This window comes from Pinus tabuliformis, chromosome 2_1 (assembly GCF_031772625.1).
Source record: "Pinus tabuliformis cultivar Carrire ecotype Pingquan chromosome 2_1, CPIR1, whole genome shotgun sequence".
NCBI classification, from domain to species: Eukaryota; Viridiplantae; Streptophyta; class Pinopsida; order Pinales; family Pinaceae; genus Pinus; species Pinus tabuliformis.
The window spans coordinates 527,992,926-528,065,014 of NC_142299.1; the positions used below are offsets into that span (position 1 = coordinate 527,992,926).

At 38.1% G+C, this 72,089-nt stretch overlaps 1 protein-coding gene across 8 annotated transcripts; it reads right to left on the minus strand.

Annotated features, from left to right (window-relative positions):
• Positions 1-14,744: 14,744 nt before the first annotated feature.
• On the minus strand, positions 14,745-52,425 carry LOC149201295 (putative serine/threonine-protein kinase WNK11). Of its 8 annotated transcripts, none has more exons than XM_089402916.1 (5): positions 50,991-52,425; positions 48,732-49,117; positions 48,525-48,590; positions 48,152-48,221; positions 14,745-15,051 (listed from the first exon to the last, which is right to left on the minus strand). In XM_089402916.1, the coding sequence occupies exons 1-2, from the start codon at positions 51,702-51,704 to the stop codon at positions 49,031-49,033; spliced, it is 801 nt and encodes a 266-aa protein (XP_089259042.1). In that variant the 5' UTR covers positions 51,705-52,425; the 3' UTR covers positions 14,745-15,051; positions 48,152-48,221; positions 48,525-48,590; positions 48,732-49,030. The 8 variants fall into 8 exon arrangements, with proteins under 8 accessions (XP_089259042.1, XP_089259041.1, XP_089259040.1 ...); XM_089402915.1 differs by having other exon boundaries at positions 48,525-48,620; XM_089402914.1 differs by having other exon boundaries at positions 48,152-48,590.
• Between the last annotated feature and the right edge of the window lie 19,664 nt (positions 52,426-72,089).

The window sequence follows — 72,089 nt, forward strand, 5'->3', positions numbered from 1 at the left end:
TGGGGTAATCACTAGTATTATAGGGACCCAACAGACAGGGCCTGGGAGAGACTGCGCATTACACAATCTCAATGACCAAGCTGGGAAACTAGCTCTTGGAATTGCGCAGTGCGCAGTTGGATCCAGCCCATGACAAGCTTTGCGCAATTCCAAACGCTAAGGCATAGGCCTTGAGCTGCCAAATTGCGTAGTGCATGCAAGTGAATGTGAGATCCGGGCAAGGGGGAGCCCAAATCTATCCATGGGGAGTGTGCAAACAAGCATATCTGAAAGATGATGCAAGGATGAATGTAGATCTGGTTAAGTGTAGATGTATGCATGTGAGACGAGTGCAGCAATCGTTAAACTAAAGGAACACGAAGCAAGTGAAGGGAGTCGATGCAACAACGACCGTTGGTGCAAAAACAAGAAAACGCATACGACACTTGAGAAAGGTAATCTATAACTTGGAACAACACTTCCACAAGTTAAAACAAGTTAAACGCCAACGATCATTCAACAAAATGAGTGAAACAACACTCTCACAAGCTAAACAGACAAAAGCGACAGAAAAAGCAACAAAAGGCAATAAAATCAAAACTCACCCCGAAAAGCAATGACAACGCTCTGAAGGCTCCTTGATCTTCTAGGGAAGCTAGAGCTTGATTATCAAATGCATAAGTGAGCTCTAGAGGCGTCCATTACATAGATTTGAGAAAATGGAGTTCATGATGCATATGCTTGAGATCAAGGGCAATAGTGACACTTAGCAGTGACTTCTGAAGATGGAAATATGTCGCCTTCAGGAAACTAATAATAGATCCCCACTTCCCAGGGATGTTTTTACTTTTAGATTCTTGCTTTAAGGAAAGGGTTGTCATGCACGCATGGAGAGATTGCGCAGTTCTGGAGGGAACTGAGCAACTTTTCGACACATGCATCGGACATCGACTAAAGGAATGCTTCTGCACAATTCTTGGGTTGAGTGGCTTTGGCTGCCTCTCATGCTCTGCGAAGTTTCCCAACTAAAGACAAGTTTCCAGCTAGGTCTGCATAGTTTGGAGCCTAAGCTCACTATCGGATGTTTTGCGCAATTTTGGAGAGCGAGCCTGATTATTAGGCGACTCTACGCAACTCTTGAGAGTAAGGCAGGCTTGAGGTTAGTCAGCGAAGCAAGTAAGTAAGCATAAGCCATAAAGAAAAATATGAATTCAAATGAAAACACAAGTACCTGAGTTGTGCAAGACAAGCTGCTAAGATTTTGAGGAGGGAGGCTCCAAAACAAAGCAAAGGCAAAATTTTGGAGGGTGGTTGTAGTCGCTACAACATTAGCAACACACTGGTAGAACTCCAGCTCTCTGTATGGACCTTGTCACTATAAAGTGAGTCTAACTCCTCCAGAAGTATTGTTCGATACTTTGATCGTCATGGCTTCCTCAATAGCTTGACTTAAAGATATAGTCCCTGCCATTCTCTTGGTCGGTCAACTCAAATACCAAGCCAAGTCAACTGAGTTGTTTCGCTTAGAGATGAGGGGTATATTGATGCACAAGTAATACAATTGTCAGATTTTTAGTTTCATCTCTGGTGTTGCTCCGCTGCCGGCAGGCCTGGACAGTACCCTGGCAGAGTCACTTCAAGTACACAAGCATCGCATCGCTACCAGCGAGCTTAGACATTACCACAGCGAAGTTACTTGCTTCACCTCTCTGCACAAGAAGCCTTTCACTTATTTTGCCTTTATTTTATTTTTCGGTTTTCAGTTTTTCATTTTCATAGAACTATGCATAGGCACTTATTTATTTCATGAGGCAGAAGAGGGATCCCAACTTATTGAGAGCAAAAGAGGTTTCCCCTTCAAAGAAGTATGTTATATATACCTCTGACATACTTGTTAAGTTTTTCCCCCACCTTACTCCACTTGAATGAGCTGACAAGGGTTAACTGAATATAGAAAAATTGACTAGAGTAGGTGGTACTAGTTAAAAGTGGAAGCATTGTGTTTTCACCAACACTCACTCTGAACAAAATGTATTTTCCATCAGGGTATCATCAACTGAAGACAACAAGCTCTTCCTAAATAGAGAGGACAACAGATAACCAATTGTGGATAATTATACAAGTCCTCTTGTACTTCATCTTGCTTGTCTCAAGAGCCAAACACAGTTTCATGTGAAGCTAATCCTATGGGTGCATAACAAGCAAGGAAACAAACAAGCAAAGGACATAAGTAAATGAAAGCAAAACAAGTAAGCAAAGAAAAACATGCAAGCACAGCGATCAAGAAAGAAAACACTACTCCTACTCCTAAACTAAACAATGCATGGGCCTACTCACGTGAAGTGATATTTCTAATGCAGCCACCGACGCATTGGTTGACCCATGTTGGTGAAGGCATAGTCGACCAGAGAGATATTCAAGTAAACCAGCGCACAAAAAAGATAAGAAAATGAAGACCAACACGCTTGGAGTTTAAAAGCATCCACAGAAAATAAAAGAGTAAAAGTGCAAGACAAACATTTTGCAGATGTACCATGGTGTTGCAACACACTTCGTGCAGACGATGAACATGCACACTCTTTTCACCGTGACAAACGAGCAAACATGAAAAAGAAAGAAAACTTATGTTTCACAAGAGTGCTTGTTGTGTATGATTCCTCCAATGCATGAGAGATAGGATCGCGTGATTCAGGTGGAGGATGTGAAATCTATAAACTATATTGATCTTCAATGCAAACAGGAGAGTAATGAGGACCCTGAGGTGTTTCAATAGATTTCTGATCGGAAGTAGAATTGACCTCAAGACAACGAGGACATGACATAACCATTAGCACGGGCTAAAGTGTCTCGACAGCTTGAGGAGTTCCACTTCATCAGGGGGTAGAGCATCAAAGACCGGTGACTTAGAAAAATCAGCAGCGAAAGAATTAGCATCATGATCGAATGAAGGAGTAAAGAGATCATGACAACCACGATCAGAAAATTCGAAATGTTCATTAGCATCTCATGATCTGACGAATCATATAGAGGGGTCGATGAGACACAAAAATGTAAAGAAAAAGATGAATTCAAATGAAAACACAAGTACCTAAGCCTTGCAAGACAAACTACTAAGCTTTTGAGGAGGGAGGCTCCAAAACAAAGCGAAAGAAAAATTTTGGAAGGTGGTTGTAGCCACTACAACAAGACGTGACCCTTTCGGGAAGCGATCACAGCTAATCGAGAACACTAGGTTTCCTTTCCCTCCTTTCAAAGCTCACAAGATTAGGGAATAATGTTGGAAAGCTCCTGAGGATGAGTGACCTATTATGTAGTGTGCGCCACAAGTGTAGGCCTCAGTATGCATCCGATCCACAATCTGGGACGTGGGAAGAGCCACCTAGCTAGCCAATAGGTGTAGTGAGACTTGTCTATGTGACTTGTCTAGGATGCAAGTGTTCCACCACTGGAAATTTAATGAGACTTGGATGTGCGAGATCCTTGTCATGTGTTGACAAGTGGATCCCCCTAAGCAGTGATGATCCTTGGATGTGTGAGATCCTTGTCATGTATTGACAAGTGGATCCCCCCAAGTAGTCATGAGCCTTGGATGTGTCAGATCTTTGTCATGCGTTGACACGTGGATCCACCCAAGTAGAGATGGGACTTGGTTGTGCGAGATCCTTGCCATGTGTTGACAAGTGGCATTCCCCCCAAGTGAATATAAGGTGATTGATGAATCTCCCCTATGACAATTCATCTTCATTAGAGTGAGACATCATTGTTCCAGATGATACAAAGCAAATATGAGCAAAGAAAGCCGAGATCTTTATTGCAGAAAGAAATTCCTCCCTACTTGAGAAGGAGTGTTGAAAATTGGTAGCTCAGGGATGAATTCGAAAAATAGAAAGTCCAAAAAATAGAATTTCTAAAAATAAAAAGTTTAAAAATAGAAGACTAGAAACAGATTTTCTAAAAATAGAAAGTCTAAAGCATGACTTTCCAAAAATAGTAAATCATCTTGCATCAATTGGTAATCAAGTATTGTTGATGGAAAATCTCCTCTGATCATCAATCGATCCCAATAGTTCAATTTCGATTTAATCATCAATATTATCATTAATATTATTATTCTTATGATATTAATATATTATTATTAAAAAGAAATTCACTCTCTCAATCTTGTCATATGTAACTCCCCTCAATTAATGCATATGTTACTCTCTCTCTCTTAATGGATTCATTCCTCTCTCTCTCTTTAATGCTCTTACGCACCTCTTACACTCTCTTACACACTTTAATGACTCATCATAAAAAGATTCCTCTTACACCTCTTTAATGCATAAGTTACACTTCTCTCCTAAATTCATAACTTACACTCCTCTCCTTTATGGCATAAGTTACACTCCTATTTTGGCATTTGTAGCTCCTCCTCAAGGCATAGGAGTTACTCATGAATTCGACCTCACTCTTCCTATATATTTGTGCCTCTCATCCTCACTTGACACACTTTCTTGCGCATTATGAAATCAAACTTGAGAGAGAGTTGGAGAGACTTAAAGGAGATTGTGAGAGAGAAAGACTTGGAGAGTAAGAGCAGATCTTGGAGAGCCAAAGTGATTCAGTGTTTGCATCAGCTACTGCTATCAAAGGTATTCTTCATATTTGGGTGAACTTCTTCATTCTCTCATTGTACTTTGTATCTCTTATGAACAATTGATTTCTAATAGAAGAAGAATCTGGTTGGGTTTTCCCCTTGTGGGTTTTTCCCTGGTCATTGACCTAACTTCTCTGTGTCTCATTGAGTTCTTGGTTGTCTTTTATTGTGCATATGGTTTATATGGTTTATGTTCTATCTGCAATTACTTAACTTATTTTGCAGCACAAAGAAGTTCTAGATTTAAGTGATTGTAACAAGATAGAACATCAAAATTTCAACACCAAGTACCTCCATGTCCTTACAAAAGTTTCCAAATAACTTAACATTGTGAGTGGTATGATATGGTTCCAAATCATTGATATTTTATCTAAATAGACATCATGGATGAACCTCTCCCATTAGCAAAAGTTTTTTCATAATGTTTATGGTGTCCTCCTGATCTTTGGCTCGTTCCAAGACAAAGTTCAACCCCTCATTAGTCACCATTCAATATATTCACAAAGTCATTTATCATAGACCCATTTATCAAATATGAGGTTTATTGACACTCGTGCACTATGGTAGTGACGGTTTGGCGCATGTATGCCAACTCCATTTTCAACTTTCATCCTTCTCATCGGGTTCTATACATACTACAAGCGAACTACGCTCATTTACTCAAATCTTTCCCATAACTTCAGCTTGAGCTACAATGTTTAAGTCCTACTCAACTTAGTCTTATTCAAGAACTACACCGAGAGCATGTCCAACCATGGCCTAAGATGCTTCAGCTTGAGCTACAATGTTTAAGTCCTACTCAACTTAGTCTTATTCAAGAACTACACCAAGAGCATGTCCAACCATGGCCTAAGATGCTCTATAGTACTACCTAACCAATTCTAACACTTAGGCACCATAAACATGACATGGAACAATGAACATTCAAACACATATAGAACAATGCACAGCACATGTGGTCAAGAAGCACCCAACTCAGTGCCTAACACCCTTATCCATATAGTATAAGAATGTTACATATGATGCAATATCGGGAGCTTGGCCAGTCTACAACTCAATTACAATAATGCAAGAATGTTAAGGCAGGCTACCTTCTCACAAGGATTTCCAACAAAACTCGTACAAGTCAACCCCTATGGCATCCACAAGCCTACCTCCTACAAGTCTTGATTTGTCTTGGTGACTTAGCCAACTTTAGCTACCTATGATTCCAAACCCTTAAACAAGACAATAAAAAATCCCTTAATGACTCTTGTTTCCTAGGTTGGCCAATGCTCCTTGATGATTGTCTCAACACCACGAGATACCCATCTACTTATATGAGCCTTTTCAAAGCACTTGTCAAGTCGCGTCATATCAAGTGTACCCAAGTTATCTCAAGTCAACTCATTGTATCTCAGGCCAGTCCACCTAAGTCACCTTGAGCATGTCCCATTGTTCATTCACCCAAGTCTTCTTATTCCAAATCCTAGGTCATCCAATGACTACTCCATCTACAACTTTATTTGTGCCTAAGACACCTGATGAATATGTTCTTAATGGATATGTGCCCAAGTGACTACACCCAACAAGTGTAATCCATGATCATACGGCAATATGTTCCCAAAGGCACCTAGATCGTTTATCACAAGCCCCAAGGACGAAATATCTAACTCTACCGGTCTACATAAATCTTGGCATTCCAAATCCTCGAGCCTCTAGCCAAATTCTTTAGTGCATCCAACTTGACTTCATCTATAGCGTGCTTTGTCGATCCACGGGAGTGCCCAAGCTCTCTAATATGCCCTATCTATCCTCATGGGCACCCGAATCTTCGCAATGTGCCCTGTTGATCCACAAGGGTGCCCAAATCACTTATACTTTGTCTATAAAGTACATTCTTTATCCATAAGCACAACAAACTAAGCCTATCTGCTCCATCTCACCAATGGACCAAGACATTTTTTCGAAGTCTATCTTGCCATGGGCCAAGGCATTCATTCGTTAAGTGCTTGCCAAGGCAACCCTAAAATGTGTCTTACCTATCCAAGCATATCCAAGCTCATCCACAATGTGCCTTATCGATGTCTCAACCAAATCACCTACCGAACATGGTCATCTGCCTCAGTCCAGTGAAGGATTCCTGACACCACTCTAGGCAAGAATCTTACAATAGCATTTTCCAATGTCGCAAGCCTTGAACCAACACTCACCGTATAAATTTGAAAAATGTTATGGCACTCACTGTATGTAATCTCCATAGTAACCATCTAAGCAAACACATTCCAAAAGAATAACCATCAACCTCTTCATATAATTCTAGGGCCATGAACTATTATATAAAAATAATAATGTGCTCACCATGATCATCTCCCAAGGTAGCAATAAGACCCAAATCCCCGATCTTTAGAGAGTATTTATGGAAACATGTCGGTGATATAGCAATATTTGCTTCAGTATCCCCAAGGTACAAACCTTAGTAATGATATTGACATGAAAATGGTATTGATATGAAAACGATATTGAGCATAATAGCAAAAAATAAAGAAAAAACTTTGATATTTACAAACAAACAAGTCAATTAAGTTCATCACTAAGAAACAAAATATTATCCTCTCCACCTTGGTTCAAATCCCACTCGTGACATATACACTCTTTGTGAGTAGACTGTCTATTGGGACTCTCTAAGAGCAAATCATTGTTGGGGCTAGCAAGGTACTAGCAACCTCATTCTTACGTATGGGCTTGAGGTTGGAACAAAATGTATTTGAAGGAAAAAATCAAATCTAATTTAGATTTACATAGAGAAAAATAAATTAGTAAATATTTAAAATTTCAACAAAAAAAAATCCTATCAAAATGTATCATTATCAAAGAAACTAATACTCTAGGAAACACAATCCATGAGAAAACAAGAATAAAATAGAAAAAAGGAAGCATTGAACTGCACTACATCGAGTTCCTAACATAGTTCACAAGACATACCCCAAGAAAAATCCCTCATAAAAAACAATAGGATTATGCCTAGGACATACCTCTTTGTTTATTAATGTAGAGATCACTCAATGAAAACTCGAGAGATAGCAAAAATAGTTCTTAAACAAAGCATAGCACGCGCACCAACACACATATAGAGAGAGAGATGTCAGTTGAGTTTACCTTGGGTAGTCGGGAGGAATAAATGTTATCCTGCCCACCCAGGTTTAGTTTTATTAAGTGACATGATGAGCTATGTTGTAATCATAGTGGAAAAAAGTCCCAATAAAATCGCGATAATATGGGGAACTCGTGATTTTTTCAACTCATTGATTTTATCGACCGAGTTTTTCATGATTTCTTCGAAAATGAAAAATTCTAAATTTAATCGTAAAACTTGCGATAAAATCGAGAGTTGGTCCCAAAACCAGTGAGTGAGTTGGGTTGCATATAAGTTGGGAAAAGGCCCATTTTTACACTCATTTTGCACTCTAAGCTTTGTGATTCGTGTCTGTGGATAGAGCAGGTGTTTGTCACTACTCAAGAGGTGAAGATTTACCAGTTTCTGTCCCAACGCCTCAATGACATGGTCTACATCTACTACAATCTCTAATTGTGAGTGAGAGAACTTCAAAAAACCCCTAACATGAAAGCCATCTCATTGAACCATATTGACACCACTACTGCATGGATGGTTGAGATTGAGAGGCCTATCATGGACTCAGTCCCTGATTGGTTAGAGGTGGATCCAAAAGCACTGGACCCGAAGGAGGTAGCAACTGCAAGGGAGAGAAAGGTAGACGAGGAGAAGGAGCAAGAAGAAGACGCAAAGTAGGAGGAGGAGAAGGAGGTGACACCATCTAGGATGGGCAGTAGTAGAGGACAAAGGTGACCTCCTATTTTTGCTTCTAGAGGATGACAGAGTCCATATGAAGCCCTAGGGGCAAGGCCTTCTTCCCCTAGAGGAAAAGGCAAAGTTATTCCTTATTCCCGTTAAAGAGGAAGAAGAACTTAGTGACAAATTAGTTTATGGCATGTATATGTATCATGATGATGATGATGATGATATACATTTAATACATTTTTTGTTGATATTTTGACTCTTGAGACTAAGTCAAGAGTCAGGATTCAGGATTTGATTCACTATTTATATGTGAGGTAGTATTAGACTTCTTGTACATCTTATATACTAGCTTTCTTTTCATATTTATGTGGCAATGAATTTATCTGATGTTGTGGATACTTAAAAGCTACAAAAAAAATTAAAAACAAATATTTTGTACTATTTAAATTTTTCCGAGTTTTTGCCGATTTTTTCAATTTTCTCCGAACTTTAACGACTTTTTCAATTTTTGGAACCTTGCCAATTTATTCCCGATGTCAACTTTTTCCACATCGACTATAATAGCTTCAAGTCTCTTTATTGACGCAGTTACATGTATATTCCCTATATGGAATATAAAGATATTTCTCACGCAATATATATATATATATATATGGAACCATCCCCCAGAGATTGGCATTTATCGATATATTCTTAAAAATTGTGAAGGTAGCCACCCTCGTAAAGGTTTGCGTTGATCACTATATTCTTCAAAAATTTAAGGTAACCACCCTCCGCCAAAGCTTGGTGTTGATGGCTATACTCTTAAAAACTATGAAGGTAAAGGAGGACCCAGAACAATATCAATATGCACCTGCTCGAGTAAAGGAATAATCATTGTAAGCTAACAAGATCTTGTGAAATTTGTGTTGAGCTAGTTTGATGGTGTTCATTGAGTTCATCTCTAAGATACAAAATGTTATCCTATCCACCTAGGTTCAAATCCCATTTGGGACATATAAACTCCTTGTGAGTAGATTGCCTATTGGGGCTCTTTGAGAGCAAATTGTTGTTGGGTCTAGAAAGGCACTAGCAATCTCATTCTTACATATGGGCTTGAGGGTAGAACAAAATGTATTTGAAGAAAAAAACCAACCCCAATTTAGATTTACATGGAGAAAAATAAATAAAAATTAAGAAAAAAATGCAAATTCTATCCAAAGGTATCATGATCAAAGAAACTAATACTCTAAGAAACACAATCTTTGAATAAACAAGAATAAAATAGAAAAAAGTAAGAATTCCATTGCACTACACAAATTTCCTAACATAGTGCCCAAGACATGCCCCAAGAAAAACCCCTCACAAAAACAAATAAAATTATATATAAGACATACCTCTTTGTTTGTCAATGTAGATATCACTTAATGAAAATTGGAGAGAGGAAAAATAGTTTTTATATAGATGTGATTTTTAAAAACTATTTTTCCTATCTCTCTCCAGTTTTCATTAAGTGATCTCTACATTGACAAACAAAGAGGTATGTCTTATGCATAATTCTATTTGTTTTTATGAGGGTTATTTTGGGGTATGTCTTGTGATATATATATATATATATATATATATATATATATATATATATATAAGGTCACAGCCAAGCCAGACACCAAATTGGTGTATGAGACCCCCTTGTTTGTGGGACAAGGGACCCACCTCCGCACAACGATTTGACTGTTAAGTCTACAAAGGCATACATACTCTACCCCCCTCTGGTTTTGAACCTATGACCTCTTAGAAGGAAACACATGCTCTTAACCATTAGGCCCACTCAAGCTATATATATATATATATAGAGAGAGAGAGAGAGGGGTTTATCTTGGATGGTTAGGAAGAATAAATGTTATTCTCCCCACCCAGGTTTAATTCCCGCAAGTGACATGATGATTTGTGTTGTAATGGCTTCGAGCCTCCTTGTTCAGTTTGAGCAATGACATGTATATTCCTCATATGGAATTATAAATATATTTCTCATGAAACCACCCCCCAATGGTCAGTGTTGATGTCTATATTCTTAAAAAATGTGAAAGTAACCACCCCCCAAAGGTTGGCGTTGATGGCTATATTCTTAAAAACTATGAAGGTAAAGGAGGACCCAAAACCATGTGAAAATTCACCTACTCAAGAAAAGGAAAGATGATTGTAAGTTGTCAAATGTGACTTGAACTAGTTTGATGGTGTTTCATGTGCAATATTTTTTTTATAAAGAAAAAATGTAATGTATAAAACATATGTACATTATCCCTTAGGTGTCTCTCAAAGGTCATTAATGCTAGAATTGGGTACCTATTTTGATTGCAATCTTATTGAGGAAATGGTAATCAATGGATAAATTCCAAGTGCCATCCTTCATCAGAGAAAGCATAATGGGGGTTCCACAAGGACGAAAACATTGACCATATGTGTCACTCAAATGAGAGATTGTGCATTTCACAACAAATTCCTTTGTTTTCCAACAAGAATTTACAATACAAAGGTCCACTAGGTAATGATATGATGACAACTATAATTATGTTGAAACTCTTCCTCCAAAAGCATTAGTTGTTTTTTATGCAAAAGTTATGCCATGGTAGACATTTGAACTGCCAACAATATTCTATGGGTTTTGGTCTAACGACAATCATGATTCCCAACAAGTGGTATCAGAGCATAGGTCACAAGTTCGATACACACCTAACTCGTGTTGAGGTGGAGATTGTTGGACATTGGATAAACCAGAGCTCCCCATGTATTTCGTGACATGGACTAACCACCTCTCGTGGATCCTTATCTTTGACAACGTGATCATTGACTAACACATACAAGTTTGGTCTAACGACAATCATGATTCCCAAACATATACAACCACATCATACCTAATCACAAAATGAAGAGAACAACAAATTTGTAGCAACTGTGGTAATCAAACATAGATGCACTACATTATCTAATTATATCAATGATTATTTGGGATGACCACTAACTAATGCCATAGTCACTATTTTGGACACTTATGGACATCAATCATAAGATTAGTATACAACATTATTATAATAAAGATCTAGTATTTGAATGAATTTATATAACTCTTCACAAATGGACCTACACGTTAAAATTGTATCTATATGACAACTTGTTTCACCTTAGAAAATAATGTGTTCTAGTCAACCATGAGCATGACAAGCTTATTTGTGAAAGACTCATCCAAGTCAACCAGCCATTTTGACACCCACAAGACTCCATTCATACAAAAATATTACTATTGGCCTCTCCTTTGCACCATTTCTCACTCCATTACAACCATGGGAATCTATCTCAAATGCACCCTAACCACAAAACAAAATCATGATATAGTGTTTATTGCAGTTAGCATGTTCTCAATGATGATTTTCCTTATATAAGGACTAACTCAACAAAGAACACCCAAAATCATTTCTTGGTGCACATTTGGGTCAATTTTACAATGCCCATATCTAGTACCTATGATACAATGTAGCCCAAATGAAATTGATTTGGATTTTACCCTGTAGTGCCTATGGGCATTTCCTTTTTGGCTCCATCAATTGTAAGCACTTCTAACTCAACACAGAAAGAGATTGACACAAGGCAATGCACTTCATAAAGAAAATCAAGAATGTTCGAGAATAGATAAGATGGAATTTTGCAATAGACCTTAAAGAAGTATAAGCGTTGCCATGATAAAAATCACATTCCACACAACTTTTCAATGGGATTTTAAGTATGTCATCATATCCATATCAAGCAGTTTAAGGCAAAGTTATATTGATGATTATCGGCAAGTTATCATCAACAATCCAAAATTTCAATTATTAGCAATATAGAGGAAAATATCGAAAATTATAGAACTTAAAAAGAAATACATAAATAATAAATTTTTTCTATTTTTTAACTTCTAAAACAACATAAACATCAAACAAACACATTGCTACATAAATATGAAAAATAAAATCAATATATAAGATGTATAAAATGTTAAGTGATACATCAGATATCGATATTGAAATATGATATTTGCCTTGAGTCATGAGATCTAGTAGAATGATACAAAATCATATCAAAACAAAAATAAATGTATTTCATTAGATGAAACATCACAATGAAAACAACAAATTTCCCTTTGTTTTCTTAATGGAAAATCGTCACAACATCCTCAACAATGTTATTGGAGCCAGACCAAAAGATTGGTCGACCAAAAAATACATAAAATATTCAAACTGTGAAAGAGCATATAATTCATGTCCATCCATATGAATCCAAATTACTATACACAAATGTGAAAACTTTATCATGTATTAGCAAGGTTGCATATAACCAAAACATCGATGTGAGCCATCTCTAAAAACAAAATAGATTAATAGAGATGGTCTACATGGCCTCCGAAAGCCAAACAAAATCATGCTACAACAAATAGCTACATAACATCAAAATCATTGCCTATATTGGGATACTTCTCATCAAATCAACCCCTAAACATTAAAATAAGAGAGAAAAAACTTAACATCCTAATCAATGATTTTGGTTGAGTGAAGTGTACATTTTTACTAGGGTCATCTAGGTGGAGCTCAACAGTGAGTGCCACCAACATTGAGGTGCATAGAGGGCTTAATGATCTTAAGTAAATGTTAGTTCCAATCCCCCATACATAATAAAATATAGTAGAAATGTTGCAATCCCGTCATTCTTGAAATCTTAAGAACTTTCAACTCTGCTGGATTTTGAGTGGGATCTAAAATTCTACTTTTTCCATATGAAATCCGATGAGGTCAGAACCACTCTCGAATGTCTAGTCAAAAACGTCTAGTCTATAAACACCAATTCTTCATTATAGCATTGTTAAGGACACAGTTATCAATGTAAAAATGGTTAGTGCCATACTTCTTGGGAACAAGAGTAATGGATCTTTCCCGAGGAGAAATGACTAATGATCGTATATGTCCCCCCTTCTACAAGAAATCACATAATTGACGTTGAATTCCTTCATTCTCCAATAAACATGTGTGATCCAAAAGATCCTTTGAGTAAATGATATTACAAGGAGTAGATCAATATGTTATTGGACCAAATGATGTATGGGACTTTAATAGGATCCTTGAAGATATCATGATAATCCTCCAAAAGCAATGCCCTTAAATTTTGAACATTATAAACACTGGGTCAAGGTGTATGCTTGCCTAGACACCTTTATTGTATTTACGGTCATTTTGATTAAGGACAAATAGATCTATTTTGCAATTGTAAAGCTAAGATGATGTGATACGTACATAAATAATCTTTAGATATTGCATATAGCATTGGCTAACATGCAGGCCAGATATGGTTTCTAGGGATGACTAAAGCGTAAGAAGTAAGGTGCAGGACTGTGTTTTATGATTAAGTTCATGTTCGATTTAATTAGTTTTATGTAAAAATAAACTGATGCACGGCCATCCTTATATGGATTGCAGATTCCGGAATAGAAGGGAAATCAAATGAAACATGAGAAAAGTCAATCATTCAACTTTGCTTATGCCCGTTCAATTTTTGGGATAATCCACAATTTTCAATCGACATATGCTCCAGTCTGATACACTGGTAATTGCACAGGAACCTTTGACATGTTCTTGCTTAGGCCAGTTGGGCCTCGAATGCCTTGCAGTCAAGAGTGACGAGACAGCAGACAACCAATGTGCAGTGTGTGGATTAAAAAAGATAAAGTAGATGTCAATTTTAGGATAGAAGAATTTCTTCCCTGGCATCGTAGTGTCAATGGTTATGCGATAACTAGTCAAACGCACAAACGAACTTAAGTTGAAATAGAATAAAGTGGGAGAAATTATTATGCTTAGATTGGCTCTGTTCCTGGCCATCGTGGTGAATTGTAGGTTGTAAAGTTATCTAAACCATGGTGAACAGATTCTGCACTGTAACAGAAGTCCTACTGGAAATTAAACAGCTGAAACTTAAAGACTTCAAAACAGCTCTTTGTAGTAATAAATGCTAAAATTTATAAACACGCTGTAAAAAACAAATAACAAAACTCAATAGCCGACTGTCAAAACCTGTAAAAAGGCCAACCGCTGAACCCGAAAATCCTTGTCAGATCCAAACCCCTGCCTTTCTTATACAAATTAAGAAGACGCACTTATGTGTTCAAAATTAGATCTATTTCCTAGATATATGGATCAACATGAAGATGAGGTAGTGCAATCCAAGGAAAGACTTTAGATTATCTTGGTATCTGGGCCGAAGCTAAATGTCAAACTTCAAAATAGATAAATTGCTTAAAAGTACGACTGAACTAAACTCAGCAATCTATCTACTTTGACTGGAGACTAAAGACATGATAACTTTATGCTATCTAAAGCTGTGGCACACGCATGACTGGAGATTAAGGATAATGATAACCTACATGCATGACTGGAGATTAAGAATATTGATAACCTTATCCTATCTAAAGCTGGCGCATGCATGTATGAGCCCTTACTGCTGGAAGCCAAATTTCGTGCTGTACCCTCACCTACAGATCTGAATTAATGCTGTACGGATCCTCTGCCACTGTAACAGAAAGCAACCAGATCTGCTGTACATGCTCCAGCCCGTAGAAGACCATCCAAGGAACACACTGTAACACAGATGGGAAGAAAAGTCATGGGACAGATCAAATGCTGGCAACCCACCAACTCCATTCGTCCTCTATCATTCTCCCAAAAAGCAACCATTGCCAACCAACGACCTATCAATTTGTAGTTATTGTAAAGGATCGGACCACCCGCATCCAATGATAATCATGGGTAATCAATGCTTTTTTTCAACGAAGTTATTGTAAAGGATCGGACCACCCGCATCCAATGATAATCATGGGTAATCAATGCTTTTTTTCAACGATAAAAAATTAATATCAGAATATCCCCGTGTGATCTATGTTTTGTTTTTTATTTCAATTATAACACACTTTGTTTGTGTCACGAAATAAGCCACCCCATCCTCGTGTTGAACTATTGTTTTATTTTTATTTTCAACAGTAATACACCAATGTTTGTCATTATCTTAATGATTTCAATGCATCCAATGTTGATTAGAATGCTATAATAATATAAAGCAAATTATTACAGTACTAGAAAGTAAATAGATTAAGGCAACTTTTGACCAAATAAGTAATTTTATAATATGTAAGCAAAAGTACTTCAAGAACATACAGACAATAAACTCGTACTCCAAAAATAGATGGACAATCAAGGAAAAAGGAAATAGACTCACTACAAATTAATGATAAATCCTATTCTTAGAATGCTAATTGATCTAACCCAAAGAATCATGTGTATTTAGTTGGATTATTGACAACCCAAGAATTATGTAATAGGTGTAAATCTCTATTGCAGCGAATGCTGTGGAGATTAAAGCATTCTCCTTGATGGTGTTTACTCCCCTACCTCTGAAATTCTTTCTTTCACATCTTCTTCTGCTGCCACTTCTTTTAGGACAATCATGTGACTGACTCTTCCCTTTCTGAGCAAGGCACACTTCTTCTACAGGGGACTGAGTTGCTCTCTTCCTCTTCCTGAATGCTTTCTCTCATTCTGCAAACTTCACCACCGGGGTGTCAAAAGTAATGGATTTTAGTTGCTCACTAGTTTGCAAGGATTCAAGATAGAGCAGTAGGATACAGGGCCTTGACAAAGGCTGTGAGAGAAATGTCCATCTTAACTCCAATAACATCTACATCATGCATGATGGCTTTAACTTTAGAGGCTAGGGCCAAGGGGTCTGTAAAGTTTTGTAGATGTTCTATGCTAAGAGCAATTTCACTTTTCTCACAGTAATCATATAAGTAGATAAGCAAAATGCAGATAGAACATATAAGCAGATCTTACAGAAGACAAATCAGAAACAAGAAAAATGTATGTGTTCGTTTCGGCGGTCAACAGGATGCTTCAACCAGCAAAGTCTCCTTTGGTCAGCCAGCCCAGCATGTGTCACAACAACCCTCCAACCAGTAGATGAGTCAACCCAAGTCAGTTCTACAAAAGTCAACGCTGTCCTGAAAAGTCAACGCAGGGGCAGCAAGCTAAAAGTCAACGCAGTAGCAAAACGGTCAACCCTTTGACCTCGATTTTTGTGCCAGGTAGTACGGCCTTCAAAAATCGAACCTCCCACAAGTTTTCAGCTTGTTTGGACCAAGCGTTGACCAAAGTCAACACTGGTCAAACTTCTGCAAAACCCTAGCAGCAGAAAAATTCTCTTCGTCCTTCCCACGTGTGGCTGAAATTCGTCCTCCAGGTAGCTCGTACTTTTTAGGATGAGAGAGGAAGATGTGAGTTGTGTTGTGATCAAATTCTCTCCAACTTTTCCTGTATATATATCCATCAATGAGGGTGTGTGACACATTTGTTGGGCATGTGAGCCTACATTACAAAACTGGCTGACCTTGCACATATAATTTATTAAAAATAATAAATTCAAAATATAAGTTCTGCTCATCGGATTAAGACTATTTTTATATGGATTTTACACCTCTCAGAAAGAGGAATCCAACAAAAATATTAGCCTCTTAATCTGAGCATCAGAACATGGAGTTTGGACCTAGTTGTCCAAATTTAACAGGGTCACTATCTTTCAACTCAAGGTTGAAGAGTTTGACCATCTATTGAACAACTTTCAATTCTGAATGTGAGTCATATAGCTCTTTCAACTTCTTCAATGCAGCATAAGAATTTGTCATTAAAACTATATGACAACTCACCTCTTCACTTACAGAAGCAACAATCGAAGTATAGGCTTTATTGTCTTTGTTCTCCCTGTTGAATTTTTGTAGCTATGGTCGGTTCTCATAACTATATTTTTGCTCTTGTAATGTAATAAGAATTTCTAAGATAGTTTCTTCATGTCATTTTGATTATTTAGACCTTGAAAAAATTATGTAAGACATGTTCTTCATTTCGGATGTAAAAGAGAAATTTCCAGAAATTGAAATTTGAATTTTTGGCTCCAAGAAAGTCAAGTCGGCCCTCCCTCAAGTCAATTCGACCCAATGAAGAGACACACCCATTCTAGACATGCATACCACCATATAAAGGCATTCAACCTCCTCCACAAAGGCACCATTCAATCTCCTCACAAGAAGACAAGTTCTGGGCATCCAAGCAAAGGACAAGAAGAAGAAGGACGAAGATCTCTCTCTCTAGTTCGCATCTCTCTCTCCAAGAATTCGCACGTGTGACCTTTTTGTTTGGGTAGGCTAAATTTTTGGGCAGGCTGAAATTCTAGGAAGATCTTAGAAGGCCCAAATCTTGAAGAGCATAAGTTTGACTTGGTTTGACTTGACTTGAGGGTTGGAGACCAAGTTTGACCATTATCTTGTTGGCATAGTTGACTAGCAGCATTAGATGTATCTCTTGTTGAACTGAAGAATTTCTCTAAGAAAAGGTTGTTGGGGCTTTTCCCCTAAGTGGGTTTTCCCAAGGTAAATCTTGTGTTCTCTTTTGTGCATTGTGATCTCTACTTTCCTTATGGTTTATGGTTGAATTTCTGAAGTGTAATTGCTTAATGATAAATTGGAATTGTTAAAAGAAATATATCATTAGAAGTAATTATCAGAATTTTCAGAAACTTGTGCTTGGATATATATTGCACTTGAAAAAATCAACATGGTTTCAGAGCTTTGGTAACAAAAGGAACGTTGAGATCACTCTTGAAGAAGCTTGGTAAGAGATCACCCTTGAAACCCTAGATCTACTTGCTTGTCTATGATTATGGGTTCCCACATGAAGGCTGAGAACAAATTAGAAGGAGCTACAAACTTTAGGGCTTGGAAGACAAGGATTGATCTTCTCCTTGCAAAAAAAGGTCTCCTAGGTAGGCAAGGTCACCAACCCAGAAAAATATGAAGAAAAAGCAAAGTTTGAAAAGGATGATATCACAGCCATGAGTATCATTATAGACTCTATCAAGGATCACTTGATTCACTATGTTTCAAGTCTTCAATCTTCAAAGCAAATGTATGATGCCCTAACCAGTTTATTCACTATCAACAATATTTGTCAAGCCATGAGCTTGAAGAATGAACTTCACGATGTTAAAATGACTAGGAATGATACTATAGCTTCATATTTTATGAGGATATATCAACTAAGAGATCAGCTACAAGCAATTTATGAAGGACTTTCTAATAAGGAATTAGTAACTACAACACTCAATGGTTTGCCTGAACCATGGGATGCTTTTGCAGCTGGAGTTTGTGGTAGAAAAGATGCTCCAAAATTTGATGAACTATGGACCAACTGCACTCAAGAAGAATCAAGGCTCACATGAAGAGGAAAGATTCAAAGAGATGAAGGTGATTCTCAAGCATATGTAGCACGTTTCAAGAAAGGTGGAGGAAGAAAGAAGTTTGGTTTTCAAAGAAAAAATGTAGGAAGAAGACTGGAAGAAAGAAGATTTGCCTCTCAAGGAAAGAGAGACATGTCAAAGATTCAATGTTTTCAATGTTACGAATTTGGTCACTATAGAAAATTGTCTAGAAAGATCAGGTGATAGAAAGAGAAAAGAAAAGCAACATGCCTCTACAACAGATTTTGAAGAACTTCCAAAGAGACCAAAGAATGAAAATCCAAGTAATAAAGGATTATTCTATTTCTTTACTCTTACTGGCTTTGTTGCAGATAGTGAGGACTTGTGGTTAGTAGATAGTGGTGCATCAACGCACATGACAGGAGATCAAGACAACCTCGCAAGTTTGTTGGAAAGATGATTAGCACAAAAGGTGGAATTAGGAGACAACAACAGTTATCCAATCAAAGGCATTGGAAAGACATCCATTGAACTACAATCAGGTGGTAGCATTCATCTTAACAACATATTGTATGTACCACGTTTCAAGAAGAATTTGGTTTCTATTTCATGCTTGGAAGATAAAGGAGATAGAGTAGCATTTGTTGATGGCAAAGTTCTTCTTTGGCCCAAGGCTCCAACATAGATTCTACTAGAGTAATTGGAGTTTATGAAGGAAGGTTGTATACACTTCTAAAACAATCTACTGAAGCACTTGTACATAATTATATTAATCCATGTGAGCTTTGGCATAGAAGATATGGTCACCTTCATTATAGAGCTTTCCCTGCCTTAAAATAAATGGTTTCAGGTGTTCCAAATTTGCAGGAAGAGAAGGAAGGAGTATGTAAAGGATGTGTGCTTAGAGAGAATGTCAAAAATCCTTTTCCAAACAGCGAAAGTAGATCCAAAGAAGCTTTGGACTTAGTCCACTCTAATGTATGTGGTCCTATGCCAGTGAAGTCTGTTGGAGGCTCTTTGTACTATGTAACATTTATTGATGACTTCTCTTGCAAGACGTTGATCTACTTCATGAAGACGAAAGATGAACTTGTTGACAAATTCCATGAATTCAAAGCCAAAGTCGAACACTTGGAAGAGAAAGAAGATCAAGATCTTGAGATCTAATAATGGAGGAGAATCTACCTCCAAGGAGCCTGTTGCCTTTTGCAAAGAAGTTGGAATTAAGAGGGAACTGATAGTCCCTTACAATCTACAACAAAATGGAGTTGTTGAAAGAAAGAATAGAACCATTGAAGAATTTGTCAAAGCAATGGTGTATGACCAAGATCTCCCTATGTTTCTATGGAGTGAAGCATCAAGGCCCTTGTCTACATTCAAAATAGAAGTCCTCATTGAATCTTGGAAGACAAGACTCCTAAAGAAGCATTCACCGGACAAAAACCCCAAGTTGGTCATTTAAGAATATTTGGTTGTCCTGTTTATATTCATGTTCCTAAAGATAAGAGAAGGAAGTTAGAGCCTTCAAGAAAGAAAGGAATATTCGTTGGTTATAGTGAATCATCAAAGGCATATAGAATATATATTCCAGGACAAAAACAATTTGAAGTTAGCAAGGATATAGCTTTTGATCAGAACGTGGCTTATTGGAAGCCTAAAGAAGTGGAGTCTAATGAGAACAAAAAACATGAAGCTCCTAAGGAAGGATTTGGTCCATCAAATCCTTCTGAACATCTCGTTGATCATTAAGAAGAGCTAGAAGGGCCAAGCAAACCAATGGACCCGGTTGTTGTCCTGAAATCAAGAAAAGGCCAGCTTGGTTAAGATCCACTTTGCAGCAAGTCGAAGGACATGCAACACCACATGGCTGCTTCAGGGAAAGCAAGAGGCCAAAGAGGTATTCTGGCTATGTAGCATTAATGACTAATCTTATTGATGCAGAATCTTCCACATGAAGAAGTAACCTGCCAGCAAGTTTGGAAGGATGTGATGTTGGAAGAATACCAATCATTATGAAGAATGATTTATGGGAAATTGTGCCTAGACCTTATTTCCAAATCAAACATGCAGTGGATGAAAGCATTGACAAATACAAGGCGAGATTTGTGGCTAGAGGCTTTCCCCAGAAAGAGGGAGAAGACTATGATGAGACTTTTTCTCTGGTTACCAAGTACACTACTAGGTTGGAATTTACATCAAAGGGATGTAAAGGTTGCTTTTCTTAATGGTGTGATTGAAGAAGTGTACTTAGAGCAACCTCAAGGTTTTGAGGTCCATGGTAGAGAGTCTGAAGATTGCAGGTTGAAGAAAGCCTAGTATGGACTTGAGCAAGCATCAAGAACCTGGTATACACCAACTGACAATTATCTAACGAGACTTGGCTTCTCCAAAAGTGATGTTGATCCAAACTTGTACTTCAAAGTCAAGAAGAATGAACCTATGATTCTATTATTATATGTCGATGACTTATTTCTAACGAGTATGGAGCATCTGATTATTCAGTGTAAGAGGGAGCTAGATTTTGAATTTGATATGAAGGATCTTGGTTTGATGCACTATTATTTGGGGCTAGAAGTATGGAAAAAGCCTAGCGAAATCTTTCTTGGTCAAGGAAAATATATTATCAAGATCCTGCAGAAGTTTGGTATGATGGATTGTAAATCAATGTCGACTCACATGGTTACAAACTTGAGAAAGTTGAGAGACATCGAATCTGATTTGGTAGATTCATCAATGTACCTTAAGTTGATTGGTTCACTAATGTATTTAGTTAATACCAGGCCAGACATCTGCTTTGCAATCAACACGTTGAGCCAGTTCCAAGTGGAACTGAGACACAATCATTGGATACCAAAAAAGCACATATTGAGATACTTGCATGGTACGATGGACTATGGTTTGAGATATGTCTCAAATGGTGATATACCACTGCAGGGATATACCGATGTAAAATGGGCAAGGAGCGCTGAAGACAGAAAGAGTACTTTTGGAGGTCGCTTTAGTTTGGGCTCTGCTATGATTTCGTGGATGAGCAGGAAGCAAACATCTATTGCACTCAATAGTAAATACTATCGAGACAGAATATATTGCAACTAACTTGGTGAGTTGTGAAGCAGTGTGGCTTCAGAAGTTACTCGCGGGACCATTCGAGCATGTGCTTGAGCCGACCATGATTTATTATGATAATCAAAGTTGTGTGAAGCTGATAGAGAATCCAGTGTTCCATGATAGATCAAAGCACATCAATATCAAGTACCACTTCATCTGTGACATGGTGCAAAAGGGAGCAGTGAAGCTCCAATATGTCTCCACTGATGAGCAGATTGCAGATATTTTGATGAAGCCATTGTCCCGTGCGAAGTTTGTATACTTCAGAGACAAGCTTGGACTTGTGGAGAATGCATTAGGGAAATTTTGAGGTCTAAAATGGACCTTCTAAGGAAATTATAAAATAATCGTGGAAATAATAAAACAAGATTAGATTACATCATCACATTTTAGAGGGAAAAAAGAAAAAACTACTATTCCAACTCATATTTTCAACTTATCTCCCTATGGGTTTACTCAGATTTCAAGCAAGAACACTCATTGGATGATGAATTTGATTTCTCATCCAAGGAGTACCCATGTTTCATACTTTTGATGGACCTTACTACAAAAAAAATGAGAAATACATGAAAAATGTTTTTCATGTATCACGTTTTTCATGTATTTCTCATTTTTCGTGTAGCAAGGTCCATCGAAAGTATGAAATATGGGTACTCCTAGATGAGGAATTAAATTTTGCATCCAATGAATACTCTCGTTCGAAATTTGAGTAAAACCTTAGGGAGATAAGTTTAAAATATAAGTTGAAAAGATAGTTTTATTATTTTTTAATCTTTTTACCCGAAAAATGGTGAATCATCCTCCATGGTTGACATAATCATCTTGAATCCTATTGGTTCTTATAAAGTTTATTTTGGTTGTACATTGTTCTTAGAAGGCCCATTTTAGATGTCAAAAGTTCTCTAATGCCTCTCTCATTGAAACATAGTACTGATGAGATAGCATCATGCAGTGACATTCTCCTTGTGTCAAGTACTATGACCAATGTTAGGGAAATTATCCCTCTGTCAAGTTCTTTGACCAAAATTAGGGGGAATGTTTTGGTAGAGGACTAACAATCTTCCTGTGTCATGTATGGCCAAAACTAGGAAGAATGGTCCTAGAGGCCCAGAATTACTCTAATAGAGTGTGATCATTCCATCATCAATATCATTAGCATCGGATCCAGAATTACTCAGTTAGAGTGTGGCCTTTGGGGATTCACCATGTGCCAGGTACCAATTGGAATGATGTTGAACCAAGACTAGTCTGTATACCATGTGTCCAGTAGACCAGATTATCGTGACTAGTTGATGCTAATGATGTGCCATGTGTCAAGAGTACCGACTAGAATTATGGAAACTTGTTGATATTGTTGATCTACCATGTGTCACAGATGCTTGACCAGAATTATGGTAGTTTGTTGATGTTATTATCCTACCATGTGTCAAATTTATTTGGCTAGAATTATAGTAGTTGATTGATGATGATTTGTTATAACTTTTTCTTAGAGAAATTTGTTCACAGAACATGTGTCTAGTCATTATGAATACCTCCTTAGCTAAGAGGGAATGTTGAATTTTTGTAGCTATGGTTTGTCTTCATAATTATATTTGTTCTCTTGCAATGTAGAAAGAATTTGTAATACATGTTCTTCATGTCATTTTGATTATTTAGACCTTGAAAGAATTTATGTAAGACATGTTCTTCATGTCGGATTTAAAAGAGAAATTTTCAAAATTTGAAATTTGAATTATTGGCTCCAAGAAAGTCAAGTCGACCCTCCCTTGAGTCAATTCAGCCCAGTGAAGAGACCATTCTAGACAGGCAGACCTCTATATAAAAGCATTCGACGGTCAACCTCCTCCATAAAGGTACCATTTGATCTCATCACAAGTAGACAAGTTTTGGACATCCAAGCGAAGGACAAGAAGAAGAAGAAGGACTAATAGAAGGACGAAGATCTCTCTCTAGCTTGCACCTCTCTCTCCAAGAACTCACATGTGTGACATTTCTAGGCAGCAATTTCTGGATAGATTGAATTTCTGAGCAGTTTTTTGGGAAGGCCGAAATTTTGGGCAACATATTTTGGGCAGGCCAAATTATAGGCAGCTCTGAGAAGGCTGAAATCTTGAAGAGCAAAAGTTTGACTTGGTTTGACTTTACTTGAGGGCTGGAGACCAAGTTTGACCATTAGCTTGTTGGCCTAGTTGACGTATTAGATGTACCTCTTGTTGAACCGAAGAATTTCTCTAAGAAAAGGTTGTTGGGTTTTCCTCCTAAGTGGGTTTTCCCCAAGTAAATCTTGTGTTCTCTTTTATGCATTGTGATCTCTACTGTCCTTATGGTTTATGGTTTAATTTCCGAAGTGTAACTGCTTAATGATAAATTGGAATTGATAAAAGAAAAACTATATCATTAGAAGTAATTATCAGAATTTTCAGAAATTTGTGCTTGTATAATATATTGAACTTGAAAAATCAACACTCCCAAATGGCTAGCTCGTTATCAATTGGCTGCAAGTGCATCTACAAGAACAAGTACAAATCAGATGGCTCACTTGACAAGTACAAATCAAGGCTTGTGGCAAAAGAATTTGCACAAAAAGAATGTGTTGCCTATGAAGAGACTTTTGCCCCCACAACAAACTAGGCCACCATTTGCACTCTTTTTTCCTTGGAAACTCAGAATTGATGGAAAGTTCATCAAATGGATGTCAATACTACTTTATTGAATGGAGGCTTGAAAGAAAATGTCCTCACGTCTCAGCCAATAGGTTTTGTTGTGAAGGGACAAGAACAAAAAGTATGCAGACTCATCAAGTCCTTATATGGGCTAAAACAAGCATTGTCGGCCTCGTATCAAATATGATTGAGCATCTTCAGAACTTAGATTTTAAACACTTTAATCTTGATGATACATCTCTGCTTCTCAAGAAAGTTGCCAAAATTGGTGTCTATCTTGTGGTATATGTAGATGATCTGTTGATAAAAGGGAACAATAAAAACTATATTGCATCCATAAATTAAAGAGTTGAAGAAAGAATTTGAGATGACACATTTGGGCATTGAAGTGACTCAACATCCAAAGTATATATTCCTCTCTCAAAAGAAGTACATTAGTGAATTGTTGAACAGGTTTGGCATGGCTAAATGCAATCCTTTATCCATCCTAATGGAACAAAATGTAAAGCTTACTTTAAAAGAAGGGAATGAATTTAAAAATGCAACCACATACAAACAACTTGTAGGGAGTCTTCTCTACCTCACTGCAACCAAGCCAAATATTTAATTTGTTATAAAAATTCTTTCCAAATTTATGCAAAAGGACATTGGTCTGCTGCAAAAAGAGTTCTAAAGTACTTGAATGGAACTCAAGACTTTGGATTCAAATATTCATAAGTGGATAACTTCACAACTTGGTTAGATATTCTTAATCATATTTTGAAGGAGACAAAAAATAGTGTCTACTTCAGGTCATCTTATGAGTCTTCGATCAAGAGTTGTCTCATGGAGTTCACGCACCAGTAAGTTCCAGCGAATTCCATGATAGAGGTGGAATATGTGGCAATTGGAGAAGCAAAAAAGGAATTGTGTGGCTCAAGAAATTTGTTGAAGACTTATAGGAGAAATAAGTGAACTTTACTCCCCTTCTAATTAACAATATGTCTGCAATCAAGTTGGCCAAGAATCCCAAATTCCATGATCGAACCAAACATATCAACACGAAGTATCATTTGATTCGATATTAGAGGCCAAGGCTATTCATCTAAGACATTGTTCCACAAATGAGTAAATTGCAGACATCTTCACCAAAGCACTTGGAAGAGAAAAGTTTGAAAAAATCATAATGATGCTTGGGCTCATTAACACCCCTTCAGATTAATGGGGGAAATGTTAGACACCTAATCCTTTGGGCTTTGGTAAATATCTTGTAAATATGTAAATAGGGGTAATATGAACAGTTAGAATAGGAACCAAGCTTGGAAAGATGAAGGGTTGTTTCTGTAATGCTATATAAGTCTATTCACATCAATACAAATTAATCCAAAAAAACTGGGAGTTATCCAACTTGGCCTGACAATTGACTTATATACAACAATCCAGCTTAGAGTCTCAACTCCCTTTTATAAGATATGGTTCCCATACAATCCACTTCTATGAATGATGGATTTGTCATTACAAATGGTACGATATATGTACAAAAGAGGTTAAGAAACAAAATAATCTTAGGTTAAATAATGCAACCCTCCTTCAAAATGTTTTAAATTTAAGAGAATTGGGTGTATCGCAATTTGGATCATTTTTTTCATCTCAAAGGTGATAATCTACGAGCTTTGCAAATGAGGAGATTATAAGATTATAATTTTTTTTACCAGATGATTCCAAGGAACACAAGCAAGCAGGAACTCTTATACATGAGATAGTCAATACAGAAGCCATCTTTCAGCAGAGCAACTACAGGTGCATCTATTCTTTGAAATTCAATAATGACTTACACCTAGGCCGAACAGCAAACCCAAATACTAGTGTTGTACAATTATCACAAGGACAAGTGTAAAGTCCTAGGGTGATTTCTTGCCCTTAGACCTCTAATGTTGACTAGGTTTTCGAAATAAATCAGAGACAATTATGTAACAATAGCACACATTCATATAAAAGTGGATTCTCTTCTATGACATAGTCTATGTAATGCACAAATATAGAATTTTTAACAACAATATGGTTCTATAACAAACACCGTAAAAAACAAGGTTGTCTGCCTAATGAACATCAACTTATCCAACCAGTAATCCAACAAGACAGTACTAATTTGCAATGTCAAAAATTTATTCCACTATAACTTATGCTAGTACGAACCACATCCTAGTGTTACTATATGAATTAATTCATTGTGATTTTTGGAGCTTACTACAACAAAAGTCTAAGTCTTCTTCCTGGTGGGTAGCTACAACCCTTAAATACCCGTGTAAGATGCCTTGCCTCCAAACCTTCGCATCAACCCTAGGAAAAAAATCTTTGCTTCTTGACCCAGTCTTGGTTGTTGGACAGATGATAAAGACTTCGCTAGTCTATTTTGGTGATGTGGACAAGAACCCAGCCACAGAGATGTTATCTTTCAACGATTTACCAATGTGCCTCTGCTATTATCCTCAAGTTCTACGGCCATTTAATATTAAATAAATTTAAATATAGAAAGAAAGAAAACAAAAAAAACTCAATTGTGTGTCCATTGTTTTCCTTAGAACCTTGTTAATCCACTTTAAACGTGTCGCAGAACAAACTATTCTTGATATTGCTTAAGTAAGGAAATCACAGAAAATTGCTTCCTCCTTGCCAAACCAAAAACATAGATGCTTCAAAGCTATTGTTGTGCCTTACAAGGTAAAAATCTTCAATCCTCAAACCCAACCAGAATTGTTCCAAAGACCTGACAAAACAAGGAAAAGAGTGTGTCTAGGTAGGGTGATCACCTCCACTGAAGCTCATCAAGAAAAAGTGGTCTTAAACCCACAAAGCCTTATCACAAGAAAATAGAGATATCAAATCCAAATCGTTGATCCTAAATGACTCCAACTCTGCGTTATTTATAGATTTCTCCATGGGGTTTCATCTAATGTGAGGGGTTCCAAGTGCAACCCCCAAATTTGGGCTTTTTTCCCCAGCCGACTCAAAATCTACCCAATGTTGCCCCAAACATTGGATATTTGGGTTTCCCCTTTTATCAAGACTATAGCTTATGGGGTTGGATAGGCTATTTTGTCCTCCCATGAACAATTAATCCATTAGGGGATGACCATAATGCAATAGTGGTTGTTCCCTCTTACTGGATCATAAGTGGAAAAAACACAGTTGTATATTACTTTTGATGTAGATTTTATTTCTCTTGGTGTAGCAACAATCTTCCATGGTACTAATAATAAGTGGCATAAATTGATCCCTTTGTTGGAGATAAAAGCTTGCAGTAATTTCCTCATGACGCCTATATTTGATTGTTGTCTTCACATCACTTGCAAGTGGCTTGTTTTCTTTTTTGTTTTCAGAGATGAAAAACCTCCCATTCTTATTGACCAAACTTTTCTTTTTCATAGCATTTCTTATCCAAAAATAATTTGCAGCACAACGAACTACAACATCACTTATATAACAGAGTTTGGCATATAATTCAAGGACATGGGATCCTCCTAGAAAATCAGCAGCCTTTGCTTCCTAACCCCGTAAACAGTGGCTCTTATATGGAGCAAAAAATTTGTGCGAGTAGAACTTAGCATTTTTATTGTTTATTTCCATTGCCACATACTTGTATTCATGCTTTTGGTGGTGCTTCTTATAGTCAATGTACCTTGTGTTTCCTCCTTTTATAAGATTGCCCTCAACTTCAGAAGAGTTTGTTGATGTGATCAGATTTCCTTTGGGGTCCTTGCCACATGTCTTTGACCTATTTTCGCCCTCTTTCTATTCCATATTTGTGTGATTTATGATTTGATGGTGAAGCTCCAACATGCCTTCAGCTGGTATGTCATGTGAAGTTCTAATGAGATTTTACCTGAGTGCTATCCAGGGACAAAATATATATGATCTTCATAGAAGATGATCTCATCATCTATCTTGTACATGTCATCATGGTTGAGTACTTCCAACAATTCGCAGGAAAACTTATTTTTGGAGTATTCCACTAAGTGGGCTCTCCAATCCCTTAAGAATGTGCATAAGTCAAGTTCAGCATTCTCTTTGCACCCCATCTCATAAAATTGTAAGTTGCTACTTGATGATTTGGGGCTTGTATTTCTATAGTTTGTCATGCAAGTGACTTTGCTTTGCTTGGGTATGACCTCCATTTGCTTGGTTGTTACAACTCGAGGAGCACCATTGGTCATGCCTCTTAGTACCTTGTTGCCATTTGGGTCTCAAAATTCCATCTCCATGTCTTGGTAGTTAATTACAACTCTCTCTAGTGAGTACAACCATTGTACTCCTAGCACCACATTAGTATCTGCCAATTCTATCACATAGGAATCATCAGTAAGTGTATACTTACCTAGTGCGATGCTCAAAAATGAAACTACCTGTGTGCATGTCATATGATACCCATCAATTGCCCTCACTTCAAAGTCTTGGGCAGGGATGCCTCTTCTTGCCACCACAGTTGCACCGATGAAGTTGTACGTTGCTCCACAATCAATCAATGCTATGATTAGTTTCCCTTGTATAGCACCCTTGATTTTGAAGGTGTGATATTTAAGGACTCCTGAGAGAGTGGCAATAGTACCTCCTTCAATTCTCGAATGTGGCTTCTTAGCCTCTTTCAGGGATGGTGCTTCTTCAGAAATGCTAGGCTCCTTGCTTGGTGTCTATGTTGTATCACTCTCATTGTCACTATCGAGAAGTTCTTCAATGTAGTGAATCTTTCCCTTTTCACAAACATCGGTGATCAAGTTCCCATGGTTTTTTACAAGTGAAAGAGAGCTTTCTTCTAAGCTTATTTCGAGCTTCTTCATCCAACCAATCCTTCTTAGTTTCATCATTCAAAGATGTCCTCTTGCCCTTATCTTTTGGAGGGACTTGTGGTATGGGTGGAGTCTTCACTTTTGGTGTTGCACCTCCCATATCTCAAGTCTTGGTGATGGCCTCCTATAATGTGGTAGGTTTGAAGGCCTTGACCCATTCATGTAATGGTTCAATGAGACCTTCTTTGAAGAGAATGACCCGCCTATGCTCCGAGAGGCCTATCACAATTACTGTTGTCCATTCGAATTCTGCAATGTACTCGTCTAGTGTCCCTGTCTGTTTGATTTGTGCCAATTCTCTAAAATGTATATCAGGATCCTTCTAATCAAAATGCTTTATCAACCTTTGGGTGAACTCCATATAAGATGTTATGTTGGAGTGTCCAAAGGTGCCCAATCCATGGTACCACCATTCATGCGCTTCCCCTTCCAAAAGTAAAGTGGCAAATTGGGTAATATTTGCTTCCTACATGGGATTAAGTCGAAAATAGGTGTCCAGCTTTTGTAACCAATCCCTTTCTGAGCATTTTGACGACCCATCAAAAGAGGGCATGGGCAGTGTTCCCACCTTGCGCATCAAATCCTAATTTCGTTGTTCCCTGAGTCTCTTTTGGTATTTTATGTTGTTGTATTCTCGGAAAGATATGGCTTCTCATGTATTTTCTTCTAGTGTTGCATACTCCCAAATGTACTCATTAAAGAGTCCAACTTATTCTGCTACTCCTTGAGTTGTGGTTGGATGATTGTCCAAAAACAGAGGAAATGAGGGTCTATGGTTACTTCCATTGGTTGCCCTGGCATTACACAGTGCAAAAGTATTGATTGTGCGAGGATTATGTGTTAAAATTAGCAACTAGGGCCAAATTCCACCTTGGGACAACTCATATGATGGAGATGCTTATTGCATTGGATTCCTCTTTTCGAGATGTCCAAGATTGATATAAATATCATCTCATTCAGACAAGCAAAAGTGTGATTTTGAATTTATTCTCTCTCATGTACAAATTGTTGAGGTTGGCCTCAAGCTTGATGTAGGCTCAAGAAGCCCAATAGATGTGTCTCTTCACCCACATCAAAGTGTATAAATGGAAGACACCTCTCTCCTCATTTGGACATCATTCACTCAACCATTATTCTCCCTCTTCAACAGATTGGTTCGTACAGCTAAGGGATCTTCTCTCTCTCTCTCACACATGTGGCTAGGAGGACGGTTTTTCTGAATTGAAATAGAACAGAGTTTTTTAGACTGTTGACCAACATTGACCCTTGTTGTTTTGACCAAAGTTTGACTGTGTTTTGGAGGCAGAATTTCGCTCTCTTGAGGCTGTATTAATTAGAACAGATTTCGAGGTGTTTGAGACTGCTTGACCAGCATTGACCATTGGGATGTTTGACCACAAAGCTAACTTATGTTTGGCGAATTTGACCAATGTTTGAGGGCTTGTTTTGAGTTGAATTTGACCCTTGATGGAGGCCAAATTGATCTGCCTTTGACCAAGCTTCAAAGGAGGTGACTTGCTACTGATTTGACCAGCGTTGACTTTCTGGTTAGGGCTGAAGTTTGACTGTAGTTGACTGCAGAATTTGACAAGGTTGATTTGACTTTGTATTAGGCTAGTCTATTTGACTTTTGTACTCTCTCTCTCTCTCTCTATTGAACTATTGAATAATAATAAGAAGATTTGATCAAAGGGTTTTCCCCACATTGGGGTTTTTCCTTAGCATCCGCCAAATCTGGTGTCCTCTTGTCTTGGCTTGTCTTTTGCATTTGTTTTTATGTTCTATCTGCATTTACTGTCAATGTGATTAATGGTTGATGTGATTGTTACTGGAAATAATTGGAAATTGTTATTACGCTGCTAAGGAACATTTACGTAAATTGTGCTAAGCATAAAACATACCATTGTTATCTAAAATTAACATGGTATCAGAGCTCAAGTGAAGACAAAGCCCAAGCAAGTGAGAAAAGCAATCAATAAGGAAAGTTTTTGAAGATAGCCTCAATGACGACTACATCTTAATTCAAATCTGAGGACAAGCTTAAGGACAAATCCGACTATCATGCATGGAAGATGTCTCTGGATTTGACTTTGGAAGAAAATGATGCTGTGGACTATGTCAAAGGGAGGGTGGAGGAGCCTCCTTCAAATCACTCGCTGCTACAAAAACAAAGGACAAGAAAGGTGAAGTAAAAGCTAAGAAAATTATTTTTTATTCTATTCACAAACCTTTGGTTGCCTATATCTCTCATTTGGAAACATCTAAGGAGATGTATGACAAGATGGTTGGGATGTTCAAAGTAAATAATGCAAATCAAGTTCTCTTTCTCAAGAACAAGTCGAAAGACATCAAGTTGGATAGAAGAGAGTCCATTCAATCCTACTTCATGAGGATTACCGAAATCAAGAATGATCTCCTATCTATTGGAGAAGTTGTTGGTGATAGTGAGCTCACTCTTATTGCACTTGGACGCCTTACAAGAGAATGGGATGTGTTTAACACTACCATCCTCAACACTGACAGGATTTTGGGATTTAATGAATTATTGGCTAGATGCACTCAGGAAGAAATAAGGATGATGGAAAGAGACAAGCCCTCAAAAAGAAATAATCCTACCGCCTTCTCTGCTCATGCTATAAGGAAGAACAATGCTAGTCCAAGAAAACAAGGCCAAGGGTTTAAGCTGAGATTCAAAGAAGGAAGAAAGGGGAGATGCTTCAATTACAACAGGTTAAGCCACTTTGCTAGAGAGTGTCCTCACAAGAAGGATACTCCAGGGGATGATGAAACAACAACCACAACAGCTACAAAGGCAATGGCAATCAAAGGAACAACAAGTTCAACAACAAAGGAAAGAGGAATGCTCCCGATGCTCGATATGAAAATGATCGTCCTCCTAAGAAGTCGAGAAACTCCAGGTATAAAGAAACTAATGTTGTAAATAAGCAAAAAGAATTTTATCTTATTTTTGCCCTCACCACCACTTCTCCTCCAAATACATTAGATCATTGGTTGATTGATAGTGGTGCGTCAAGGCACTTCATTGGGTACAAGGAGGCCCTCTCAAACTTTATTGAAAAGAAAACAAATATGGAGATCATACTTGGGGGCAATGCTACCTACCCCCTGAAAGGGATTGGGATTGTCACTCTTCACTTAAATCAAGGTCAAACCCTTCATTTACAAGAAGTGTTGTATGTACCTGGTCTAAAAAAAAGTTAAAACCTGGTCTCTATTTCTGCGATGGAAAATAAAGGTTTCAAGGTGACATTCATTGATGGGAAGGTACGTGTTTGGCAAAGGAACCGAAAGATGCATTTACACTTGGATTTAGGGTTGAAGGTCTCTATTGGGTTGGAGGAAGTCCTTTGGGAACAATGACTTGTGATACTTCTCTTCAATCTAAATTATGGCACCGAAGATTTGCTCACCTTCATTACAAAGCCTTACCTGTTGTAAGGAAGATAGTCACAGGTATGCCCGAATTCAACTTAGATCATGAGGGAGTTTGCCAAGGTTGTGCAGCTGAAAACATACAAGGGGACCATTCCCCTCAAGTGAAAGTCAAACTACCGATATTCGTCAATTGGTCCATTCTGATCTAATATGTTGCCAGTGACATCTTTGGGAGGATATTTTTACTATGCAAATTTTGTGGATGACTTCTCTCGCAAAACATGGATCTATTTCTTAATGAAGAAGGATAAAGTGTTCAATTGATTCCGCTCTTTCAAAGCCTTGGTCGAGAATCAAATAGGTAAGAAGATCAAAATATTGAGGACCGATAATGGAACCGAATATGAATCAAATGAATTCAATGACTATTGTAGAGAGGTTGGCATTAAGAGGGAGACCACTACTATATATACTCCTAAGCAAAATGGAGTTGTCGAAAGGAAGAATTGAACTATCATAGAAGCCACCCGTGCCATGCTTCATGACCAAGGCCTACCGAAGTTCTTATGGGGAGAAGCTACCAACACCGTTGTGTATGTTCAAAATAGATGCTTGCATCAAGCATTGGACTTGAAGACACCCAAAGAAGTTTTCACTAGTAAGAAACCTAATGTTTCTCATTTTAGAGTTTTTGGTTGTCCCGTATATTTTCATGTGCTGAAAGAGAAAAGAAACAAGCTAGATGCATCTGGGAAGGAAGGAACGTTTGTGGGCTATAATGAAACTTCGAAGGCATATAGAAACTATTTGCCTGGTCAAAGAGAAGTGGAAATAAGTCATGATGTCACTTTCGATGAAGATTCTGCCCTTGGGAAAGTCTGAGACCTTCCTATCCCTACGAAGGACAATGATGAAGATGCAGGAAAGCAAGATGAATCTTCGACAAATGACCCCATGCCCGATGTTGAAGGTCCAATGGATCCCATTGATCTACCTCCTAGTCATCCCTCTGCTTCAAGAAAAAGACCTTTGTGGCTCAAAGATACTCTTGAAGATGCTAAGAGACATGTTGCACCAAGGGGACATTTCGTGAAAGCAAGAAGTCAAACATGTACCAAGAGTACTTAGCTGCTATGAGTACCATAGTTCAATCTGAGCCATGTACATTCGAAGAAGCCGTGAAGCACCAAGTCTGGAAGGATGCGATGAATAAGGAATATGAATCAATCATGAAGAATGATGTCTGGGATGTGGTTCCTAGACCCAAGGACAAGTTTGTGGTCACTTCAAAATGGCTTTACAAAATCAAACATGGAGTTGATGGGAGTGCTGAAAAGTTCAAGGCCAGGTTCGTTGCTCAAGGCTTCTCTCAAAAGGAAGGAGTAAACTATGATGAGATATTTGCACCAGTTGCCCAATATACCACTATTCGTTCGATGATAGCCCTTACTGCCTCTCAAGGATGGAGCCTACACCAAATGGATGTTAAAACTACTTTCTTGCATGGCTTGCTTAAGCAGGAAGTTTATGTAGAACAACCTGAGGGGTTCGAAGTTCAAGATCGTAAGACATGTATGCAAGTTGAAAAAAGCTCTCTATGGGTTGAAGCAAGCCCCTAGGGCTTGGTATGAGAGGATTGATAGCTATCTTATGAAGCTGGGATTTACAAGGAGCGATGTTGACTTGAACCTATACTTCAAGATTGAAAAGGATAGGCCTCTCATTCTGGTCCTTTATGTGGATGATCTCTTTCTAACAAGTGATGACCCCTCATTTATCAATGCAAGAGGGAATTGGATTCCAAATTCGAGATGGTGGACCTAGGAATGATGCACTACTTCCTTGGGCTAGAGGTCTAGCAAAAGCCATGTGAGATTTTCTTTTCTCAAGGAAAATACATTGTGAAGCTGCTTGAGAGAGGTGGGATGGTGGATTGCAAGTCCTTGTCTACTCCGATGGAACTCAACTTCAAGAAGCTATGTGTTAGTGTTGTTGGGCCTAGATTAGTGAACCCTTCCGAGTATCGACAACTTAGGGGGCCCTAATGTTCTTACTAAACTCTCGTCCTAACATATGCTTCGCTATGAAGACGTTGAGTCAATTTATTGTCGAGCCTCATCGCATTCTTTGGATTGCAACTAAGAAACTCTTGAGATATCTTCGGGGCACAATCCATTATGGACTGAGATACACTGTCGGGAATTTAAGGTTGCATGGATATACAAATGTTGATTGGGCTGGCAGTGTGGTGGATCATAAGAGCACATCTAGGTGTTGCTTCTCTCTGGATTTTGCTTCAATATCTTGGATGAGCAGAAAGCAGAAATCAGTTGCTTTAAGCGCCGCCGACGATGAATACATTGTTGCTAGTCTGGCCTATTGTGAAGTTGTTTGGTTGAGGAAGCTCTTCAGTAAGCTATTTGAGCACATGTTATATACCATAGTGATCTTCTACGACAACCAAAGTGGGATTCTCCTTTCGGAAAATCCTATGTTCCACGACCACTCCAAGCACATTGATATCAAGTACCACTTTATCGGGGATATGGTACAACGGAGAGCAATAAGGCTCCAGCACATCAGGAGGGATGAGCAGGTCGTAGACATTCTCACAAAGCCTTGGAGCTCCTAAGGGCTTGGGGTACTTCTTGGAGCTATGAGCAACCATAGGGTGAGTGGTTCACCTTCCCCTAATTGTGCACTATGTACAGGGTGAGTGGTTCACCTTCCCCTATGATACCCCATGATGATTGACATGTGTGTAGGGTGAGTGGTTCACCTTCCCCTACAATTGACATATGCATAGGATGAGTGGTTCACCTTCTCCTATGGCATATGAGCGAGATGAGTGGTTCACCTTCTCCTATTGATGCCCTAGCACACATCCTACCCATGATGTTCAGGATTCATGGTAAGTACCTCTCATCTTGCCAATGAGTTGGGAAAAGTGGTTAGGGACCATAGCACCACCGATGGATGCTTCGTGTACTGTCGTACTCCCTATGACTAGGATGCATGGTGTTCAACAACTTGATCTGGGATCAAGGACTAACTTCTATCAATGGAGAGTGGTAAGGTCTTGTGACTCACTCTCGATCACTTCTTCTTCATTATTACTTCATGGTTCAGCAAAGCAGACCAGAGCAGATGGTACATGGCATGATGATGACAAATGGATTGGTAGGTGGAATTCTCCCTAGTTGAGAGGGTGTGTTAAAATTACAAACTATGGGCAAATTCCACCTTGGGACAGCTCATATGATGGAGATGATTATTACATTGGATTCCTCTTTTCGAGAGGTCCAAGATTGATATAAAGATCATCTCATTCAGACATGCAGAAGTGTGATTTTGAATGTATTCTCTCTCATGTACAAATTGTTCAGGTCAACCTCGGCTTAATGTAGGCTCAAGAAGACCAATAGATGTGTCTCTTCACCCACATCAAAGTGTATAAATAGAAGAGGACTCTCTGCTCATTTGGACATCATTGACTCAACGATTCTTCTCTCTCTTCAACAGATTGGTTCGTACAGCTAAGGGATCTTCTCTCTCTCACACGTGAGGCTAGGAGGACTGTTTTTCCAGGCTAAAATAGAATACAGTTTTTCAGAATATTGACCAACTTTGACCCTTGTTGTTTTGACCAAATTTGATTTTGTTTTCGAGGCAGAATTTTGCTCTCTTGAGGTCGCATTAATTGGCACAAATTTCGAGGTGTTTGGGATTGTTTGACCAGCGTTGATCGCTAGGATGTTTGACCACAAAGCTATGTTTGGGGGACTATTTTGGGTTGACTTTGACCCTTGATGGAGGCCGAATTGATCTGCCTTTGACCGAGTTTCAAATGAGGTAACTTGTTGTTGATTTGACTAGCATTGACTTTCTGGTTAGGGTTGAAGTTGGACTGCAGTTGACCGCAGAATTTGACAGGGTTGATTTGACTTTGTGTTGGGCTAGTTGGGCTAGTCTATTTGACTTTTGGACTCTCTCTCTACTGAACTATTGAATAATAATAAGAAGATTTGATTAAACATTTTTTCCCTAGCATCCGCCAAATCCGGTGTCCTCTTGTCTTGGCTTGTCTTTTGTATTTGTTTTTATGTTCTATATGCATTTATTGTCAATGTGATTAATGGTTGACCGTTGATGTGATTGCTACTAAAAATAATTGGAAATTGTTATTGAGTTGCTAAGGAACATTGAAGTAAATTGTGCTAAGCATAAAACATACCATTGTTATCTAAAATTAACATTATGGTTGTTGCCCCTTTCAATGTTAGTCCTATTACCAGCATTCAAACCATTAGTCATATTATTACCCAGGTCGTTTATGGCATGTATGAGTTGTGTCATTTGCTCTTGTCCCTGTTGCTACCCTTGTATTAAAAAATTAGTTATTTTTGTCTACACATGAATTAGCACATGTAATAAATTACTAAGATCTAGTCCTCCTCCTCTTCCCTATCCCCCATGGTTGTACTGCAGTTTTCTTTTCTTTCTGATTGTAACATTATTGTATCCCCTATAAGTATACAAGGCTCATACACTCACAAGCTAGTAGGATTTACCGCTCTGATACCACTATAAGGTCCTAAGGTGATTCTTTGCCCTTAGGGCTCTAATGTTGACTAGGTTTCACCAAATAAATCATAGAAGATTTTATAACAGCAGTACACATTCATATAACAGTGGATTTTCTTCTATTGAATGCACGAATATAGAGTTTTAATAAGAATATGGTTCTTTAACAAACACCATAAAAACGAGGTTGCCTACATAATGAACATCAATTTATCCAACCAATAATCCACCAATATAGAAATGATTTGCAATGTCACTTATTTATTCCACTGTAAGTTATGCTAGTCTTAACAAAATCCTAGTGTTACTATACTAATTAATTCATTGTGTTGTTATGAGCTTACTGAAACAAAAGTCCAAGTCTTGTTCCTGGTGGGTAGCAATAGCCCTTAAATACTTCGTTGCTTGACCCAGTCTTGTTGGCTAGATAGATGATAAAGACTTCGCTAGTCTGCCTTGATGCCATGGACAAGAACCCTACTTTTTCGTTCAATAACTTCACTGCCACAAAGATGTTGTCTTTCAATGCTTTACCAGTGTGCCTCTGCAATTCTTCTCAAGCTCTGCAAGATGGTTTTGGCCTGCGGTTGCGGCCAATAAAAAAAGCTCAAATGCGTGTCTATTGTTCGCCTTAGAACCTTGTTAATTCACTTAGACATGACACAGAATAGAGTATTATTGATATTGCTTAGGTAAAGAAATCACAGAAAATTGCTTCCTCCTTACCAAACCTAAACAGAGATGCTTCGAAACTATTGTTGTGCTAGACAAGGTAAAAATCTTCAATCCTCAAACCCAACCAGAATTTCTCCAAGGACATGTACCAAAACAAGGAAAAGAGTGAGTCTAAGTAGGGTGGGATCAGCTCCACCGAAACTACACAGAAGGATTAGATAGGGTAGGATCACCTCCACCAAAGCAAATCAAGGATAAGGGGTTTTAAACCCACAAAGATATCAAATCCAAATCGATGATCCTAAATGTCTCCCACTCTTCTTTATTTATAGATTTCTCCATGGGGTTTCATCTAATGTGAGGGGTTGCAAGTGCAACCCCCAAATTTGGGCTTTTTGCCCCAACTGACCCACAATCTACCCAATTTTGCCCCAAACATTGGATAATTTGGTTTCTCCTCCTTTATCAAGACTATAGCCTACGAGATTGGATAGGCTATCCCATCATCTCGTGTGCAATTAATCCATTGGTGACATTAACAAACCTCAGACTGACCCTAGAGGAATAATAAATAGCAATGTTACAAGACTTGGAATTAGCAAATTGGCTCAACAAAAGAGCAACGACTTTGAATTGAATTGGGAATAAACCAGGAAATACTCTACAAGTACAAAAATAAAGATACGAATAAATGTCCAGTAGTGATGGTGGATGTCATTTGCAGTCAGGTAGAGAAGAAACTGCTCAAACAGGCAGAAAAAAAAAAAAAAAAATGAGAGAACCCACAAAAAATTGCTTTTATAGACAAACTGGCATGATCTGTCCTTGACTCACAATTTGAAATCACGATTACAATGTCTACTGAATTCATGAATTTGACTTAGTCAACATGAATTTGAATCAACCAACTTTCAATTGGCTCATTTTGTTGATTTTTAATGTACCTTGGACAAATGGTTTCCCATGGGTTAGTCTCTACCTAGGGAAAAGTGTCCTGGCATGATCTGTCCTTGACTCACAATTTGAAATCACGATTACAATGTCTACTGAATTCATGAATTTGACTTAGTCAACATGAATTTGAATCAACCAGCGTTCAATTGGCTCATTTTGTTGATTTTTAATGTACCTTGGATAAGTGGTTTCCCATGGGTTAGTCTCTACCTAGGGAAAAGTGTCCAAAATAATTATTTTCCTAAGTGTGACTTTATAAAGTGAAAGTGACTTTATAAGTGGTAAAGTCAATGTTAAATTATAAAGTGAAAAGTGACTTTAGACATAAAGTACAATGTGGCTACTTTTATTTAATGGGTGAGTTAGAAAATAGAAAGTGAGAATTAAATGCACATTTATTCTCATCCCTTGATCTAAATGAATCTGAGCCATTAGATCTTAGGGTTGCCCAAAAGTAATTTAGGGAAACAAAAGGGGGAAAAGAAAAGAGACACTGCATTCATTCTTCATGAGCAGATTGGAGAAAGGAGGTTGAGAGCTGGAGAAAAGTTCTAAAGGAGAAATTTGTTGCAGCAAGTTGAAGGAGTGATTTTTGGGCAAAGCTGGGCACAAAAATCGAGGCATAAAAGACAACATAAGGTATAGTACGAATAACATTTAATGTTGTGAGTTGCATGCTAAACGAGAGAAGTTTTTGAGAAAAAAGGAAAAAAAACGGTACAGTCCGTACATTCATATCCGTACAGTGCATATTTTCAACTTCAAGTGGGCACAAAAATCGAGGCAAAGTGGGCATGGTTTTCAAGGAGTTTGGCTAAAGAGATAAGTTGTATTTTGCTATTTTGTTTTGTTTACAAATGTATTTTTCCTGAACTTGAAAGATAAATAAATTTGAAGAGCTCTCTAATAGGGTTTCCCCGGAGAAGATCGAAGGGGTTTTGCCTGGGTCTAAGTTGACCAAAAATCTATGTGTATTTTTATGTGTATTGCTGGTCTATTTATGTCCATATTTATTTTCAGCATGTGTTGACAGTCCCATGTGTTTTAATCTAAAAAATTTATTTCCGGAATTTTATATGTTGAATGGGAAAGGGCATTTAACTGAATGGGAGTGATAAGGTGAAATTAAAACCAGGTTGGGATTGCAGGAAACTTTTTAGTCATCAAATTTCAACATGGTATCAAAACTATAGGCTGAAAATTGCAATTTGAATAGCAAACAATAGTTTGGGACAGCAAACAGTGATTTGGACAACAAACTGAATTTTTGGACAGCAAACTGATATTTTGGGACAGCAAGGTGAAATTTCACACAGATTGAACTTTTGGGACAGCAAAGTGTGTTGGAAAGTTCATTTCTCCATTCTCTTGGTTTTGTAAATTTTGGACAGCAGTCATGGCCATGTTCTCAAGGATAGAGGACAGACTGGATGGGATATCCAACTATGTCATTTGGAAGGACAAAATTCAGATAATGTTTAAGAAGGCAACAGTTTGGGATATAGTGCGGCAAGTGGTTGTACCTCCTATTGCTGCAGATGAACTTGCTGAATTCACAAAAAATAATGCAAAGGCAAAAAGGATTCTGATGGACATTCTGAAGGATCATGTGCTTCCTCAAGTGAGAGGAAACACATATGCATATCAGATGTGGATAGCTCTAACCACTCTCTTTCAAAATACCAATGAGAGCAAGAAGATGGTACTCAAAGAACAATTGAAGAACATTAGGATGACAAAGGTTGAAAGTGTAGTTCAGTATCTTGGAAAGGTCAAACAGGTAAGTGATGATTTGACTGTTATTGGTGAGGCAGTTGCACCCACAGAGTTAGTCAGGATAGTTGTAGCAGGACTTCCTAAGTCTTGGGAGATCTTTGGAGATGTTGTTACCTCTAGGGGGGGTCTTCCCAATTGGGACAGATTTTGGGATGATTATGTGCAGTATGAGATACAGAAGACTGACAGTGGTGGGGTGAAGATAGCAGATGAGGAGGATGTAGTCTTGACAGCCAAGGGGAAGAACAAAGGGAAGGCCAAGAAAGGGGCCTCATCAAATGGGGCTAAGGGAAAGGAGAAGAAGAAGAAGAAAGATACGGATATGTCCAAAGTCAAATGTTGGGCATGTCAGAAGATGGGACACTATGCTACTACGTGTCCTGAGAGGAAGAACAAGGGGAAGAAGGGTACTGTAGCTTCAGCAAAAGTGGAGCAGTTTGCCTCACAGTTTGACCAGGACTTTGCATTTATTACTTCTACATCTAGTAGGAGTAAATCATCTGATGTGTGGTACATAGCATTGTTTTACAAAACGGGCGGGTTGAAACGGAAACGGCCGTTTCTGACCGTTTCATTAGCCCACAGGTTGACCCGGCCCATGACCCGGCTCGACTGACCGAGTCAGCAATGACTCGGCCGAGTCATCCAATGACTCGGCCGAGTCATTGCTGACTCGGTCAACCCGGCCGGGTTTGTATTGACTCGGCCGAGTCATGGAAAGGACGGCTGGGCAGCAATTTTAATAAAAAAAATTCATGTTTTTGCTGATATTTGGTAAAAAAATTCATGTTTTTGCTGATATTTGATAAAAAAAATACTCAAGTGCATGGCTCTTTAAACTTTAAAGTCTTTCATCAAACTAATTCAGGCAGCTTTAGGGAAACCTGATTCAGCATTTGATTTTTGAACCTTCTATCTACTGGATATAACCGTGTGAAATGTTCATTTATGTGACTCACCTCTTAATATGGATTCAGAAGACCCTTCACCATACAACTTTATTTAGGGGACAGTTCTTGAAGAATTACAGTGCACAGTATAAGAGGAACTTGGGGTAGCTCCAGTGATACAAACTTTAGTTTCTCAGTCACTTGTTGAGTGGTTTTAGGATTGTCATCTTCAGGTATAAATTATAATGGCTCCTAGATGGTTGTGAACTCAGCCCTTCTTCCACCGAGATACATGCCAATAAACAGGCTGTTTATACAGTCTTCTAATCAGCAACACGTCCTCTCAAAGGTTGGCTGTAGCTGGACCTCCAAAACTAATAAATCTAGCCCCTTTTTACTGAATATATCAGTTCCGCGAACAGGCACCAAACTCAGCCCAGGTCACAGCTCAGTATCTCACAAACACCCACAATAACTCAGTCTCCATGCAGGGTATGTTATTATGGAATTGAATGGTTGTCTTCCATGTATATTATAATGTTGTGTGTTTGGAAACTTGAATGAAAATCTTTAAAATTATGTTTAAAATATTTAAAATTATGTTTTTTTATAAAAAAAATAAATATTTAATGTATTTTTTACAACGACCGAGTCATTGAAATCGAGCCGGCCGAGTCATTACCGAGTCCGAGTCCGAGTCGGAGTCGATCCTCGGCCGAGTCCGAGTCCGAGTCCGAGTTGTAAAACACTGGTACATAGACAGCGGGGCTTCCCACCATATGGAAGGTGTGCAGGAGTTCTTTTCAGAGCTTGCAGAGAGGGCACTTGATATTGAGATTGTACTAGGAGATGACCGCACTATGAGAGTTTTTGGTGTGGGGACTGTGACCTTTGAGAGGGAGTCTTTGCCTCCTTTAAAGGTCATGGATGATTTGCATGTTTCGAGGATGAAGAAGAACTTGATTTCAGTGTCTGCTATGGAGGAGAAGGGGTTTGACATCACTTTCTTAGGAGGGAAAGTATTGATGCATCCCAGGGGAGCTTCCATCACTTCGGCCAAAGTGATTGGAGGCCACTCTGAGAAACTATAGAAGTTCAGTTTTCAGTAGGCAGGAGCATTGGTGAGTAGCACATCTGGTAGCACTCACACAAGTACCACCAACAATAGAGACTTGTGTGAGTTATGGCACCAAAGGATGGTGCATATGCATCATGGAGCTTTGAGAGTACTGAGGGAGATCACTATTGGAGTTCCTGATTTCAATGTCGAGCATTATGAGGTCTGCAAAGGGTGTGTTTTTGGCAAGTACACCAAGTTACTATTCTCAGCGAGCGACAGTAGATCTACAGGTATACTAGACTTGATTCATGCTAATGTTAGTGGTCGTATGTCTCATGTGTCTTTGGGTGGTTATGAGTATTATGTTATATTCATTGATTACTACTCTAGGAGGACTTGGATATATTTCTTGAAGACCAAGGGTGAGGTCTTCAGTCGCTTTAAAGAGTTCAAAGCTCTTGTGGAAAAGAAGATAGGTAGGAAGATTCGAGTCTTGAGGTTAGACAATGGTGGTGAGTACACCGATGATGGGTTTTCTGACTTTTGTGCACAGGAGGGCATTAGGAGAGAGTTCACGGTTCCTTACAACCCCCAACAAAATGGGGTGTCTGAAAGGAAGAACAGAGCTATTATTGGGGTTGCTAGAGTGATGATTCATGATCAAGGGTTGCCTTTGTTTTTGTGGGCTGAGGCCTGCAATACTATTGTTTATCTTCAGAACAGAAGTCCTCACAGAGTATTGGGGAATATGACTCCGAAGGACGCTTTCACTGGAGAGAAGCCTCATGTTGAACATCTTCGTATCTTTGGATGTCTCGCATATTCTTATATCCCCAAGGAGCAGAGGACGAAGTTGGAACCCATGGCAGAGAAGGGTATCTTTATGGGTTACAGCGAGACTTCGAAGGCCTATCAGATCTTCATTAGAGGACCTATCGGAGATAACGGGAGTTTGATGAGAGAAAGTCACAAGCTTCTCCTCAACAGGGAGGTCAGGTACAAGGAGCAGGACCTCAAGGATCTAGATCGACTGGTACAAGAGGTACTTCAGTGTCAGTGACATCTGGGGCACCAATGGCGAGTTCATCGAGCGCTTCTTTAGGGAGTCCACTGGTACAGAGTTTGCATGGCACTTCAACCAACGCAGGCACAAGTGCCAGTACAAGTTCTTCAAGGACAAGTGTTGGTACAAGCACACCAGGGTCAGTTGGCAGACCTTCAGGTTCACCAGACTGGGGAGCAGAGGATGAGGTTCCGTATGGGGAAGCTTCTTCAGGAAAGAGGAGGCCCAAGTGGCTTTAAAACACCTTGAAGGAAGCAGAATATGTTGGTCCTCCGAAAAGGGTGAATAGGGAGAGTGTGCCACCCAAGCGATTTTGCAGTTATGTAGCCAAGGCTACTAGCATTTTGACTCTGAGCCTACTAGCTATGAGGAGGTTTCCAGCTAGGAGGTATAGAGAGAGGCTATGGTGGAGGAGTATGCCTCTATCATTAAGAACAATGTCTGGGAAGTGGTGCCTAGGCCTAAGGGCAAGTCAGTTGTGATTTGCAGGTGGCTCTACAAGATCAAGCATGTTGCGAACGGCAGCATTGAGAAGTTCCAAGGCGAGGTTTGTGGCTAGAGGGTTCTCACAGATGGAGAGAGTTGACTATGATGAGACCTTCGCTCCCGTAGGTCGATACACTTCTATCCAGTCCCTTATTTCTATTGCTACAAAAATGGATTGGCAGATCCATCAGATGGATGTGGAGACCGCATTTCTAAACGAAATTATAGAGGAGGAGGTGTATGTTGAGCAGCAACAAGGCTTTGAGGTAGTTGGGCGGGAGACCCATGTATGCCTGTCGAGGCAAGCACTCTATGGACTTAAGCAAGATCCGAGATACTTACTTGCAGCAGATGGGTTTCACGAAGAATGATGCAGATCCGAACCTATACTACATTGTTGTAAGGGATGATCCGCTCATCCTTGTGTTGTATGTCAATGACTTGTTCATTACTAGGGCAAAGAGACTGGTTAGTGGTTGCAAGGAGCATCTTGCTATGGAATTCGAGATGAAGTACATTGCGTTGATGCATTACTTTTTGGGGCTTGAGGTGTGGCAGGGAAAGGGGCATATCTTTCTGGGGCAGGGGCAATATGTTGTGCATGAGTTGAGCAGATTTCACATGGCAGACTATAGACCCATGACTACACCTATGATCACCAATTGGAAGAAGCTTCATGCTTCAAATTCTAGTTTGGTGGATCCCACATTGTATAGGCAGGTTATTGGGCCCTTGATGTATCTGGTCAACACTAGATCAGATATACGTTTTATAGTGAACACACTTAGCCAGTTCATGGTTGAGCCAAGGAGGGTGCATTAGGTAGCTGCAAAGCACATTCTTCGCTACGTGCAGGGGACTATTGAGTATGGTCTGGACTATAGGCAGGGAGATGGAGTGAGGTTGGCAGGTTACACAAATTCAAATTGGGCAGGGTGTGCTTCTGACAGGAAAAGCACTTCAGGGTGTTGCTTCAAATTGAGTTTGGAAGTTGTGTCATGATTCAGTAGAAAGCAAAAGTCAGTTGCTTTGAGCTCTTCTGAAGCTAAGTATATGGCTGCTAGCCAGGCTAGTTGTGAGGCCATTTGGCTTTGCATTTTGTTGTATGGCCTATTTGATCAGGAGTTGAGACCGACAGTTATTCAATGTGATAATCAGAGTTGCATTAAACTCACGGAGAATCTAGTGTTTCATGACAGGTCAAAACACATTGACATCAGATATCATTTCATCAGGGACTATGTTTAGAAGGGGGCAATGAAGCTGGAGTATATATCAACAGATGAGCAAGTGGTCGATGTTCTCACAAAGCCCTTGCCAAGAGGCAAGCATGTCCATTTTAGGGACAAGATGGGTGTGGTGAGAAACACTTTTCTCGGTAAGAGGGAGTGTTGATTTTTAATGTACCTTGGACAAGTGGATTCCCATGGGTTAGTCTCTACCTAGTGAAAAGTGTCCAAAATAATTCTTTTCGTAAGTGTAACTTTATAAAGTGAAAGTGACTTTATAAGTGGTAAATTCAATGTTAAATTATAAAGTGAAAAGTGACTTTAGACATAAAGTACAATGTGGGTACTTTATTTAATGGATGAGTTAAAAAATAGAAAGTGAGAATTAAATGCACATTTATTCTCACCCCTTGATCTAAATGAATCTGAGCCATTAGATCTCAGGGTTGCCCGAAAGTCATTTAGGGAAACAAAAGGGGAAAAGAAAAAAAAAAGACTACATTCATTCTTCATGAGCAGATTGGAGAAAGGACGCTGAGAGTTGGAGAAAAGTTCTGAAGGAGAAATTTGTTGCAATAAGCTGAAGGAGTGATTTATGGGCAAAGCTAAGCACAAAAATCAAGGCATAGAAGACAGCAGAGGGTACATTACAAACAACATTTTATGTTGTGAGTTGCACGCCATTCAAGAGAAGTTTTTGAGGAGAAGAAAAAAATCCTTACAGTCTGTACAGCGGTACAGAAATCCGTGCAGTCCGTACTAAATCCATACAGCAGTACAAAAATCCATGCAATCCATATGGAATCCATACAATGGTACAGAAATCCGTGCAGTCCATACATAATCCGTACGATACAATCCATATAGTCATATCAGTATAGTACATATTTTCAGCTTCAAGTGGGCACAAAAATCAAGGCAAATTGGACACGGTTTTCAAGGAGTTTTGGGTTGAAGAGATAAGTTGTATTCTGTTGTTTTGTTTTGTCTGCAAATGTATTTTTCTTGAACTTGAAAGATAAATAAATTTGAAGAGCTCTCTAATAGGTTTTCCCTAAAGAAGATTGGAGGGGTTTTGCCTAGGTCTAAGTTGACCAAAAATTTGTGTGTATTTTTATGTTTGTTGCTAGTCTGTTTATGTCCATATTTATTTTCAATATGTGTTGACAGTCCCATGTGTTTTAATCTGAAAATTTCATTTCCAAAATTCTATATGTTGAATGTATATTTATGGGAAAGGGCATTTAACTAGATGGGAGTGATAAAGTGAAATTAAAACCGGGTTGGGATTGCAGGAAACCTTTTAGTCATCAAATTTCAACACATTTGGATGCCAATCCAATTCAAACTTAGAAAATCACGATTTACAGCACAAATTCTTGTTTCACTGATAAATCGCACCCACTTTCACCTACTTGACAAGCCACCATTGACATAAGATTGTGATTATCCAGACACATTGCATCATGTTTATATTATATAACTGATGAGGCTCCTAGTCAGAATCATGCAGAGAGTGGGGCAGAAGGTTGCTTGTTCATCTCAGACCAGCAGAACAGTTTTGAATGTAGCTTAAGACCTAGATCCAATGATGGAGCTCAGGTAAGGCCAGCAAGCATTCTGATGTCCATTGTACTAGAAAAGCACATCAGGAAGATAAGTATTTATGGGGGATTCCAAAGTAGTCATTGTCTAGATGACAAAAAGAAGAGAACATAGGTGTATTGGGCTACAAGGAATGTTCCTCCACGCAGCTGAATTGAAAGACAGATTCCAATTAGTTCAGTTCCATCACATATTTATTAGGGATGCAAACAGGAAGCAGACAGAAGCTATCCAAGGCTCAATCAAGCGTAAAGTGCCCTTCAGGTTCTTTGTTAGTGTCATCTTCTTAAAAGGGGCTTGAAGATGTCCTCCCTCTGAGGACGATACGTTCAAACTTCATATTTGTCCTATAATTTGAATGACTATGGGATTATCTTGAGCTTCTTGGTGCCATCTTCTATGACAACTGCCTTGTGGTGGGGAATGGGAAGATCTATGGTGCCTTTTAATGCTTCTTTTATCTCTTTGATTATAAATATATGAAAAGAGTTACAGTTTTTTTCTTTGTAATATAGTGGATCCTTCCAAAAAATATGCAAATAGTCATTAGAGATCATTTGAAAGGTTTTGTTCCACGACATAAACATGACAGATATCAGATAAGAGAAGGCAAAGCTCAAGTTATAGAGCCAAAGGATCAAGATATGCCCATGGCCGACCAAATAAAATATTTTAGTTTAGGAAATTTTTCCAAAAGAAATATTTATAGCAGGACAAGCTTATGTATAGATTTCCAACTACAGAAAATTGAGGGAAAGAAAGTTGCAAAAATGCAAAGCTCCACAGGAAGATTTTAAGATTCCTCAAGAGGATTTAGAAAGAGTCTATGAAATATAGGAATGTTATACGGCAAAAGAAGGGAGGCCTAGAAAAGCACTTGAAATGTTTTGGGAAAAAATCAATTTTTGTGTAGATCAATGATACTTTACATGTATCAATGATAATTCATTGCACCAACATCAAAACCCAAAGTTAAGTAGCTCCGCATTATCAATCTCTTGATAGCCTAGTTTATCTTTAAAAACTTCAAGAAATCACCTTGCCAAAGCTTGAACTCAGAATAACATGCAAACCTGTAACATCAAGGAGAAATTTGCAAATTTTAATGAACCTAGTTACTGACCTGAATAAAGCAGCACCAACAGTTACCCAATGGTTCCTCTCCATCCGTATAATCCAACTTCCTTCCCTTCCTGTCTTTATATAGCAGCAAAAGATCTGGTTAGCTGTATTGTAACACTGATTTCCACAGAGAAGACTCTGAGTGCTTGCAGAATTTTGCAATTCTCATTATAACATTTCTATATAGACTCGAATTGAAGTTTTCACAGCCACTGTTTTTAACAATATTTTAAAATGGCTTATCATTTTCTAAAAGAGCAAGAGTATAAGGCAACCTAATTGTTTAAAAACTACAACTAGGCCCACAACACTGTGCAAAACAACAAGAAGGTTCACAAAATTGAAAAGAGCCAGCTTCTTCTTCACACCTTCACCTTTTTACCAAACCTGGAAAGAAGTTCCTTGCAACAGAAATGACAGCTCTGGCTCCATAATTCCACCTTGCATACTGACATCCATCATCATTTCCACTAAAAAGCAATAGCTCAGATTTTCAAAAATATTTCAAATCCTACAAATTTTGGTCTCTCACCAAGCACAAATTTAAAATGTTTAAACCAAACCTTTATCTGATGTCTTACCATAGTAAGGAATTACCAGAACAGATGTGTGCATGTCAACAACAAAGCCTTGGTTTGTTGCACATAGTATGTCTGATTGAATTGCTTCCGTGTTTCCAAACACCTAGATTGATCATTGCATGGCCCAAATATTTTAGTGTGCTCAATTAGCACAGTATGTCATCCCATCTCATTAACTGTACTTCATCAGCTGCTTATCCAACAGTAATATCCTTTGTATACTGTTTCCTAATTCCATAAGGATCATAGTGTGAAGACTTAAAGACCATCTATCAGGTAAACATGGCACCTTGATAGTTTTATTGAAAATAAGCATTGACTGGAATTCTGTAGAAGCATAAATACAATAATACATCAGCAATTATGAACGGTGAATCTCCAAATCCCTGCAATACATACAAATAAAGGTGTCTGATGAACAGTAAGTTGAATAATACCTGAATGTATTGCAAAATGGCAAGTCTAACTGCAAATCCTTTAAGAAAGATCAAAGGAAAAATTAAGCATTCTTAAATGGGTACAAAAGCATGCCATCTGATAATGGTATCTATCTATACAACTTGTCATATATACCCACATCATACATAACCATTAGAATGCTTGTGTATAAGTCCAAGCATAAATCTAATGTTTTAGTTTCAAAGCATTTTGATGCAATACAAAATTAGATGCAAACCAAAAAAAAATATCAGAGATGGACAATATCTCATAAATAAATTATCAGCTATAAATATTTGAGAAAACAAGTTAAGTTTCCACCCTTAAGTTTGAAAGCGGCTAGGCATATGATTATATCACGTAAAGAGGCATATGATAGACAAACTCAAGGAAATGAAATTAATGGAAGAGTACCAAAGATAAATCATTAAAGTAAATGTTTTTATTCATATAGAATATAAAGACCAGTTTTAATGGGAGATTAGAACTAATCAGAACAAACAGCTTGCATTAGAGCTAGCATATCAGTATCCTGGGTTGTCGTACAAAGAAAAAGATGAATTACATGCACTCAAAAGAGAACAAAGAGATGAGTAATAGCATCAATCATTGTCAACTTACAATTTTCTAAATCTACTATACAGCAAAAAATCTAAACATGAATAACACTTGAAGATCCAGCTGCTAAAATTCTAGCCGTTGCAGGAAACACAATGCTAAGTCTATATAATACATTTCCGCTGGAGTAAGGATAATGTTTACATGGAGACCAGTGTTGGTCAGTACAGGACAAACAATCATGTGACATCCTCCAAAGAACAATACATCAGTTCCCTTGGGAGTGGGCAGTTGGAACCATTGCAAGCCAAAAATTAAAATAGAGGTAATGTTCAACTGAATAGCAACAACTTTTGTAATCACCTCTAGGTCATATCTGCCTTATATGCTTACGCTCTGGAGGTGATGTTCTGACGCTTTGCACCACTACAAATCACCAAAAGTCCTAGACTGCATCGTACCAGCCTAACCAGAATGTCTACTGAAATTTTCATTGCAGGTGGCTGACAAAGCTCGGCGTCCTACAAGCATGATTTCGAGCTTGGAATTTATCTTCATTCTAAACAATGGGTTCGGGTTTCAAATGCATAGTTATAATTCTACACTAGATTGCTTTAGAAAAAGGAATCTGACCTTGTAATCTGCAAGATTCTCTGTTGTTTTTCTTAAATTTAATGCAATTTCAATTTTTTTAGTGTCCCTGTTGTAAACAAAATATAGTACGCCCTCATTCTGTACATATTGACAGATTGCCAACAAAATCACGAAATGAACCAGTGCAAAAAAATAATGTTCATCTGCATCTATCATATTTCCAGAATTAAGAGAAATACAAATAATTACTCAAAACCCCATCATACACAAAATATCTGTTACTCCTAGCTTTTTCATCATCATCTTTAACAACATTTTCTACAAATCCTGACAGAAACCCCTGTCTCAATTCTCAAAATAACTGGTGACGTTGAAAATAAACATATAGGCTCAAACAAATGTCCTATACTTCTCAATCAAACACCCAAGTAGGTTCTAAAACACCCCAAAACACAAAATATCCTTATACAAGTTCATTGCAATAGAGAGTATAGCCTATAGCATGTACATGTACTAGCTGCTCACTTGGAGTCCTCTAAAAAAAGGGTCCATAAGAAGCTCTACAGCAGAAGGCCTCACCAACGCTGGTGCCAGGCATTTTTCAATAAATTGCCTTATCTCTAAATCGGTAACCATTTGCAATGATGCAGGCTTTATACCAGAACTCACCTTCTTATAAATGTGAGCAACATTACGGCACTCGCTGTAAGGAATCTCCAGAGTAACCATCTCCAGTAAGCACATGCCAAAGGAATAAACATCTACATGTTCATCATAAACCTCTTCATATAATTCTGGAGCCATGAATTCAGGTGTACCAATGATAGTGTGCGCAGCACGATCATTTGTCAAGATAGTGGCAAAACCCAGGTCCCCGATCTTCAGAACACCACTATTGCCATTCACGAATATATTGCTGCAATTCAGATCTCTATGAATTATGCGAGGGTTATGATTATGAAGATAATGCAATCCTTCCAATATCTGACGCGCCCAATTCTTCACCGCCTTCATGGAGACATGCCTGTGCTTCTGGCGGTACTGCCTCAGGGTCCCCGAGGTGCAGAATTCAGTAATAAAATTCACATGTCTGGTCTTTTCATCCATCCAGGCAGTGTAAAGCATAATGATGTTTTTATTTCTGAGGGACTTCAGCAGACGGACTTCTGCATAGATCCTTTGTATGGCAACATCATCAAGGTTATCAAGAGACGCCTTGTTCCAAGCAACCTCAATACCATCTTCCTGATCAAAAGCTCTGTATACCGTTTTCATGGCACCACGACCCAGCACATCTTCATAGCGACCATACCGACCAGTAGGATCCAATTCCACAAATGGCTCCCTGTCCTTATCACCGGCATCATCTTCTACACCAGCCATTTCTTCTCTTCCAATAAAGGAAAGGAAAAACAAACAAACCCTAACCTCAGAATTTAACTTGGGCTGTTCTTGCTGCTTGAATTGAACATGCAAAAAACCCCTTGCATGGCTAAAGAAAGACACAGAAATGGAGATGTTCCCAGAAATCAGAGGACGAACAGATAACAAAGACGGAAGACTTTGCTTCCTTGGGAGTGACTGAAGACACTAACAGCATTTTCGCTCTACAGATGCTAAAAGGGCAGAGAAGCCAGATTCAGAAAGCCGCCAAATATGTGTGACTGTAAAATCCAAAATTGCTACCCGATTTTAACTCGCTAGGGAATCCAAAACAAACGGATCTATAGATACAAACAAATACTGTAGAAAAAGATCCATATCAGAAAAGGCAAATCCCCAATATATATAGTACTGTAGAAAAAAGATCCAGATCAGAAAAAACAAAAATAGAGGAACAAAACACCCAAATCACAAAAAAACAGAATCCCTACGACATTTTGAACAACGTGATCCTTAAACAAAAATAGGAAATAAAACAATTGCAGTACAGGAATCACAAAAAACAAATCCCTACGACATTTTGAACAACGTGATCCTTAAACAAAAATAGGGAATAAAACAATTGCAGTACAGGAAGCTTCCAACACGTTAAACAAAAAAAAATTAAAACCCTCCCGGCTCTGCAATGCCTGTCAATACAGAGAACATTGAACAATCACAATCGCACGAACCTAATAATTTATAGGTAAGGAGAAGTCTACGATTTGGACCCTTTCCTTCCTAGAATTCCGTCAGAGAATTTTTGTTTGACTTTTAATTTTACATGCATGTATGCAGCAGTACACCCGAGTGGATGTGGACTGGGAGAGTACGAGATTAAATTGTGTCCAGATGCTCGTGTAATACTCGATGTTAACGTTATAGGGATTCATTAAATTGATTAAGATTGGAGTGGAAGTTTAAAAGTATACCTTTTAGTAAAATGCTGTTAGTGTTCATAGAGTTAGGTTATTTTTAACTAGGTGGAGAAGTGGCTCGGAAGGTTGTGGAAATTTTAGTCATATTTAGAGAAAATTTGGGATTTTTGTAAATCCAAGTTATAGTTGTTAAATTTCAAAATTTTAGGTGTTAGATGTTTTGGATGTTGTTGAATTCACTTTCATCATCAAAAATAGGGTTCAAATACTGCTTCTACAAAAAATTTTGAATTTTTTCCCTAGATTCCGACCATTTTTTAGGGTCCGGCCAATTCCTCGACCTCATTAGAGGACTCCAATCATTAATATTATTTTGCCTTCATACATATATAATTTTATTTTCATTTCATATATATTATTATTTTAATTATATATATATATATTAAAAAAATTATATATATATATATATTATTTTGATTTTGTTTTTATAGATATTTATATTTTTTTAATAGTTTAATTAAAAGAATATTAAATGTTTTGACTTTTTAACCGGTTGAACATGTACGGGGATAATATGAAAACAAATCGTTGGATATGTACCATGATAATATGAGGAAAGTGATATGGTTAATGTTAAGTACTAAAGTATATGTTGTGTTTTTAACTATTGGATATGTAATATAAAAGTACGAGGTTAAATAGTTAGGGTTAATTATTATATTGGTAAAGTAAATTGTCTCTAAATAGTTTAGTAATATTCTTAGTGTTAATTATTAAATTGATAAATTAAAGCATATTAGTGTTATGGTTAGTGTTAATTATTAAATTGATAAAGTACTAAAGCATCATATAGTACTTACTCATTGTTATCGTTAGTGTTAATTATTAAATTGATAAAGTACTAAAGTATTTTGTTAGTGTCAGTATTTGCATATTGTTATTAGTGATCAAATCTCCTCTTTTCATATTCATATTAGGGTCTCGCTCAGAAAGTTTTGTCATTCCACCTAGGTCCTCATTCAAAAATTTACTCACTAATGGTAGTCTTAGTCCAAAACATCACTCTTCCCTAAATGTGATTACTTGTTGGCATAGTTTCATATCTTGTTGACTGTACATCATCCATAAAGTTAATTTTATCATGCCATTTGTATCAGCCATGAGTTCATCATGTCATCTTGAAATTCAGTCCTTCAAGGTCTAATTAGGTCTTTTAGGGTTTTTCAAGGTTTCATTAAGTCATTAGGGTTTCCAAGGTTCCAATAAAACTTCATTCCATTGCATAAGGCCAGCAAGTAAAGGGTAATCAAATAACATCTCTTCACCATGTGAAGATGATTTGTAAAAAGAAATTCTTATTTCATCATGTAATTTTGAGTTCAAATGTAAATTTTTATATTTTCACTATGTAATTTTTTGTTATTCAATTTGTAATAAGTTCATGACTCCCAAGCTACCAACTCAAAGTTCCACATGCCAAGCATAAAAATGTCAAATTCAAAAGACAAATAGACTCGAAGAGATTTCCACTGAGCTATCATGAGCTCAATTTGGAGTTGAGGAACGCCTCCAAACATTGTCTGCAAGAGCACACTGCATTTTTGCGCCCCCATTCAGCACTTTTTGACCAGTCTTGGGAGAATTGAATTTTTAGGGGCTACACTTGATCATTTTCAATTCTTGATAGGTCCATTGTGTTTCCAAGAGAGAGATCTTTCCAACAAGCTAACATGAGCTCAATTTGGAGTTGAGGAAGGCCTCCAAAAGTTTCCTGCAAGAAAACACTTCATTTTTGCACCCCCATTCTACACTTTTTGACCAGTCTTGGGAGAATTGAATTTTGAGGGGCTAAACTTGATCATTTTAAGTTCTTTATAGGTCCATTGTGTAGCCAAGAGAGAGATATTTCCAACGAGTTATCATGAGCTCAATTTGGTCTTCGAGAAGGCACTCAAAAGTTGATTTGAATTTGGTGTTGTGCGCCTGCATTTTGAGCTATGCACCTGGCAGAAGGAGGGCGCGCCTATTCTTTACGTTGTGCACTTGCTCGAATTTGCACAACAAATGCCAAAATGCCTCCAAAATCCATTTCATTGCCTCCAACACTTCAGCAATTGTTCTCCACGCCTCCAGCAAGCAAGTAAGCCACAATTGCATCATCTATTTTCTTCTTAAGTCGATTGTGTGGTGTTTTAAGTGTTATTACAAAATTTGGTGTCTTATCCAAGTTTGAAACCCTAGTATCACTACCCTTCCTACATATCTAAAAACCCTATCCCTACCCTTACACTATCATTCCCTTTCCCTAGATCCCTTTATCCTCTAAACCCTAAGACCTAGGTATCTCAATTCCCTCGGCTTCCCAAATCCCACAACATTTCTATTCCCTGTCACCTCCCTCAATTTGATAATCCCTTCCCCCATCTCCCTAATTTTTTCCATCCCATTCCCCACTCCCTAAACCTGCATTTCACTCCCAATTCATCTCCCCAAGGTTTATATCCAAGACACTATGGAAGAAGAGAAACATAGATTTCATGCAGGGAGAAGAGAGGGAAGAGAGAAGACCACATAAAGGTGGAAGGATTAACCAACATTTGGAGAAGCTCATGGAAAAGGCCAACAAAGACAATTACATTCAGAGAAAGATGGCAAAGCATTATGCCAAGAGGAACAAAATTGCAAGGTCAAAGCTTAAGAGGGCAAATGTGAGAATTGAAACCCTAACCATGCAAGAAGAGAAAAGGAGGCTTGATATACTTGTTGAGGCCTCACTCCATGCCTAAGCCATGCCATTAGTCATCATTCAACAAATTTTGGCAAATTTTTTAGCATTTTTACAAATTTTGGAAATTTTGTACATTCTTAGACAGTTTTGTGACCGCTAGAATGTCAGGCAGGCGTTGCGCTTTTGTTTGAGGCATCTTTTGGCCAAAAGGAGACCACCATCAGATAAAAAATTTTGAATACATGCAAGAAAACAACTTTTCTAAGCTTGTTTGGTCTAAATGGCAAGTGAAAAAAGTAAAAAAAAACCACAGTTCTACCTCCTTTTTTCACCTTGGTGTTGCGCACTGAGCAGTCTTGGGAGAAAAACCTTTTGACAAGGAAAATCATCTCCATTCTACAAACTAAATACGTATCTGGAAAGTAGATAGGATAAGCTTTCCAACAAGCCACTTGGAGCCCAGTTTGGACACCGGAAAACCATCCAAAACTTAGTTGCAAGATGAAGGGACCTGGCACTAGCGCTACGCACTGAGCAGTTTTCTGATTTTTCTGAGTTTTTTTCTACAAATTTAATTGTCATCTTGGGAAATGATGATTTTACTCATGTAATTGTTGAAAGTAAATGTAAATATCATGTGGATAAGTTACCTAGGGTAAATACATTGGATAAATGTCACCATAAAGTCAAATGAATCAGTTTCATTGTAATTAGGGAGGAGTCACTTGGACTTCCCCACACTCTAGGTATCATTTCAGATTTTTGTGTATCTCTTCCTCAACTAAGGGATTCGACCCCTGAGGACAAGAGAAGATTGTTTTTATTTCTATATCATTCACTTCCTCACCCTTGGAAGAGGTTGGAATCAGTTGGATGTTTAGCTTCTGATCAAGAGACACTATTGCATCAGAATTTGGCCAATTTTAATAGATGAGTTGCAGCTATTGCCTTGGGATACTTGTGGTATGAACATTTGTTAAAATTGGCAACTAGGGCCAAACTCCATGTGGGTCATCTTATTTATGGCAGCTGATATTTTTCTTGGATCCCTCTCATCGAGAGGTTTAGGATTGATCTAAAGATCATCCAATTCCGATAAGTATTCATGGAGTTATGAATTTATTTGCGTTATAAGACAATTCGTCAAGGTCAACCAACAACCAAATAAACCCCACATGTGCCCAATGTTTTAGTATAAATAGAGCTAGCCTTCAAGTCATTTCAACACACTTGGGATCTCTTCCTCTCTCTACTTGTCTTTGGGTTTTAGTAGGAGGAGAGATATTAAGGAATAACGTTGCCCTGATCCAGAGGGCAGAAAGCCGGAAAAGCTGGAACTGTCGGAAAAGCCGGAAATGTCAGAAAAGCCGGAAATGTCGAAAAAGCTGGAACGGCCAGAAAAGCCGGAATGTCTATAATCATATCTCATTTGCCTTAACCTAGTTCTTGACCTAATCCTCATCCAACAGCCCAATCAAACAAACAAAACCCTAATTCATCCAGCCCTCTTGGTTGTGATTTTGTGGAGAGAGCCCTCCTCGGCTTGGTAGGGCTAGATACCAAGTCAAAAGGTTGGTATGTGGTTACCTCAACTGGACTCTTCCTCAACCTTGGAGATCCGTAGGAGTGATAACATATTGGTGCTGTTGCCGGGGAGCGAAACCTCTATCTTCCTCGGGAAAGAAAGACAGTGACTTAGATCTAATTGTTGATGGTGAACAACAGTTGGACACATAGGAAGGTTGTACCCTTCACCTGGCGACTCCATTGACTGAAAGATCCAGAAAATCAACACTTGATGGCGACTCCACTGCATTAAGATCAGTCACTTGAAGAATTTTCAAGATGGAATCTGTTGCAAGAAGGTATGCTCCAATGAAAACATATCACATTCTAGGTTTCCCAAATAAAATGCCTAAGGTAAATTGGCAAAGCAATTTGCCTATGTTTAAAGATGATGATAGGAATGATGCTGCTTTACATCTGGTTAAATTTCACATGCATACACACAAGTTGAAGGTTGAATTTCCTGAAGATTGTCTCTTAAAGATGTTCATGGCTTCTCTTGAAGGAAAAGCACAATCTTGGTATGAAGGTTTGCCACCTGCCAGTATTTGTTCTCTTAGAGTTTTCCATTCAACATTTTATGAAGAATACAAGGAGTCCTACCCTTCTTTGTCCTTGGTTAACAATTGTTGTGATCATTTTGAGGTTTTCATTCAAAATCTAGAGAATTCTTGCGATGATAATGAGTTCATGGATGAAGAGATCTTGGAGGCTTTGCATAACAACCCTTTTCATCACCAAAACGAGCAAGTGTTTTCTCTCATGAGGTTGGAAGATGTTTCTGAGGTCTCCCTAGGGTTTTTCTTCTGTGCCTGCTACCGTCGTTGGGAAGTGGCGGCAGGGCCACCCCTGGTTCTGGCGGCCCTTCTTGACGCCTTTGTTTGGAGCTTCGACGCCATTTCTGTGCTGTCGAAGATCTGATCGGGATTCAACGTTTTCAGTTGGGGTTTTGATTGATCCTATTGTTTTATCGGTTCCTACATAGCCTGCGGCAGAGTTACATCTTCGGCCCCCGCTTCCCCCATCCCTGCAGACCTAAATCCTATTCCTCGGCTTCGGCTCTGATTCCGGATTAGAGGTCTGCTCGTCTTGGGCTATAAACGGAAGAGTACCGGGGCGACTTACATCGTTTAGTGTCGAGTAGCTGAGGCGTGAGTCAGTGCCTTTAATTCGACGGTCCATTGCTCGACCCTTCCGTGCCGCTCTTCTTTGCGGTCAAGCAAAGGAGTAGGTCTTTGGTGTTCTTGTACTGAGCTGCGGCGCAGGAGCGGGGTTTACTTTGGTCTTCATATTTTACTCTGCATGGGGGCGAGGTGGCTGCCCTAGCCGCCTCTGCCCCCGGACTCGCCTCTGCTCTGGTTGGGACCGGATGGGTTCCTTTGCTGTGGCAGATGGTGCTTTTTTTGGTGGCTTGCTGGCATACCACTGCGGTTTTTTGAAGCGTTGAGGGAACAGGGATGTGGAGGTGCTTTTCTCCGCATTGTTTCGTGTTGCTTCATCATGGTTGTCTTTTTACTGGGGTTTCTGCAGGCGGGTAAGGAAGCTTGGGGCAGTTTGGTCTCCACCTCTAGTTTTTTCAGTTTCAGGAGGAGAGTTTGAGGGGGCGGGGGAGGAGTGGCACCCTGGCTGCTCTTTCCTCATTTCGTCGGCAAGATTTTGAGTTTTACTGTTTCTCTATGTCTCTCCTCAGGAGCTTTATTTTGCTTTATTTTCTATTTGTTGTGATGGGTATGGGTATCCTCCACGGGTCCGTTTTGCAGATTGTTTTGGGGTTTACATACCCATTTACTTGTTGCCCAGTCTATGGGCTTTACTGGAATACTTCACTTGAAGTATTATTATTGTAAGTGGCTTTGCCCACTCTTCTGCATATGCATTTAGCATCTACAACATGTAATTTTATGAAATTAATGGAAATTACAGATTTTTCTCCTTGGAAAAAAAAGAGCATGTGTTTTCTCTCACAGAAGAAAAAGATGATGTATGTTGTCTTAATGTTCATAAAGATTTCCCACTGGAGACAATTCTTGCACCAATACAACAAGTTGATCAGTCAACTGTTAAAGAAAATATTCGGCATCCTTGTGAATCTTTGGGAGGGAAAGAAGACAATTACTATTTTAGCAAAAGAAAACAAAAAGTATTATCTCCTATGTCTGAAGATGAGATAGATCAACTCCTGAAAGGTCATGTTATAGCCCAAGCTAATGCAGGTTTGCAATGTTCACATAGTCAAGAAGGTGTTAGTGAAACTTCTTCCACTTTTGAAAATGAAAATCTAAGTTTAAATGAGGACAGTCTTGAAATTAGATTTATAGATCAACATGAAGAAAGACAATCTCCTTTTTCAATGTTCATATTTGATGAAACTATACAGGAAATTGTTGTGAGTAAACCAATTTATGATGATGATTTCCTGCAAGGAGATCAACTAACAGATATTGTTTTCTTTCATGAAGATGATAGGGTTGTCATGTTTGATAATCTTGAAGAATGTTTTATGTTTAAGGATGACTTAGACTATGAATTTGAGGAGTATGAGCTTGAGAGAGACAGTATGCCAGAAATCGAGTCAGAATTTCTCATGCTCGAGGAATTTACAGCCAACACTCAGATAGCAGAAGGTTATACTTCCCTATGCCTTCCTATCAATCAACAACCAACTATTCTTTCAGATCAGAATGAAGGGAGTACTTGTATTTTTGTTGTTGGATCTCAAGACAAGGTAATGCTTCAGGATTTTCAAGATCCCTTCGACAGTCTTTTGCAAGCATTGGAGAAGATGAATGTTGTCTAGTTTGTTAGCATAAGCCTTGGTTTCAATTGTTATTGTGAGTTGCCTACATGTACATCATTCTGTCTACTCAAGGAAAGTGAGAGCAGAATTTCAGTAAGTAGCCATCTGCTAGATTGGTTACACTGGAAGGATCACTTCACATGATTGTACATATTTCTTCAGTAGGCAGGTGGTTTTCATTAGGATTTGAAGCCCTCAAATCTCGATGGTTTGCTGCCATTAATAAGTTTTGTAAGTACTTGTTTCAGTTAAGTAAGCCTTGAGCCATTTTTTCAGTCAATTTCAAGTCAGTTTGTGTCATTTGAGTTGTCAGCGTTTAGTCATGCATTTCAGTTTAATTTTTGACCATATTGGCCCACATGGTTAGGCACTTGGTCTACGGTATTCTTGACACCTCCAAGGATCTGCCATCCCCAGTAAGGCCGATGTTAGTTTAAGTATTTGCATACTGCCATCAGTGATCAAAACTCCTCTTTTCATATTCATATTAGGGTCTTGCTCAGAAATTTTTGTCATTCCACCTAAGTCCTCATTCAAAAATTTACTCACTAATGGTAGTCCTACTCCAAAAACATCACTCTTCCCTAAATGTGATTACTTGTTGGCATAGTTTCATATCTTGTTGACTATACATCATCCATAAAGTTAATTTTATCATGCCATTTGTATCAGTCATGAGGTCATCATGTCATCTTGAAATTCAGTCCTTCAAGGTCTCATTAGGTCTTTTAGGGTTTTTCAAGGTTTCATTAGGTCATTAGGGTTTCCAAGGTTCCAATAAAACTCCATTCCATTGCATAAGACCAACAAGTAAAGGGTGATCAAATAACATCTCTTCACCATGTGAAGATGATTTGTAAAGAGAAATGCTTATTTCATCATGTAATTTTGAGTTCAAATGTAAATTTTTATATTTTCACTATGTAATTTTATGTTATTCAATTTGTAATAAGTTCATGACTCCCAAGCTACCAACTCAGAGTTCCACATGCCAAGCATCAAAATGTCAAATTCAAATGACAACTAGACTGGAAGAGCTTTCCAATGAGCTATCATGAGCTCAATTTGGACTTCAGGAAGGCACTTAAAAGTTGATTTGAAGTCGGCGTTGCACACCTAGCAGAAGGAGGGCATGCCTGTTCATTGCGCTGCGCACTTGCCCGAATTTGCACAACAAATGTCAAAATTCCTCCAAACTCAATTTCGTCACCTCCAACACTTCAACAATTGTTCTCCACGCCTCCAGCAAGCAGGTAATCCACAATTGCATCATCCATTTTCTTATTAAGTCGATTGTGTGGTGTTTTAAGTGTTATTACAAATTTTGGTGTCTTATTCAAGTTTGAAACCCTAGTATCACAGTCAATTCCTAATTGCAATTCCAATTTCACTCCCTAATCATTTCACTACCCTTCCTACATATCTAAAAACCCTATCCTTACCCTTATGCTACCATTCCCTTTCCCCATAGCCCTTTATCCTCTAAACCATAAGAGCTAGGTATCTCAATTCCCTAGGCTCCCAAATCCCACAACATTTCTACTCCCTGTCACCTCCCTGAATTTGATAATCCCTTCCCCCATCTCCCTAATTTTTTCCATCCCATTCCCCACTCCCTAAACCTACATTTCACTCCCAATTCATCTCCCTAGGGTTTCTAGCCAAGACACTATGGAAGAAGAGAAACATAGATTTCATGGAGGAAGAAGAGAGGGAAGAGAGAAGGCCACATAAGGGAGGAAGGATTAACCAGCATTTGGAGAAGCTCCTAGACAAGGCCAACAAAGACAATGACATTCAGAGAAAGATGGCAAAGCATTATGCCATGAGGAACAAAATTGCAAGGTCAAAGCTTAAGAGGGAAAATGCCAAAATTGAAACCCTAACCATGCAAGAAGAGAAAAGGAGGCTTGATATACTTGTTGAGGCCTCACTCCATGCCTAAGCCATGCCATCAGTCATCATTCAGCAAATTTTGGCAAATTTTTGAGCTTTTTTTCAAATTTTGGAAATTTTGTACATTCCTAGATAGTTTTGTGACAGCTGGAATGCTAGGTGCGACACCGCGCTTTTGTTTGAGGCATCTTTTGGCCAAAAGGAGACCACCGTCAGTTTCAGAATGATGAATACATGCAAGAAACCAACTTTGATAAACTTTTTTGGTTCAACTGGCAGGTGAAAAAGTAAAAAAACACTCAAAAAACCACAGTTCTGCCTCCTTTTTTCACCTTGTTGCTGCGCACTAAGTAGTCTTGGGAGAAACACCTTTTGACAGGGAAAATCAACTCCATTATACAAACTAAATACATATCTAGAAAGTAAACAGGATAATATTTCCAACAAGCCATCCTGAGCCCAGTTTGGACACCGGAAAACCATCCAAAACTCAGCTGCAAGATGGAGGGCGCACCTGGCACTAGCGCTACGCACTGAGCAATTTTCTGATTTTTCTGAGTTTTTTTCTACAAATTTGATTTTCATATTGGGAAATGATGATTTTACTCATGTAATTGTTGAAAGTAATTGTAAATATCATGTGGATAAGTTACCTAGGGTAAATACATTGGATAAATGTCATCATGAAGTCAAATGAATCAGTTTCATTGTAATTAGGGAGAAGTCACTTGGACCTCCCTACACTCTAGGTATCATTTCAGATTTTTGTGGATCTCTTCCTCAACTCAGGGATTCGACCCTTGAGGATGAGAGAAGGTTGTTTTGATGTCTATATCATTCCCTTCTTCACTCTTGGAAGAGGTTGGAATCAGTTGGATGTTTGGCTTTTGATCAAGAGACACTATTGTATCAGAATTTGGCTAGTTTTAATAGATGAGTTGTAACTATTTCCTTGGGATACTTGTGGTATGAACATTTAACATTGTTTCTTCTATTGTCTCATATGTTTGAATGTGTTGTTTATTCCAGCAATCATTTCATGTCTATTTTGTGATAGTTTTCAAGTTGATGAACATAATTCATGAGTTTTCATGCTCTGTTTTGGGGAAACTTTCATAGTCTGTAATCATTTCTTTAGTTTAGGAAAAATTCATGTGTTTTCATGCTTTTCCTAGCTCCTCATCAGTCTAATTCATCCCACACAAATACCCTTAAGTGTTAGGTTTTCTGCCTACCCTGCCCCTTTGAATGTCTGCAATCATATCTCATTTGCCTTGACCTAGTTCTTGACCTAATCCTCATCCAGCAGCCCAATCAAACAAACAAAACCCTCTACACATCATAACTAGCCTAAAACCCTAATTCATCCAGCCCTCTTGGTTGTGATTCTGTGGAGAGAGCCCTCTTTGGCTTGGTAGGGCTAGATACCAAGTCAAAAGGTTGGTTTGTGGTTACCTCAGCTCGACTCTTCCTCGGCCTTGGAGATTCGGAGGAATGATAACACATCTGATGGGAGTGAAAATTTATCAGTGTTATAATTAGTGTTAACTATTAAATTGATAAAGTACCAAGGCATCTAATGGGAGTGAAAGTTTATCACGGTATTTTTAGTAACACACACGCATATAATTACATTTTTTAGCAATATTTTAACTTTGAGACATGTTTTTGGCAATAATCACATCATAATTCATTCGTTGACGCATTTCGAACTAGCAAGTGTGGTTCATCGTATCTTGTCTTGACGATGAACCACACTTGCTAGTTCGAAACACGTCAACGAATGAATTTCGATGTGATTATCGCTGGTTCATTTGTCGATGTGTTTCGAACTAGCAAGTGTGGTTCATCGTATCTTGTCCTGATGATGAACCACACTTGCTGGTTCGAAACACATCGACGAATGAATTTCGATGTGATTATCGTCGAAAACATGTCTCAAACACTTGATAATGATCACAAAAGCCAAAATTCTTTAATAGTTTAACTCTTAGATGTTTTTTCTTTTGTCCATCAATTTTAATTGAAATCAAGGAAGACTTTTGGAATCTTAAGTTTCAAGGGTTAGGATATGCATCATGAGAGTATGAGGTTAAATTGTGTCGTTGGTCCATTACTACTCAATGTTATGGTTAGTTTTAAATTAATTTATAAAATAAGAAAGCATTAAATAGGAGCGGAAATTTATGAGGGTATTTTTAGTCAAATATTGTTAGGGTTTAGATAATGAGCATTGTCTTGACTTCATAATTATTTTTTATTTTCTAATTAAACTATTGCTAAAAATTGTCTTGACTTTACAATTTTTAGCAATAGTTTAACTATTAGATGTTTTGTCTTTTTCTGTCAATTTTTATTGAAATGAGGCAAAAAAAAAAAAGAAAAAAAAGGTGAAATCTTAAGTTTAAAAATTTAAGTTATGTACCATGAGAGTATGACGTTAAATTGTGCCCAAATGGTCTAGTATTACTTAATATTATGGTTAGTTTTAACTATTAAATTTATAAAGTAAGAAAGCATTGAATGGGAGTGGAAGTTTATGAGGGTAATTTTAGTAAAATATTGTTAACATTTAGATAGTGAGCATTGTCTTGACTTCATAATTATTTTTTATTTTATATATATATATATATATATATATATATATATATATATATATGTTTTGTCTTTTTCCATCAATTTTGATTGAAATCAAGCAAAAAAAAATGGAATCTTAAGTTTCAAGGTTTAGGATATGTACCATGAGAGTATGAGGTTAAATTGTGCCCAGGTAGTCTAGTACAACTCAACGTTATGGTTAATGTTAACTATTAAATTAATAAAGTAATAAAGTATTGATGGGAAATATTTCATTAAGATTTTTAGCAATAGTTTAACTATTAGATGTTTAATCTTTTTCCATCAGTTTTGATTGGAATCAAGCAAGAATATGAAGTTAAATTGTGCCAGATGGTCGAGTACTATTCAATGTTATGGTTAGTGTTAACTATTAAATTGATAGAAAGAATTGAATGGGAGTGAAAGTTTTTCAAGGTATTTTTAGTAAAATGTTGTTAAGGTTTAAATAGTGAGCATCGTCTTAATTTTATAATTATTTTTTCATTTTCTAAAATATATATGTATTACATTACATTACAATTTTTAGCATTAGTTTACCTATTAGATGTTTTCTCTTTTCTATCAATTTTGATTAAATCAGGCAAGAATTTTGTTAACTATTAATTTGATAGAAAGCATTGAATGGGAGTGGAAGTTTTTCAAGGTATTTTAGTAAAATGTTATTAAGGTTTAAATAATGAGCATTCTCTTGATTTTATAATTATTTTTTCATATATATCTATATATATATATATATATATATATATATATATATATATATATATATATATATATAGATACATTACATTACAATTTTTAGCGACAGTTTAATTGTTACATGTTTTCTCTTTTCCATCAATTTTGATTCAATCACGCAAGAATTTTTGGAATCTTAAGTTTCAAAGGGTTGGGATTTGTACCATGAGAATATGAGGTTAAATTGTCTTGAGATGGTCCACTATTACTTAATGTTAACTATTAAATTAATAAAGTAAGAAAGCATCCAATGGGAGTGGAAGTACACACACACACACACACACTTTTTAGCAATTGTTTGTTTTGTATTTTATCATCAATTTTGATTGAAATTAGACAAGAATTTTTGGAATCCTAAGTTTCAAGGGTTAAGATATGTACCATGAAAATATGAAGTTAAATTGTGCCCCGATGTTCCAATACTTCTCAATGTTATGGCTAGTGTTAACTATTAAATTAATAAAGTAAGAAAGCATTGGATGGGAGTGGAAGTTTATATGAGTATTTTTAGTAAAATGTTGTTAAGGTTTAGATATTAAGCATTGTTTTGATCTTATAATTATTTTTCATTATCTAATATATATATATATATATATATATATATATATATATATATATATATATATATATATATATATATATATATATATATATATATATATATAAAACGCGCCCGTTCGCATGCAAAATCGGGATTTTACAAAGTATTTTCAAGCCTACTGAGGGTTGTTGATACATCAATTGTTCCACTTTACTTCTACAAGAGTTTTCACTTTGATTCTTACAAACAAAAAATCATTCCAGAGATCTTATAACTATATATTTGACAGAACTAAAAAAGTAAATATTTACATTTGAAGTGTGCCATACAAAATCATTTGCAAAACCAGAGAGAGAACAGACTAAACATCCATTGGCACTGGATTGTTCAGATCTAGGCCAGTGGATTCTTCTTCATTGCTCCTGTTTAGATCCAGCCCGGTGGAGTCTTCTTCATTTCTCTTGCTGCTCTCCTCCATCTTGAGCTTCAACTGTTCAATTTGTTGACGCAACGCATCCACCTCATCTTCCAATTGGTGAATTCGCTCCTTCTCCAATTTCCACTCCTGCATGGCCAAATTCTCCAGTTGTTGTTGGTGGATGCAACACTGCAGCACAACCAAACCTTCCCAAATATCCAAGTGATCTTGCACACATTTGTTGCAGGCCTGCCTGTTGCTACCACCAACCAGAGAATTTCCCGCCCATGGACACCCTTTCCTAGGCCTGCGACGACCCCAGGAGCCCGACAGGGAGCTATCCTCAGCACAATTGTTGTGCACACTCATATTTGTCTTCAGACTACCACTAGCGAGCCTCTCCAAGATGCCACAGACCCCCCTATTGCGCACCCCCGACTCCAGAATACCCATGACCCACCACTCCAAGAACCCACCGACCTCCAATTCCAAAGTGTCCCTGAGGTTCTATTCCAGAACCCCCTCCCAGTCAAGCAAACTAGCATCACTCAAACTAGCAGCCCTCACACTAGAAGTCGCACTCAAACAGGAAGCCCACTGAAAATCAACACTCAAATTTTCTATGTTGTGGCTATCTCCTCCAGAAACTGCCTTGAGGTCCTGTGCTTCGACCCAGACCCAACAACTGATACTCAGAGACCCCAGCTTCAGCCACCAGGCCTTCGCAGAGGCCACCTGAGCAGAAAAGAACCTTAAACCATAGAAGCATATCATACCATTATTCCTTAAATAGAATATGCAGGATTGGGTGATGATGCAGTACTGTGGAGTGGTACTGATGGAGCTGTAATCCTGATGAACCTCCTTAATTTCCCAACAATCTGCCATTATTTCCCAGCTCTTTTCCGGTCTGTCATTCTCACCCAAACCTTCCTCCCACAAGTGACCAGAGCGTTTCTGAGCAAGGGAATTAAATGCTTCTCTGAATTTCCCATTAACTTGTTATCACCTGAGATGGTGCGTCGACCTTTGCAATAAGATCCAGGCTGTGGGGGCTGGATACTCACACTTTATGATCTACCAGTCATAAGTTTAGTACTAGAATGACGAACGCAGACACGTCACGACCACAAACAGAGGAAGCTCTTGTGATCAGGTGCTCAAAATTAGGCTCAAAAATCAAAGTTTCAGAATCTTGTTAAAATTAGCTTTAGATTGAATAACTCATAATTCTGATTCCACGGTGTGAACAACACTCCAATCCGATCTCGTATGCAAAAGTTAGAGCAAGTCAAAGTTTAGGTTTGACTTGCTCACATGGCAATATTGGATGATGTGGCAAGGCCCTTCAACGAATGAGGAGGCGCCAAGTGGCAGGCTGCCATTGGCCCCCGCATTTCACAAATCACATTCGCAAGCGGATCGACATTAAAAATAGGCCCCAAAACAGCCAAAGTGCGATGCGATAAGGCAGGCAAGAAGGCATTTAAGAATCGGCCGGAGGCGGGATGCGATATCACAATCGCAAATCGCAACAGTGCAAATTTCTGCATATACAAAACCTTGGTTATCTGCGGAATTGTGAAATGCGATAAGTCCCTGGATGTGAGATGTTTGTGGGTTCTGATTAATACTCCCATCGAGTTTGCCACATCACAATCACACATCGCTTGTCATGTTCACAAGACCATAAGCCCTCAGAACTACCCCGATTACGATTTGCAATAAGACAGTCGGTGCCGACATATTATGGCCTGCCGCACAGCAAAATTCTTGTTCGGCTAGCGAATTTTTGGAGTGAAATTGTGAGTTCTTGTCGGATATGGAGCAATTTGTGGAACGAATAATGGGAGAACTAGGGAAAGTCATAACTTCTTCAGTTTTTAACCAAATTGGATGCAAAAAGAGGTTAGATAGCCATTTTTTTTTAGGATTCTGAATTGATTGGAGCAGGTTTCAAAAGCATTTGAGCATTGTAAACACAATTTTTTACACTTTTGAGGATAATAGAGAGGCTTGAGCCATTGAAAACTGGACCAAGGAGACGTAGCCCAGGGGGGTGAACTCCTTTATCATGTGCTTGTTGTAATGTGCTTTTGATGATGTTCTGTACATGTTTATGTTGTTGTTCAGTTTCTGGTTTATGTTAAATTGCTCATAAAATTAACATAAAAACTCTTCATTTCACTTGCAAAAATTGATGAATCCTTAAGCACAATTAAAGAATTTTGTTAATAATATAAGGAAGATATTAGTAATGCAAACTAATATTCTAAATCAGATCACCTTGCTACGAGGCCCAAGGACAGGCCAGGCCTAGCATGGAACGATGCGATAGGGGCCAAGGTGCAAGGGATTGAAAGAATCGAGGGAGGGGGACATAACGGAGAGGAGAGGAGGAGGGACGAAACATGTAAAAGGTAAAACAAGAAGAGAGGGGGGAGAATGGCAGAGGATAGGGAAGGGAGGGATAAATAGAGAAAAGGGGAGGCGGAGGGAGGGGATGGGGGGGGGAGGAGAACTTATAGGCGGCTAGCCTTGCATATTCCAAATTGATAATACTTGCTAACTTCTTAGCGAGACCAAGAATGACTTCCTCAACCCAATATTTGAAGCTCATGAATGCGATTAGGGGATGCAAATCATTCCCTCGACCTCGTTCACAATACTTCTTTCTTCGCTCAACTGGCAGGCTTGGTTTGCCTGCTTATCGACTTCTTGATTATTCCCTCTTAGGATATGAAAAAAGGACACGAAATTGAAGGAGGGGATCAACCCTTGGGATCTCTTGATAATTTGATTTAGGTTAATGTTTTTTGCTGATGAAATATAGTTCATATGCCTAATGATCAACATGGAGTCCCCTAAGACCTGGATTTTTCTAATGCCCTTCTTTTGAGCCAATGTTAGACCGAGAAACAAACCATAAGATTTTGCTTGGTTGTTTGTCTTCCTTCCAAGCCCCCAAGCATATCTATCTTCGATGATTCCTTCAGGATTAATGAGAATCCCTCCCTCTCCTGCCTCGCCATATATCATTACAATTTTTAGCAATAGTTTAACTATTAGACATTTTGTCTTTTTTCATTAATTTTGATTGAAATCAGGGAAGAATTTTTGGAATCTTTAGTTTCAATGATGTAATATGCAGAAATGGAGTGTCCAAGTTTTTTCACAACATTGAATCCATTCATAAACTCAAAAACACATTTTATACAACTTAAATTCGTGATTTTGCCAAAAATTAAAACATGGGGTTATGATGAAAAAGGAAAAAATGTAAAAGTTAGATTACTCCCAAATTTTAAGCTCTCTGAGGTGTAAAATAGATAATATTTATAAATAATTTTGGAGAAAGTTTTAAGCTTTTTGTTTTTTGAAATAAGGATTTAGTTGAAATGCAAAATTGATAATTTACCTATACATTTAAAAATGTTAGAAACACACAAAAATGGAGAGAGATGTATAACCTTGTGATACCTTATTATTTAAATGATACACCACCATATTAATATATATCTTTGACCCTTATCAATTAGTGTTATCTTAGGTAGATGGGAAAAATGGTTGTTATCTCCCCCACCCAGGTTCAATTCCCTATGAGTGACGTGATGATAGACAATGTCGATGTAATGGCTATGTGCCTATGAATATTGTTGAGTTGACTCTCACTTTCGCCCTTGGACTAAAAGAGAGGATGATTCAACCTCCCCCGCACCCCCACTCCCCACACACACATAACTTTGACCCTTGGCTTCATCTTCCAATAGGTCATTTCGATTCCTAGGGGCTATTCATATTCCCTTGAGACTGTTCATATTCCTTCTTAAGTGAATCAGAAAAATTTACATAATTCTTGAGAATTATGTTTCCTGTTGAAATTTTATCGGAGAGAAACAAATTTCCTCGAAGGAAAAACTAAAATTACTAAAATCAACAAAACTCAAACATGCAAACATAATACCATGTTTACCTTGGGAAAACCCCAACTTTGGGGAAAAACCAAGCTAACATAATTCTATTAGATCCCTTGGCCAAAACCCCAACCAAGTGAGCCTTCATGGCTCACCTCCCTAGCGTTGTTACAATAGATTTCCTCCTAGCCTTTTAAAGGCTCCATTACATGCAATCCATGGGCACAAAACCATGGGAAACCAAAAAACCATGGGCCCAAAACCACCCCTGGTCCTTTGGACTCCCAACGCCTATTCATATTCCCTTAAGGTTGTTCATATTCCTTCTCAAGTGAATAAGGAAAATTTACATAATTCTTGAGGACTATCTTTCATGTTGAAATTTTATGGGAGAGAAACAAATTTCCTCAGAGGAAAAAATAAAATTACTAACATCAACAAAACTAAACATGCAAACATAACACCATGTTTACCCTATGAAAACCCCAACTCTGGGGAAAAACCAAGCTAACAAAATTCCATTAGATCCCTTGGCCAAAACCCTAGCCAAGTGAGCCTTCACTGCTCACCTCCCTAGCCTTATTACAATATATTTCCTCCTAGCATTTTAAAGGCTCCATTACAAGCAATCCATGGTCACAAAACCACGGGAAACCAAAAAACCATGGGCTCAAAACCACTACTATTGACCTGGTCAAATTTGACTATTTTCCCAAGTCAATTTTACCTAACAATCCCCCCTTAAACCTTGACTTAAAGCTTCCCTTGACCAAATCTAACCAAACCAACTAAGCGAGTCAGCCTCACTCACTCTAGCCCTTACTCCCCTTAAAGTTTGTACTCAGGGTATCTTTTAACCTGATATGCCCCCTATCACCTAAGCATAACACCAAAATTTACTAACAATTTATGAAGGGCAAACATGCCTTACTAGATCTTACAACAATATGCCCATTTACATGCAATAAACTTTCAACTCCATTATAACTTTTTTTTTCCTTTTTTTTTTGCTCCAACATTTATGTTTCCATCCTCTTGCCTTAACACACTCTAAGCCTCATGCTCTCCTCTCCATAGATGAATTCCATGGTGTCATATCACTAATGAAACCATCTTATTATTAAGGAATTTCATCAAACACTTTGCAAGCGTTCTTGACATACATTTCCTAGTCATATGCTTCACTATTTCTTTAGTACATTTTAAAATCTTGACCATCCTTTATGGCTAACCTTACATGGGTCTACCCACCATGCAAATATGCCATAGACTCCATTCATTTTTCGTGATTCTTTCCAAGTCCTTGGCTCTACTGATATGCACCTTTGATTTTTTAGCTCCATGACAAACCCACCATGGATTATTATCTTTTCAACAAATACTAGCACTTTAGGTACTGAGACTGTGTGGTGCCACGTTATTCCCCACACATCATCACCTTTGTGGAATTTTACCTCTATGGCTTTTATGCCATAATTTCGGGTCACACTTTACTACATGACTTGCACCCATGGTTCCCCATAGTCCTGACAACAATCCAAATTTGAAAGGCATAGTTGACCAGGTCTTTTGCAAGTCACAATTCCGTAGAAGCAACAATGACCTTGCCTCAAGTCCCATGGATCTAGCCAACATCTACATTCTCTCTTTGACTTTGAATTAACTATGTGCGTTGGTGTGGACATTGCCTACAGACCTCTTCCTCAAACAAGATCGACTTAACAACAATGAGTTCCCCTCTCCCATCAATTTGGCCTCCCTCTTAACTTACTTGATCATCTAACTTTAATGCTCTGGTCCACATCTCCTCCTATGTAGGATGCTCAACTTTCTCCAAGATCCCATCCTTATCATCCTATCATGTGCATCATTGGTTTGCTCCCTAAAATACACATGGAAGGCATGGTTGCAAGCTACAACCACACAAAACTAGTGGCCAATGTGAAAGTGTCAAGGTGTGTCATGCACTAAGTGGTTATGCCTCTATTTCCCATCAATAACCGTTCTTTTGTCGTTTCATCCCTCGCCATAATAACTCTCACATTATCGAGCCTCATTTATTTCCTTGCATACAAACCCTAGTCGCTATAGTCTACCTTGTCTTTTTCTTTACACTGGTTATTTAAGGAGATCCAACACTGATCCAGATTTAAACAAGAACGCAACAAATTACAGATATAACCATAAATAAAAAGATGCAGTAGAAATAACACTTCATTTCATTAATATCAAACATTGAAATATGCTTACAAAC

Coding starts and splice junctions, on each gene's coding strand:
- LOC149201295 (XM_089402916.1), bottom strand. CDS start 51,704: ATGGCTGGTGTAGAAGATGATGCCGGTGATAAGGACAGGGAGCCATTT. Junction 49,118..50,990: donor TTGCTCACATTTATAAGAAG/GTGAGTTCTGGT, acceptor TATGTATTGCAG/GGATTTGGAGATTCACCGTT.